Here is a 72,089-nt window from a genome sequence, read left to right as displayed (position 1 = left end):
CGACGAACTCAGCAATTTCTCTCTTCATCCTAGTCCACCAGAACCTCTGGCGTAGGTCCTGATACATCTTAGTACTACCGGGTGAATGGTGAGAGGAGAATCATGAGCCTCCTTAAGGATTAACTGCCTTAGATGTGGGTTCTTAGGAACCACTAGACGATTCTGGAAGAACACAACACCTTGATCGTTCATGGAAAATTCTTTAGCGTTTCCGCTAAAAATATTCTCCTTGATCCGTGATATACCCTTGTCACGCTTTTGGCCAGCTATAATTTGATCCTTAAGAGTAGGCTTCGCCACCAAGGTAGAAAGGAATCCTTGAGGAACAATATGGAGATTCAACTTCCGAAAGTCCTCATGGAGATGTGGTTGACCTTGTTGTAGCATCAAATTGTTACAATAAGATTTACGACTTAGTGCATCGGCCATAACATTGGCCTTCCCCGGGGTGTAGGTTATCCCTAAGTCGTAATCCGAGATCAACTCAACCCACCATCTTTGCCTGAGATTCAAATCCGGTTGGGTGAATATATATTTCAGACTTTGGTGATCAGTGAATATTTCGCAACGATTACCCAAAAGGTAATGTCGCGAGGTTTTTAGTGCATGGACCACAGCTGCAAGCTCAAGGTCATGTGTGGGATAGTTATCCTCATGTGGACGCAACTGTCGAGATGCTTATGCGATCACATGAAGATCTTGCATGAGAATGCAACCTAATCCTTGTCGCGAGGCGTCGCAATAGATAACAAAGTCCTTAGAAAAATCTTGTGGTAGCAACACAGGTGCAGAAGTCAGGCGTCTTTTCAATTCCTGAAAACTATGCTCACACTGTGGTGTCCACTCGAACTTTTTATCCTTCTTGAGGAGTTCAGTTAGAGGCTTTGCAACCTTGGAGAAATTCTCGACAAAGCGGCGACAATAGCTCGCTAGATCAAGAAAACTCCTAACTTGCTTAACTGATTCAGGTTGAGTCCAATCAAGGACAGCTTGAACTCTCTCGGGATTGACAACAATACCCTTACCAGAGATTACGTGGCCTAGATAGGTCACTTCTGGTAACCAAAATTCACATTTTGAAAACTTGGCATAAAGGCGATGCTCTCGAAGTTTCATCAATACCAGCCTTATATGCTTGGCATGTTCTTGTTCGTTCTTCGAGTAGATGAGAATATCATCGAGGTATACCACGACGAATTTATCCAAATACTGCATGAAGATTGAATTCATCAGATGAGAGAAGGTGGCTGGGGCATTGGTTAAACCGAAGGACATGACGGTGTACTCGTATTGGCCATAACGAGTAACAAAAGCCGTTTTTGGAATGTCCCCGTTCTTGATCTTGATTTGATGGTATCCCAACCTCAAATCCATTTTGGAGAAGAATGAGGATCCAACGAGCTGATCATACAGGTCGTTGATCCTGGGGAGCGGATACTTGTTCTTTATGGTGACCAGATTAACTCGTCGGTAATCTACAACCATCCGATCCGTTTCGTCTTTCTTCTTGACGAAGAGGACGGGACAAGCCCAAGGAGAAGAGCTAGGACAAATGAAACCTTTGTTCAAGGCCTCATCTAATTGCTTCTTAAGTTCAGCTAGCTCCAGGGGTGCCATCTTATATGGTCTTCTGGCTATTGGGACAGTTCCCGGAACAAGATCTATCACGAACTCTACATCTCTGTTAGGTGGAATTCCTGGCAGTTCCTCTGGAAAGACATCCGGGAAGTCACGGACTACCGGCATGTCTTCAAGTTCCGGAAAAGGGTTGGCATTGAAGGAATAGAGTTGGCATTTGGCAACTCGAGTAGAGACATTTACTATCTCACCAGAGGGATGGGTAAGCTGGACATTTATAGAATGAGTATCAATCTTGGCATAGTGAGCTAACATCCAGTCCATGCCCAAGATGATATTAATATCCGAAGATTTCAATGCTATCAACGAGGCTAGAAAAACTAGCCTGTCTACTAGAATTTCATTGTCATAGGTTATCCTAGAGGTTTGCCATTTACTACCAGGGGTTTGGACAACCAATGGGATTGGCATATCACAAAAAGACATGTTATGCAACTGTGCATAACTTTCTGAAATGAAGGAATGAGAAGACCCAGTGTCAAAGAGAACGGACGCTGGGTGATGATTAACAAGAAGCGTACCCAGCATGACGTCGGGATCCTTTGCAGCTTCTTCTGCTGACACATAGTTCACACGGCCACATGCAGGAGTTGGCTTCACATAGTAAGCTTTGCCCGACTTGGCTTGCCCGACAGACTTTCCGGGTTGCTTGGCACCCACATTCTGAGGACACTCACGGGAATAGTGCCCTGGTTCTGCACACTAGTAGCATATCACTTGGTTGGCACGTGGTGCAGCATTGCTAGCTGGACCACCATAAGCTTTTGCTGGAGGGTTGGCCTGATTCGTCTGAGGCGCCACGTAGGATGGCCTCGGAGTATATCTTGGCGACAGAGAACTGTTCGGAACCCACAGCCTGCGTTTTGGAAAGGCGGAACCAGAAGACGAGCCAAAGTCACGGGAGTGCTTCCTTGTGGCTTCAAATTCAGAATGACCAGTCTCGGCACTGATCGCCTTGTTGACCAGGGCTTGAAAGCTTGCACACTCATGGAGGCGCAGATCACGACGAAGCTCATGGCTCAGACCCTTACGGAATCTTGCTTGCTTCTTGGCGTCAGTAGACACCTCCTCTGTTGCATAGCGGGCGAGGTTACCGAACTCGCGGCTATAGGCATCCACGGTCAACTTGCCCTGAGTGAAGGCACAAAACTCCTCTCTCTTTCTGTCCATCAGGCCCTCTGGAATATGGTGCAGACGAAAAGCTGCACTGAAGTCTGCCCATGTGGCTACTGGTTCAGCGGGACGCATAGCTTCTAATTTCTCCCACCATAGATTGGTGGGTCCCTCCAGGAAATATGCCGCAAAGGTCACCTTGTCGGCCTCAGACACATTCGCAGAGCGAATCTTGCGTGAGATGCTGCACAGCCAGTCATCAGCGTCGAGGGGGTTGACAGAATGATGAAACTTTGGAGGATTCAGCTTCACAAAGTCGTTGAGGGACACTGCAGCATTCCTAGGCCGACGAGCTGTATTCTGCTCAATATGCTCTAGCAGTCGGTTGGTCTCCCTTTTGTTTCTCTCTGCCTCAAGCATCACTTCCGCCAGAGAGGGCGGATGAGGCAGGTCTTCCTGCGACGCTTGACTACCCTCGCCTTGCTCATGACCAGGGGCACGGTTCAACCTAGTGAACACCATCCTGACAAACAAACTCATAGCTTAGACCAATATCATATCAATACTATCTATGGATTAAGAATGTACTGAACACACGGAATGCGGAAATGAATATCCGAACAGCATGGTAACAAGCAACTGCTATATATACACCATGGTTCATACACACCCTTACATAATTCCGTACAAACTTACTCGAAGAGCAAACTACTGAAATTATGAAACTACTCATCAGAGGCTTACAAGCTTCCTATACATTATTTATGTAGGCCTCCGGAATTCATTTCACATTACAGGCATACTTCACAAGTCACGCAGGACTGTGAATGTACGGCTACTACCATACTATCCTTCCGCTCACAGCTCAGGCATCCGCATAGAACATCTCATAGAGATTACCTCCATGACCTGGAAGCTCAACCTGCGGATCAGGAAACACTCTAGCCTGAGATCCCTAGGATCCATAAGGACACGGATGTGGCCTTGGTCCCCTGACTGGTGGTAAGAGGGGTCCCCGAAGAGGGGTGACTCCTCCTATAGCTGGCCAGTCAACGTGGGCCGGAAGATGGATCCTAACAGGGTTCAACAGCTCCATATCTCCGTACCCTGTCTGGACTACCGGTGCCAGCTGCGTCAAAGCCGTCCACAGACGGGCACGGGTAGCATAAAGCTCCATGCGGAGAGCACGAGCATCCCTGTCTCTGTTCTCCAGCATCTCAACAGTGGACTGCAGTATTGGATCCTCCATAGAAGAATCAAAATAGACTCCACTGAGGTATCCCTCTTCACCAGGCTGAGAGGCCGGAACATAGCAGAACTCTAAATTCTGCAGCAGTGCATGTCTCGCTCTCATAATGGTCAGCATTGAATAGGCAACATCCTGTACTACCATGTCAATGGTGACCCCCAACCCATAGGACCAATGGATTCGCTTCTCAGCTCCAGGGTAGTCTGGAAATACCCTAACAGTGTAGATGTACTGGCTCTGGTTGAAGTCTCGGTACTGTTCCTCCACTGTGTGCTCAGGGTACCAGCGGTAAACACACACCGACATCACCCTGACCAGCATGGCCGTATGACCCGGTACATCAATGCACCTGGTCAGACGTACCACCTGACGAGAAGGACGGCCAAGCATCTGTAAATAGAGAGTAATGCAAAAGCATTAGAGCTCTGAATGCAAAATTGGGCAGCATAACGGTTGTAAATGCTCAAAAACAAATTTTGAGACAACCCAAAATGGAATAGTGTAACCACTGAACTATCAAGTTCAACTCTCTGATCATCAAACTTACTTCCCTTTTCCCAGGAATGAAGGAAACCCAATATCTCTTAACCCGTATTCCTATAATCTACCGATCAAAAACACGAGCCTAGAAGAAGATGAGTAACCTAGTCCTTAATTCCCGCAGAAAAGACGAGGATGACCAGAATAGAATAACTTGAGAAGAGAACAAGAGTCTTAAGTTCCCTTCCACAAACAATTCCCTTATATATAACTAAAGCAATTCTAGACTCAACTTCGACCAGTTTGGCTTAGTAATCCTACAGTCAGTCAGGCTCTGATACCAACGCTGTCGGGACCCCGATCCTAAGCCATAGGAATCCAGCCTGTAACACATCGCATCCCTTTGCGGTCTCACGCACGGTTAACTCCACGGCTGCAACCTTACCTTAGCCAGGACCGTTTGCGTCTTTTGACTCACGTATGCAATAGTGTCGCTAGCATTCCAATGTCAAAGAACCTGGATCGACATGTCTAGTCATAAACCAAAGTGGCGGTACCGCCCAAGGACAGGCATACATGACCCAACAAAGCAGGTGTCGGTCATCAGCGAATGTAGACGAGTCGTAGCAAGCTACGAGGACTCCATTACATCGCGTGACATTTCCCCAAAGGGGACAGACACAGCAGCTAAGAAGGACACATGCCGGTCAACCAATGTGTCCGGAGCAGTAGCGAACTACCAAGGCTCGTTGGATCACAAAGGGGCATTTCCTTGTAAGTAGTGCTACTAAAGTTCACGACTAGGTAATCGAACCCCATACATATCAAGTACGACACACATACGCATGGCATACCGATATGTATAGATACATCGATGGCATCACAACATAACATAAACATACAAGCTTTATTTAAGAGGCTCGGAAGAGCCACACACATAATATTACACATTAAGGGTCTCACGACCCATAATAGCAGTCATTCAGTTACAGGCCAGCGGAAGAGTTTTAATCTGTCTGGATACAGACAAGACAACTAGAAGGCACATGGCCTGACTATACCACGGCTCGGTTGATTGAGCAGGAGAGGGGCCAGAATGAGCGGCTCACCTGGCCATGTACGAGCTTATTGTGGTAAGTTTCTTTTTCACATTAGCCAAATCATGTGTGTAATGTATGTTTCATTGCTAACTAATACGACTGACTCTTCAAAACCGAATATGCAGTCTATGTACGAGAAGACCGGTCAAGCCCCTCCGCTGATGCCCGTCTTCTCTGCGATTGGCACGGTGAGTTTCATTTCAATGGTCATTATAAACTCGTATTCACAATTGAGTGTCATCATGCTAACTGAGACACTGCAAAATATCTTTTCTGCAGAATAACTCCCGAGCGGCATCGCAAGACCCTTCTCCAGGGCAACAGTCTCCAAACGAAGCCGACGCGAGCAACACTAGTGTTTCTCCTCCTTGATGACCACTATGGTAAGTTTTCTCCAAAATGATATAATAAGCCCCTACTTGATTTCTACTACGAAAAATGGTTAGTGAAACCACTAGTTTCATAACTTTGCTAATTTAGCTCCAAAATGGTTAGTGAAACCACTAGTTTCACAACTTAGCTAATTTAGCTCCAAAATGACATAATATGCTCAATTGAAATAGTAAAAATCAAAAGAATAATAACAAGAAGAAGAGAAGAAGAAGGAGAAGAGGGAGAAGGAACCCTCCTTCTTCTCCTTCTTCTTCTTCTCTCCTCCTTCTTCTCCTTCTTCTTCTCGTCTTCTTATTTTTCTTCTACTCTCCTTCTTCTTCTCCTTCTTCTCTTCTTTATTCTTCTCTTTCTTCTTCAATTTAGCTTATTTTCCACAACAAAGACATACTTAGCTAATTATCCTCCAAAATAACATAATTAGCCTAGTTAGGTAAAAACATCATAAGAACCTTGGTTAGCTCATTAAAATGACTAATTAAGCTCCTAAAAGACATTATAAGCTCAAAATGGCATAAGAACCTTGGTTAGCTCATTAATATTATATACTTAGCTTGTTTTCCTCTATAATGACATAATTAACCCATTTAGCTCCAAAAAGACATAGCTAGCTAATTTAGCTCCAAGAAGAGGAGACATGAAAAGAAGGAAGAAGAAGAAGAAGAAGAGAAAAAGAAGAGAAGGAGAAGGATAAGAAGGAGGAGGAGAAGAAGAAGAGAAGAAGGAGAAGGAGGAGAAGAAGGAGAAGGAGCCCTCCTTCTTCTCCTTCTTCTTCTCCTCTTTTTTCTTCTTTTCTTCTTCTTCTCCTCCTCCTTCCCCTTCTTATTTTTATTCTCCTTCTTATCTTCTTGCTTCTTCTCTTTCTTCTTCAATTTAGCTTATTTTGCCCAACAAAGACATACTTTGCTAATTATCCTCCAAAATGACATAATTAGCTTAGTTAGGTAAAAACATCATAAGAACCTTGGTTAGCTCATTAAAATGACTAATTAAGCTCCTAAAAGACATTATATCTCAAAATGGCATAAGAACCTTGGTTAGCTCATTAATATTATATACTTAGCTTTTTTCCTCTATAATTACATAATTAGCCCATTTAGCTCCAAAAAGACATAGTTAGCTAATTTAGCTCCAAGAAGAGGAGAAATGAAAAGGAAGAAGAAGAAGAAGGAGAGAAAAAGAAGAGAAGAGAAGGAGAAGGAGGAGGAGGAGAAGCAGAAGAAGGAGAAGGAGAAGGAGGAGAAGAAGGAGAAGGAGCCCTCCTTCTTCTCCTTCTTCTTATCCTTCTTCTCTCCTCGTTATTCTCCTTCTTCTTCTCCTTATTCATCTCCTCTTCTTTTCTTCTTCTTTTCTTCTTATTCTCCTCCTCCTTCTCCTTATTCTTTTTCTTCTCATTCTCTTCTTGCTTCTTCTCTTTCTTCTTCAATTAAGCTTATTTTCCCCAACAAAGACATACTTAGCTACTTATCCTCCAAAATGACATAATTAGCTTAGTTAGGTAAAAACATCATAAGAACCTTGGTTAGCTCATTAAAATGACTAATTAAGCTTCTAAAAGACATTATAAGCTCAAAATGACATAAGAACCTTGGTTAGCTCATTAATATTATATACTTAGCTTGTATTCCTCTATAATGACATAATTAGCCCATTTAGCTCCAAAAAGACATAGTTAGCTAATTTTTCTCCAAGAAGAGAAGAAATGAAAATTAAGAAGAAGAAGAAGAGAAAAATAAGAGAAGGAGAAGGGGAAGAAGGAGGATGATAAGAAGAAGAGAAGAAGGAGAAGAAGGAAAAGGAGCCCTCCTTCTTCTCCATCTTCTTCTCTCCTCCTTCTTCTCCTACTTCTTCTCCTTCTTCTTCTCTTCTTATTTTCTTCTCCTCCTCCTTCTCCTTCTCCTTCTCCTCCTCCTCCTCCTTTTTCTTCTTGTTTTTCTTCTCCTTCTCTTCTTGCTTCTTCTCTCTCTTCTTGAATTTAGATTACTTGTCATATATATGTTGTCGTTGTTCTTCTTGTGACTTTCTTATTCCCATTTTGCAGATTGGATGTACTACATGCATGGAAGCTGGCATTGGAGTGCTTTAGTTCTAGTTTTCATTTGAGTTGATGAACAATATGGAACTATATGTATATGTATATATGGATGAACAATATATGTGGAACTATATGTATATGTATATATGGATGAAACTTTGTATATGTTGGTTATTTCGATATATGGGATGTACATTGATGAACAAATGTCATTGATGAACTTTATATATATATATCATATATGTGTTGTGACCTATATATCATATATGTGCTATGAATTATATATATATATGTGCTGTGAAATAGAAAAAATAAACAAAAATCTAACAATATGGGCTCTTTGTCGTCTTCCAGCTGACGGCAAATGCCTTTGCCATCAGGCAGCTGACGACAAACGTGCCCCGTGGCACCCAGCTGTGCAACCTGGGCAGTAGAAGCTGGCCATATGGGTTCTTTGTCATCCGCTGCCTCGGGAGGCTGACGACACAGCGTAGGGAGGCAGATGGCAAAGAGTCTGATTCCTGTGCTGGCCCAACTCTGTGCTGGCCCATAGAAGTAGACGACAAAGTGGGGGAGGGAGGCTGACGACAAAGAGGGGGAGGGAGGCGGACGACAAAGACACTACAGGAATTAGCTTCTTTGCCATCTGCCATCACAGACGGCAAAGAGTAAACCACCGACGGCAAAGAGTAATACACACACGGCAAAGAATCCCACTGTCGGCAAAATTTCTGCGTTAGCCAACGACGACATTGTAGCTTCTTCGCCGTCAGCCTCACCGAAGCGGACGGCAAAGAGCTTTGTCGTCACCTTTTCATAAGAGTAGTCGGCAAAGATGTCGAGACGGCAGCCGGCAGGCGTTGCCTCCGTTCGGGGCTAACGGAGGCTTCGCCGTCTGCCTCGCTTCATACCCATCGGGGAACATCAAGTGCATTTTGACCCACAAGATAATTTCCCTCATAGCTAGCCTTCCAAGATTGAACCAGGCCTTTGGCTTTGACCACTTCTGCTTTCCTTTGACTTCTCGCATGTTTTGTAACGGTCTATGACATAGTGTATCTTGATCGACTCTAGCCTTAGTACTATCCTTTGTCTTCCCATCTATGTCGAACAATGTACCAAAAATAGCCTCTCCGACATTCTTTTCAGTGTGCATCATGTCGATATTGTGTGGAAGAAGGAGGTCTTTGAAGTAAGGTAGATCCCAGAAGCATGGCTTGTGAGTCCAGGCGTGTTTTGAATTATACCCCTTGAAATACCATGGACGCTCTGGATCAGGCTCGAGGGCGTTTAACTGATCCAGGATATGTTGGCCTGTCAACGCAGGTGGTGCCAAGTTTTTGACAACTTTACCTTCGGTAAAATTCTTCTTGTCTTTTCTGAACTGATGGTCAAGATCCAGGAACTGTGTATGCAAGTCAAAGCAAGAATACTTCCGACCCTCGTGCAACCAATGAAACTGAAGAGCTGCCTTGCATTGGGGGCACGGGAACCTTCCATGCACACACCATCTAGAGAATAGTGCATACGCCGGCAAGTCATGCATAGAGTACATGTACCACACATGCATTTTGAAGTTTTGTTTTCTAGCGGCATCATATGTCTTGACCCCATTATCCCAAGCGTCCTCCAATTCATCCTGAAGCGGCTGCAGGTACACATTCATATTCTTCCCCGGATAATTGGGCCCTAGAATTATCAACGTCAGAAATATGTTCTTTCTTTGCATAATCTGTCCGGGGGGGAGATTAAGTGGAATGACAAATACAGGCCAACAACTATATTTTGTTGTCGTCATGCCGAAGGGATTAAAACCATCCGTGGCGATGCAGACTTGAGGATTCCTTGGATCTGCCGCTTTATCCTGATGCAATCCATCGAAATGTTTCCATGCTTCCCCATCCGATGTGTGTACCACCATTTATTCCCATCCGCATCTAGTTCCGTTCTTTTGCCCAATTTGTGCCATGTCATATGTCTGGTTGTCTCTTCGACCATGAAAAGACATTGAAGTCTTGGTATGATTGGCATATACCGAAGAACACTAACTGCGATTTTGATCTGCCTCTTCTCACCCATACCATTGTCTACCCAAGATACCTGCAAGACTCGCAATTGGGACAATAGTCCAAGTGTGCATACTCCTTCCTAAATAAGACACATCCTTTCTCACATGCATCTATCTTCTCATAGGGCATCTTAAGTACACGAAGTATTTTGTATGACTAGTACAGGTTTGCAGGCATGACATGGCCTTTGGGTAGGAAGCGTCCAAATAGTGTCATCATCGTGTCGTAGCATTCTCTTCCCAAGTTGAACTGAGCCTTCAGAGCCATTACTTGTGCAATTGCATCCAGCTGACAGAGCTTAGTGTGCTCATGGAGAGGACGTTTTGAAGACTCCAACATTTCATAAAAGGCCTTTGCAGATTCCTCCATCTCATCTTCCGAATCCCGAGCATCATCAAAGTCTTGCACCATGTCTTCGATCCCGGTACCATGCTCGTCCGTGCGACGACGGACCAGCTCAGCTCTTGTGCGTTGTATAGACTCACCATGAAATGTCCACACTGTATAATTTGGCTTAAAACCCCTCCTCTGTAGGTGTTTAATCATGATATCCTGTGTCGTCTTTTTATAGTTGTCGCATCTAGGACAGGGGCAATAGTTTCTTTCCTCGCCATTTGCGAATGCGGCTTTCACAAATTCCTTTGTTTTTACAAACCATTCTTTCGTCATCTCTTTCTGACTAGGGTGACCGGTATACATCCACGCACGATCACTCATCTTGCCTAGCTACTAAAGACAGAAGAAATATATTTATATATAATTTAGCATTTATATTCATCGGTTAATCAGGTTCGCCATTTTTATGACGTCCAGGCAACCTACACGCTAATAGGTAAAGATAGGTCCTAATCCCACCCGAGTATGTGTAGATTGGGTTCGTTTTCCCACGCTCTGCTTCGGATCCAACGCAAAATTTCGGCAGCACATCCCCGTTGTTCTCCTGATACACGTCTCCACAATAAATAGAGAGGATGTGCATCCGGAGAACAACAGGGAGGCACTGACGAAATTCCGCATCGGATCCAGAGCACAGCATAGGGGAAAACGAACCCAATCTACACATATTGGGCTGTCCAAGGATACTGTTGGACAATCCGAAAGGATGGCGGTTATAAATATGCAAAGACTTGCATATTTATAGATGTCGCCCTTTCGAACGGGAGACACATACTGGTCATGCATACTGATAAATTAATTTAATTACCTAAAGCTAGAAATTTTCTTCCGGAAACCGAGCCATAGTAAATGAAGGGGCGAGGAGGAGATGAAATTTGTACTGACCCACGAATGCAGGGGCGGAGCTCGTACAACGCACGGGGAGGTCTTCGCACAGCAGACCTCACAGCGACGAGACAACTATCACATGTAAATCCACCCGATCAACACAAATATTCTAATTATGTCTAATTAGGTCATTTTTTAGGAAAACAAGTTAAGAATATAATATTCATGAGCTAACCAAGGTTTTTAGCTTATTATGTCATTTTGGTGGATGGTTAGCTAAACAAGCTATAAATAAGAAGGAGGAGAGAAGAAGGAGAAGAAGGAGAAGAAGGAGGGCTCCTTCTCCTCCTCCTCCTCCTTCTCCTTCTTCTTCTCTTCTTCTTCTTTTCATTTTTCCTCTTTATTCTCCTCTTCTCCTCTTTTTATTCTTCTTCTTCTTCCTCTTATTTCTATTTCTATTTTTCTTTATCCTTTTCTTCTACTAATTCTTTTTTTCTCTTCTTCTCCTTCTTATTTTTTTCTTCTTCTCTTCTTCCATTCTTCTCTTCTTATCTTCTTCCCTTCATCTTCCTCTTCTTTCTATTAAGCTAACTAAGTAGTGGCATATGGTCTTTCTATGAAAAGCTAAGAATATAGGGCCCATAAACCGGTACACCGACTACTACAACTACTACAATAACAACAACAACTACTACCCGTCAAAAAAAACTACTACTACAACAACTACAATAACAACAACAACTACAAGAACAAGAACAACTACTACAACAACAATAAAAAAGCAACTTTGTAGTTATAATCCAATTCCAAAAAACTAAATATCAAACAATAAAAAATCAAGTTTCCCGTGCGGGGGGGGGGGTGTGGGGGCTCACCGGGAGGGGCGGCTGTGGCATCGTGGGTGGCGGGGCCGGGGGTGTTGGGGGTGGCGGGGCGGCGCCGGGGGCGCCAGGGGCAGCGACCCGACGGTGGTGGCTCAGGTGGGCGTCGGGGAGACGTGGGGCAGCAGCACCAGGGGGTTGTGGGGCACCGGGGCGGCGACGAGGGCGGTGGGGCGGCGACGGCGGGGCTGTGAGGCAGCAGGGCGGTGCCGGGGGCGATAGGGGCGGCGGCGGCGGTGGGTGTCATGGAGAGGAGTGGGAGAGAGAGAGAGGGGCGGGGTGTGGAGCCGTTATAATGGGTGAGAGAGAGAGGGGCGGGGTGGAGCCGTTACACACGGAGTTAGCGCTTTGCCGTCTGCCTCCGAACTCTTTGCCGTCCGCTAGCACACGGCAAAGAAGGGACTCCAGTTTGACCTAACGTCCCCGCGGTCAGGTGGGCGTCATCTACATGTTTGCCGTCTGCTGTGCGACTCTTTGCCGTCTACGGTTGACGACAAAGATGTGACTGGTAGCAAAGACACTCTATGCCATCAGTCAGTTCTTTGCAATCTGCTTTGTGGCAGCTGACGGCAAAGACACTCTTTGCCATCAGTTAGCAGACGGCAAAGATTTGGCAGATGGCAAAAAATTGATTTCCAGTAGTGAGAGAGGGAGGGAGGCAGACGGCAAAGAGAGGGAGGAAGGCAGACGACAAAGCCTCCGTTAGCCCTAACGGAGGTGTTGCCTGTCGGCTGCCGTCTAAGCATGTTTGTCGTCTGCTCGGTGCCAGAGGCTGACAACAAAGACCTTTGTCGTCCGCTTAAGGCAGACTGACGACAAAATAGGTGATATCCCGTCGAAAGTAGTCGTAGGAACATTGCCGACAGGAGTCTGATTCCTGTAGTGCCACCTAGTGAATGTATCCCATTCAAAATACCACTTGGGATAATTGAAATAATTAGGAATGAAACAATCAATCCTAGTATTCATTTGTTGAAACTCACAGAACTTTGTGAGTTGTTTAAGATTGCAGGTTTGACAAGAGATGGAGTCATGAGGAAATTAATTATTTGCGTTCTCACTGAAAGGAAAACCATAGGAATGGTATAGGCTACTAGATGATTCTCACCAATAGGATTGGGAAGAGATTCAGTCTCTCTTTTACTCCAAGTTTTATCCTCTTCATGAACTCAATGTGGATCATGGTAACAATGCTTTATGTGATACTTATAATGTTGAGTTTATTCATGAACCCACTGAAAATTATTATGAGAAGGGAACATATGCTTATAGATATTTAAATAATATCAAGTTCCCTCTCTTTATGTTGAAGGTTTTGAAGCTGCACTAGTTTTGACTTCCTATGCTCATTGCTTTGTGCTTCAATGAATTATTCTATTGCAATATTGCTATGCATAGGAAGCACATTAGACTTAAATGTGTTTGGTATTTTCTTCTTGATGATCTCTTTTGTTCTACAACTCTTATTCCTACGAGAGCATCATTAAAATCTTATGCCTAGCTCAAAGGCATAAAAGAAAGCGCTTGTTGGGAGGTGATACGTCTCCAATGTATCTATAATTTTTTATGGTTACATGCTATTATCTTGTCAACCTTTGGATGTTTTGCATGCCTTTTATATATGTTTTGGGACTAACTTATTAACTCAGTGCCAAGTGCCAGTTCCTGTTTTTTCCATGTTTTTGACCCCTTTCGGAGGAGATTTTAAAACCGAGTCCAAACGGAAAAAAATCCCCAAAAAGATTTTTTTCCGTAAGGGAAGAAGATCGGAAAGCTTGAGAGCCAAGGCAGGGGAGCCTGAGGGGACCCACAAGCCCCCACCCCACGGCCAGGGGGGAGGTCGCGGCCCACAGGCTTGTGGGCGCCCTCTGACCTAGGGGTTGCGCCTATATATTCCCTAAAAATCCCAAAAAATCAGGAGATCATCAAAAGATCCCATCTGGGGCACGTTCTGGTGCCCTGCCGGAGGGGGGATTCGGACACGGAGGGTTTCTTCATCAACACCATGACCTCTCCAATGATGCGTGAGTAGTTCACCATAGACCTACGGGTCCATAGCTAGTAACTAGATGGCTTCTTCTCTCTCTTGGATCTTCAATACAAAGTTCTCCATGATCTTGATGGAGATCTATCCGATGTAATCTTCTTTTGCGGTGTGTTTGTCGAGATCCGATGAATTGTGGATTTATGATCAGATTATGTATGAATCTTATTTGAGTTTCTTCTGATCTCTCTTATGCATGATTTCATATCCTTGTAATTCTCTTCGAGTTGTGGGTTTTGCCTGGCCAACTAGATCTATGATTCTTGCAATGGGAGAAGTGCTTGGTTTTGGGTTCATACTGTGTGGTTACCTCACCCAGTGACAGAAGGGGTAGCGAGGCACGCATCATGTTGTTGCCATCAAGGGTAAAAAGATGGGGTTTTGATCATTGGTTTGAGATTATCCCTCTACATCATGTCATCTTGCTTAAGGCGTTACTCTGTTCGTCATGAACTCAATACACTAGATGCATGCTGGATAGCGGTCGATGTGTGGAGTAATAGTAGTAGATGCAGAAACTATCGTTCTACTTGTCTCGGACGTGATGCCTATATGTATGATCATTACCTTAGATATCATCATGACTTTGCGCGGTTCCATGAATTGCTCGACAGTAATTTGTTCACCCACCGTGATATTTGCTATTTTGAGAAAAGCCTCTAGTGAACACTATGGCCCCAGGGTCTACTCCACACCATATTTCAGCCTTACACTTTTTACTTCGTTGCACTTTCCGCCTTCAGATCTCACTTTTGCAAACAATCTTGAAGGGATTGACAACCCCTTTGAAGCGTTGGGTGCAAGTTTGTTTGTGTTTGCGCAGGTACTCTGGACTTGACGAGACCCTCCTTCTGGATCGATACCTTGGTTCTCAAACTGAGGGAAATACTTACTGCTCCTGTGCTGCATCATCCTTTCCTCTTCAAGGGAAAAACCAACGCATGCCCAATCTCCGTCAACGTGTCAATTTCTGGCGTTGTTGTTTGAGAACTACCAGAAGGATTGCTGGCACCGTTGCCGGGGAGGACCAAGTCAAGAACTCATCCAAGTAAGTGTCGCAAACCCATCTCTTGCATTTACTTTGTTTGCCAGTTGCCTCTCGTTTTCCTCTCTCCCACTTCACCAATTTGCCTTTTTTTGTTTGCCTTTTTCGTTCGCCCTTTTCTCTCGCTTGCTTTCTGTTCGCTTGTGTGCTATGTGCCTTCAATATGCTTGCATCTTCGCTTGCTGAAAATCTAGTGATATGGATCCTCATCCACTTGCTAATCTCTTTAAGAGATCCAATTATGTTGATCCAGTTGCTAGTGAGTTGAGTGCACTTGACTATCTTTATGGAGTTTCGCTTGAGATGCGTGAGTCTGAAAATTGTGAGGAAGAAATTTATGAAGTGATTCACGAGGGCTCCTTGGATGAAAAGCATGATTGCAATGGTTTCACTATAAATCCTATTAGTGTCAATCATGCTAAAAATATGCAAAACCCTAAGCTTGGGGATGCTAGTTTTGCTTTGTCCACTACTTGTTGCAATGATATTTGCAATAATATTGAAAGTGGGTTTGGAGAAGTCATGACTTTAGTTGATGATAATCCCACTATTTTTGAAGAGCGTCAACGTTGCATGCATGTGGATCATGAAAAGAATATCCTTTGTGATAGCTACATTGTTGAATTTGATTATGATCCCACATATAATTGCTATGAGAGAGGAAAATATTGTGGTAGAGACTTTTATGTTATCAAAGTACCTGTCGTTATGTGGAGATTGCTATTGTCTCTTTCTTCTTCCTTGCATATGGAAACTATTGGTTGTCTTGACAATCTGTTTTCCTATAAAATGCCTATGCATAGGAAGTATGTTAGACTTTGATGTGATTTTCACATGCTTCATGATGCTCTCGTTGTCCTTCAATTCTTGTCTTTTGTGTGAGCATCATTGAATTATCAATGCCTAGCTAAGGGTGTTAAACAATAGCACTTGTTGGGAGGCAACCCAATGAATTTATCGTTTTTCTTTCTGTTTTGTTGCGACCACACCATCACAATTCTGTTGTGATTGTGGTTTTTGTGTTTCTTTTTGTGTTTGAGCTAAGCAAAACCTTTATAACTAGTCTTGGTAATGGTTGCTTGATCCTACCGGAAAAAGACAGAAACTTTTCGCTCATGAGATGATTTTTATTTTTTATTCAGAGAGAGCTTTTGAGTTGATTCTTTTTGCTGCTGGTTGATATGCTTTTTTCCCAGGGCGTCGTAATTTTTCAGATTTTTTTAGGTACCCGAAGTATACGAAGTATACAGATTGCTACAGACTGGTCTGTTTTTTACAGATTCTGTTTTTGTTGACTTGGTTGCTTGTTTTGATGAAACTATGGTTAGTATCGGGGGGTACTGATTGCAATCCCTGGCAATGGTGCCAGAACAATGCTTGAGTCAACTGTTCTTCCCCTTTGCAACGGTACCAGAAGAATGCTGCTAGCACTCCCCGGCAACGAAACTAGAAGAATGTTGTTGATGGCCCACCAGCGCGTGGGTTCGCAGCAGTTTTCGAGGGTAGAGTATTCCACCCAAATTTATTAATTCGCACGACGGGAGGTGAGAGAATACTCTCAAGTATTAGCAGTTGAATTGTCAGATTCAACCACACCTGAAAGATTAGTATCTGCAAGCAAAGTAGTAACAGCAAAGTAGCGAGTAACGGCAGTGTAACGAGCAATAGCAGCGGCAAGGAAAAGCAGTAGTGACAGCAGTAGCAAGTAGCAACAGTAGCAAGCGAAAGTAGTAGAAACAGTAGCAGTAGAGCAAGACAAGTAACAACAGTAGCAACAGTAGTAGTAGCAGCAGAGCAAAACAGGTGACAACAGTAGCAACAGTAGTAGCAGCAGCAGAGCAAAACAAGTAACAGAAGTAGGACAAACTCGTAGGCAATGGGTCGGTGATTTGGTTGGATGATATTCATCATGCAACAGCTATAAGACGGAGAGATATGTGGCTAGCTCCCGTTCGTCAATGTGATGTAGGCATGCATTCCGTGTGTCGTCATACGTGCTTATGGAAAAGAACTTGCATGACATCTATTGTCCATCCCTCCCGTGGCAGCGGGGTCCAAAAGGAAACTACGGGATATTAAGGTTCTCCTTTTAATAAAGAATCGGACCAATGCATTAGCACTTGGTGAACACATGAACTCCTCAAACTATGGTCATCACCGGGAGTGGTTCCGGTTATTGTCACTCCGGGAGCCGGATCATAACACATAGTAGGTAACTACAACTTGCAAGATCGGATCTAAAACACACATATATTGGTGACAACATAATAATCTCAAATATGAAATCATGGCACTCAGGCCCTAGTGACAAGCATTAAGCATGGTAAAGTAGTAGCAACATCAATCTCAGAACATAGTGGATACTAGGGATCAATCCCCATCAAAACTAACTCGATTACATGATAGATCTCATCCTACTCATCACCGCCCAGCGAGCCTACGAATAGATTACTCACGAACGACGAAGAGCTTCATGGAATTGGAGAGGGAAGAAGGTGGATGATGATGATGATGGCGATGATTTCCCCTCTCCAAAGCCCAAGACGGACTCCAGATCTTCCCTTCAGATGAAGAACAGGTGGTGGCGGCGGCTCCGTGTCACAAACGCGACGAAAACTTCTCTTTTTTATTTTTTCTGGGACGAAAGGGATCTTATAGAGCTGGAATTGGGGGCGGCGGAGCCCTGTGGGCCCCACAAGCCTGCCCACCACCACCAGGGTGTGGTGGCGGAGGCAGGGCTTGTGTCCCACTGGCCCACCCCCTGAGGTGGAACTTGGCGCAAATATTTTTTATATTTTCCAAAACTGCTCCCCGTAAATTTTTAGGACGTTTGGAGAACTTTGATTTCTGCACAAAAATAACACCAAGGCAATTCTGCTGAAAACAGCGTCAGTCCAGGTTAGTTCCATTCAAATCATGCAAATTTTAGTCCAAAACAAGGGCAAAAGAGTTTGGAAAAGTAGATACGATGGAGACGTATCAACTCCCCCAAGCTTAAAACCTTGCTTGTCCTCAAACAACTCAGTTGACAAACTGAGAGAGAAAGAAAAACTTTGACAAACTTTGTTTGATCTTGCTGTTGCAACTATGTCTAACTCATAACCAGAATTTCAGCAAGATCACAAGTTAACCACAAAAGCAAATGACACAAAGGTCTCACAGCAAACTAATATCAATGGCATAATCTTCTAACGAGCAAATAATAATGAGTTTCAAATACCAACACTTCAATCAAAACAAGCATGAAGCAATATGAATAGGTGGTATCTCGCTAGCTCTTTCTGAGACCGCAAAACATAAATGCAGAGCACTTTCAAAGATCAAGGGCTGACTAAACATTGTAATTCGTAGCAACGAAGATCCAGTCATAGTCATACTCAATATCAATCAAAAGAAAAGCATAAAAATGACAGAGGTGCTCTCTAATTGGTGCTTATATAAGAGGAGGATGACTCAACAGGAAAATAAATAGACAGGCCCTTCGCAGAGGGAAGCATTGATTTGCAGAGGTGCCAGAGCTCAAGCTTTGAAAACAGAGATAATAATTTTGCGTGGCATGCTTCCATTGTCAACGCAATGACCAAGAGTTCTCAATATCTTACATGCTACTCATGCTATAGGCGGTTCCCAAACAGAAAAGTAAAGTTTTAACTCCCCCACCACCAATCAATCACACTCCACCGCTAGCCGAATCCTCGGGTACCGTCCATACTAACATCAATCCGGGGGGAGTCTTGTTTTACAGTTATGTTTTTGATTTAAGCGTGGAACTGCGCATTCCAATTACCGGCCCCTTTCTCGTGAATGACTGTGAATAAACACATGTCGAGGATAACACTCCTAGCATGGAATATATCAATAGCCCCCTGTCACCACATGAGCGGTTCGGGCAAGCAAAACAGATTATTTCTTAAAGGTTTAGAGAGTGGAACATGCAAATTTACTTGGAACGGCAGGTAGATACCACAAATAGGTAGGTATGGTGGACTCTCATGGAAAAAAAATTGGGTTTATGGAAGTGGATGCACAAGCAGTATTCCGCTTAGTACAAGTGAAGTCTAGCAAAAGACTGGGAAGCGACCAACGAGAGAGCGACAACAGTCATCAAGATGCAATGAGTTTGACTACCATTAAATGCAAGCATGAACATGATATAAATCACCATGAATACGAACACCATAGAGGCTATGTTGATTTTGTTTCAACTACATGCATGAACATGCGCCAAGTTAAGCCATTTGAAACATTCAAAGGAGAATACCATCCTATCATACTACATCATAGTCATCTCAAAATCTATGTTGGCATTCAAGACAAACCATTATAACCTCTCAGCTAAATAAGCATGGCATCAGAAACTATGATCTCTAAGTTGTGATTGCAAACATGGTTCTCTCACAACAAAGCTAAATCTGGGTCGACAAGCTAGTCATATTTACAAAAACAAAATAGATAGAGTTCATACCAGCTTTTCAGTCTCAGTCACTTCATCATATATCATCATTGTTGCCTTTCATTTGCACGATCGAACGATGTGAACAATAATAAGCGCATTGGGCTAAGCTGAATCTGCAGGCAAACACAAAGGAGAAGACAAAGTAATATGGCTCTTTTGAAAGCTATACAGGTAAGCATGTAAGAACCACTAAACATTGTAACCAATATCTTCTACCTTGACACAAAGAAAAAGAAAACTATTTACACGGGAAAACTCCCAACAAGCAAAAGAAGAAAGAAAAATCTTTTTGGGTTTTCTCAAAAGGACACAAAACAAGAAAACAAGAAAACAAAAATAAACTAGCATGGATAATACAGTGGCAAAGTGTAAACACCGGCTAACAAAGTGAAAGCATAAGCACGAATGTAAAGTCGGTGAGAACACGTACTCCCCCAAGCTTAGGTTTTTGGCCTAACTTGGTCTACTCCCAAGGATGGTCCTGGCGAAACCCAAAATCATAATGGGTGTTATACGGGAGTGCTACAGCCACTGCCTGAATAGCTGCCTCACGAAGTCGAGCAGCAGTCGCCTCCCTCTCATACTCCTCTACCTCTCCTATGGTTATGTAGTATCTTCGTTTTACCTGAAAGTCAAAGAAAGCAGGAGTAGGAAGGGTAATATGGAAAACACGCTGCCGGTTAAATATCAAGCGGTATAGGAGGGATCCATGATCTCTCTCAAGGAACTGGTAGCTTGTTAGAGCGACACGATCAAGGTAGGCTGTACGGAGAGGTGGGTCTTCTGGACGGATGGATACCCCAAGAAAATTTGCTAAGCGTGTAGCATAAACTCCACCAAAGAAATCCCCCTCACTAGCATTTTTATTCAGCCTCCTTGCTATTATAGCTCCCATATTGAAGCTGATGTCACCTGTTACTACGCTCTTAAGGATACTAAGGTCGGAAGCGCATAGGTGACAATGTGCACCCTTGTCGTTAATGCACCTACCTATGAAGAGGGCAAGGTAGTGCAAGGCAGGGAAATGGATGCTTCTTATGGTGGCTTGCGTGATATCTCTGGTTTCTCCAACAGTTATACTGGAGACAAAGTCTCTGACTGAAGACTTAGGAGGATCATTAACACTACCCCCATGGGGTATCTTGCAAATCCTATTGAAATCCTCCAGATCCACGGTATAGGATTTATCGTACAGATCAAACAGTATGGATGAGTCACGACCAACTGAGAATTTAAATCTACGCATGAAAGAGGCAGTGAGCATAGCATACTGTTCAAATTTATCTGAGAGGAATTCTTCTAACCCGACATTGCGGACAAGTGTATCAAACTCATCCTTTAAGCCTACTTTGATCATGAACTCATCGGAAGGCCATTCACTTGGTTGCACCGGTGCATCCCTTAGTTGAAAAGGTTCGGGCTGCCGAAAAGAGAGATGAGGACCCTTCTTACTTGAGGAACCACCATGAAACTTCCTCCTGAACATAATTTCCTTTTGCTGAAATTTTTGAAGTTCAAGAGAAAAGTGAATAAAGACCCACCACACCTTGTAGCAACTACTCCTACTAGTGCCTAGAGACCGTATCACGCACTAAAACTACTTGGTACCAGCTAAAATCAACCTTTCAAGCTCAAGAACAGGGTCACCAAGGTAGCAAGAATACGCGAAGGATAAAGCACTAGAGAAAAACCTAATTGGACCAATGGAGGAGTCACTTACCAAGGAGTAATTTCCCCAAAACAGTTCGAAGAATGGTGCTTTGAGAAAGGAGATCGAAAATCACAGCCAAATGAGCAAGAACACGGGTTTGAGCTGTGAAACAATTTTTTCCGGAGGTGGAAGAAGAGGCTGAGAGCTGAAATGAGTCGAGGGGGTGCCTGTGGGCCCCACAAGCTTGCACCCCGCCTCCAGGGGGATAGGTGGCGGTGGCAGGGCTTGTGGCCCACTAGTCTGGCCCCCACGCCAGTTCTTAGGCCCAGAAATTTTCAAAAATTCCATAAAAAATCATACTAAATTTTCAGGACCATCGGAGAACTTTTATTTTCGAGGTATTTTTCTCCGGGACGCTAAAATAGAAAACAGGAAAAGCTAAACTAATTCTATCATTTTTCTTCTAAGCAAAAGAAAAGGAAAGCTCAAAACAGAGGTATGTGACTCTTTGATTCATCTGTTTCATGGTCATCGAAAGAAATCCGTCAGTGGGATTGATCAAGTCCTTATGACAAAACCTTCTCAAATCGCAAGAGAGAACGGAGAATTTTCGAATTGCCACTAAGTCACCTCAATGGGGATATGTATCTCCCCAACAAGCAAATCATACTTCATCTTGACACGAGGAATAGGGAATTCAAAGCTCCCAATGAGAATCGATGAAGTCTTTTCGGTAGCATTGATGCAATGTACTGGATATCGTTTCTTCGGAAAATGCACTGTGTGCTCATTACCGTTGACATAGAAAGTGACATTGCCTTTGTTGCAATCTATAACAGCCCCTGCAGTGTTTAAAAAGGGTCTTCCGAGGATGACATCCATGGCATCGTCCTCGGGAATATCCAAGATAACAAAGTCTGTTAAGATAGTGGTGTTAGCAACCACAACAGGCACATCCTCGCAAATGCCGATACGGAAAGCAGTTGATTTGTCGCCCATTTGCAGATAAATTTCAGTGGGTGTCAACTTATCCAATTCAAGTCTACGATAAAGAGATAGCGGCATAACACTAACAACTGCTCCAAGGTCACATAAGGCATTTCTTACGTAGTTTCCTTTAATGGAGCAAGGTATAGTGGGCACTCCGGGATCACCAAGTTTCTTAGGAGTTCCACCTTTGAAAGTGTAATTGGCAAGCATGGTGGAGATCTCAAGATCTGGTACCTTCCGTTTATTAGTCACAATATCTTTCATGTACTTGGCATATGGAGACGTCTTGAGCATATCAGTTAACCGCATCTCCAGAAAGATGGGTCTTATCATCTCAACGAAGCGCTCAAAATCCTCATCATCCTTTTTCTTGGATGGCTTAGGAGGGAAGGTCATAGGTCTCTGAACCCATGGCTCTCTTTCTTTACCATGCTTCCTAGCAGTGAAGTCATTCTTATCGTATTTCTTAGGTTGTGGATTATCAGGATAAACCGTAGGTTCAATCTCCACATCCTCATCATTTCTAGGTTGAGCATTATTATGAACATCACCGTCCATATTGTCACCAGGTTCATGTTCATCACCAGATTGTGTTTCTGCATCAGACGCAGAAATATCATTAGGTTCTTCAGGTGTGATAGTATTTGGTGAACTGGCGTGTAGGTTTCTATCATCCTTCTTCTTCTCCTTAGGATGACTAGGTGCATCAGCATTGATTCCTTGAGAATCTTGATCAATTCTCTTAGGATGACCTTCAGGATACAAAGGTTCCTGAGTCATTTTGCCTCCTCTAGTAATGGCTCTGACAGAGTTGTCATTTAATTCATTGAGCATGTCATTCTGAGCTTTAAGTACTTGTTCTACCTGAGTAGTCATCATAGAGGCATGTTTACTCAGAAGCTTCAGATCGTTGACATTTCTGTCTACACAAGCACTTAAATGACTAAGCATACGAGTACTTTGTTCCAAATGTCTGCTACCATAACCATTGAAACTCTCTTGTTTGGCAACAAAGTTGTCAAATTCATCAAAGCATAGGCTAGCAGGTTTATCAAAAGGAATATCACTCTCATCAAACCTACGCGGAGAATTCACTTCTACTACCTGTATCGGGTTATCGAGACCATGGATCTCTTCGATAGGTGGTAGATTTTTGACATCTTCAGATCTAATGCCTTTCTCTTGCATAGATTTCTTGGCTTCTCGCATATGTTCGTGACTGAGGAATAGAATACCTCTTTTCTTAGGAGTTGGCTTAGGAGGTGGTTCGGGAATAGTCCAAGCATTATCGTTGATGAAGATGTTATTCAGTAGAGTCTCAACTTGTTCTACAGTTCGTTCCCTAAAAACACAACAGGCACAACTATCTAGGTGGTCTCTAGAGGCATCGGTAAGTCTGTTATAGAGGATATAAAGTATCTGTTCTTCTTAAGAGGGTGATTAGGCAAAGCATTCCGTAGCTGGACGAGCCTCCCCCAAGCTTGTGGAAGACTCTCTTCTTGGAGTTGAGCAAAGTTGTATATTTCCTGCAAGGCAGCTTGCTTCTTATGGGCAGGGAAATATTTCTCACAGATGTAATAGACCATCTCCTGGGGACTACGCATACATCCAGGAGCAAGAGAGGTGAACCAGGCTTTAGCATCATCCTTTAAAGAGAAAGGAAAAAACTTAAGGATATAGTAGTGGAGGATCTTCTCCTCATTAGTGAAAAGGTTGGCTATTTCGTGCAGTTTGGCAAGATGGGCTATGACCGTCTCAGACTCATGACCGTGAAAAGGATCAGTTTCGACTAGAGAAATTATCTCAGGATCGACACAGAATTCATAATCCTTATCGGTGACAAAGATAGGCGAAGTGGCAAACTTCGGGTCATTTTTCATCCTAGCCTCCCGAGATTTTTCCTTCCACTTGAGAAGTAATTTCTTAGCATCATAGGCATCCTTACACGCAAGAAAATCCTCAGCTATCTCTCCCTCCATAACGTAACCCTCGGGTATATCAGGCAATTCATACCTAGGAGAGCTAGATCTAGCAGGAGCAAAAGAAGGTTCTATCTCAATAGTATTGGCAGTTTCAGAAGCATCACGAGCATTGGCAGTAACTCTAGCAATATGAGCATCAAGGAATACCCCTGGTGGAACATCAGGCAAGGAGTATCTCTAGCATTATCAAGCATAGCATCATCACGCATAATAGCATCTCTAGCATCATCAGGCAAAGCGGTATCAAGCATAGTATCAAGCATAGCATCATCAGGCATAGCATCTCTAGCAGTATCAAGCATAGTATCATCAGGCAAAATATCTCTAGCAGTATCAAGCACAGGCGACATATCAAGATTTCTAGCAGGAGGTTATGTTGCAAACTTACTCATAACTGAAGGTGAATCAAGTGCAGAGCTAGATGGCAATTCCTTACCTCCCCTCGTAGTTGAGGGCAAGACTTTGGTCTTCGGATCCCTCAGATTCTTCATAGTGATTAGCAGATATAAATCCCAAGTAACTAAGAGAATATAGCGATACCTCCCCGGCAAAAACACCAGAAAAATGTTGATTGCAATCCCTGGCAATGGTGCCAAAACAATGCTTGATGTCAACTGTTCTTCCCCTTTGCAACGGTACAGGAAGAATTCTGCTAGCACACCCCGACAACGAAACTAGAAGAATGTTGTTTATGGCCCACCAGCGCGTGGGTTCGCAGCAGTTTTCGAGGGTAGAGTATTCGACCCAAATTTGTTGATTCGCACGACAGGAGGTGAGAGAATACTCTCAAGTATTAGCAGTTGAATTGTTAGATTCAACCACACCTGAAAGATTAGTACCTGCAAGCAAAGTAGTAACAGCAAAGTAGCGAGTAACGACAATGTAACGAGCAATAGCAGCGGCAAGGAAAAGCAGTAGTGACAACAGTAGCAAGTAGCAACAGTAGCAAGAGACAGTAGTAGCAACAGTAGCAGTAGAGCAACACAAGTAACAGCAGTACCAACAGTAGTAGCAGCAGCAGAGCAAAACAAGTGACAGCAGTAGCAACAGTAGTAGCAGGAGCAGAGCAAATCAAGTAACAGCATTAGGACAAACTCGTAGGCAATGGGTCGGTGATTTGTTTGGATGATATTCATCATGCAACAGCTGTACAACAGAGAGATATGTGGCTAGCTCCCGTTCGTCAATGTGATGTAGGCATGCATTCCGTGTTTCGTCATACGTGCTTAGGGAAAAGAACTTGCATCACATCTATTGTCCATCCCTCCCGTGGCAGCGGGGTCCAAAAGGAAACTATGGGATATTAAGGTTCTCCTTTTAATAAAGAACCGGACCAATGCATTAGCACTTGGTGAACACATGAACTCCTCAAACTATGATCATCACCGGGAGTGGTTCCGGTTATTGTCACTACGGGGTTGCCGGATCATAAGACATAGTAGGTAACTACAACTTGCAAGATCAGATCTAACACACACATATATTGGTGACAACATAATAATTTCACATATGAAATCATGGCACTCGAGCCCTAGTGACAAGCATTAAGCATGGCAAAGTAGTAGCAGAATCAATCTCAGAACATAGTGGATACTAGGGATCAATCCCCATCAAAACTAACTCGATTACATGATAGATCCCATCCTACTCATCACCGCCCAGCGAGCCTATGAATAGATTACTCACGAACGATGAAGAGCTTCATGGAATTGGAGAGGGAAGAAGGTTGATGATGACGATGTCGATGATTTCCCCTCTTCGGAGCCCAAGACGGACTCCAGATCTGCCCTCCAGATGAAGAACAGGTAGTCGCGGCGGCTCCGTATCGCAAACGCGACTCCAGATGAAGAACAGGTGGTGGAGCTTAAGCCTTTAGTGAACACTATGGCCCCAGGGTCTACTCCACACCATATTTTCAGCCTTACACTTTTTACTTCGTTGCACTTTGTGCCTTCAGATCTCACTTTTGCAAACAATCTTGAAGGGATTGACAACCCCTATGAAGCGTTGGGTGCAAGTTTGTTTGTGTTTGTGCAGTTACTCTGGACTTGACGAGAACCTCCTTCTGGATCAATACCTTGGTTCTCAAACTGAGGGAAATACTTACTACTCCTGTGCTGCATCACCCTTTCCTCTTCAAGGGAAAAACCAAAGCAAGCCCAATCTCCGTCAACGTGTCAATTTCTGGCGCTGTTGTTTGAGAAGTAGCAGGAGGCAACCCAATTTATTTTTACTTTCCGTTTCAGTTGTCTTGATGCTTTTTAATACTGTAGAAACATCATTGTATCTTTATTTTTAATCTTTGTGGCAAGTTATAGCCTCCAATTGCACGAAAGTTCAAAAACTGTGACATGATGTCGAGAAACATATTCTGTCTCCTTGACGGAACAATTCGCCAAAAATCACCAGTTCATATTTTTTATCTGAATTTTTTTTAAAGGATGCTCTATATAATTGCCTTTCTGGCATCTGTCTTGTGTTTTTTGATTTGAGTTGCAGAAGTGCCCCGTATAAATTTTTTACTACCTGTTATTCTGTTTTTCACAAATTCTGCCATGTTTTGCGTTTTCCTTGTTTTGCAAATCCTAAGCTTCCTTTTTATTTGCAAAAACCTTTTGTAAATCATGAGAAGCATTAGCTTTTCATGAAAATCCTTATTTCCAGAAGGTAATGAATTATTTTATTAGGGGTACTAACCACTCTAATCAGTTTATGAGAGTTTCGTATGAAGGGAGTTTTCAAGTATGCGATGGGAGATGATGAAAGAAGATACAGGAGTGTCAAGCACTCAAGCTTGGGGATGACCCCATGCACCCCAAGAAATATTCAAGGAGACTCAAGCGTCTAAGCTTGGGGATGCCCCATGCATCCCCTTCTCTATCAACAATCACGAGTTCATCCATCTCCATGCTATATATTTATCACCTCACATGTTATGTGCTATGCTTGGAGCGTCCCGCTATTTAATTTTTAGTTTGTTTTAGTTTTTCTTGTTGTTCATAACAAGTCGGAACCTAGCCTACCTTGTTTGGGAGAGAAAAACGCTCCATTCCACTCTAGAACACAACATAGGTTTGCATGCTTCTCTTTTTTGTGTGTTCTTCATCTTTCCATAGCTATTGTCATGCTTAGCTCTTAGTTTTCATGCTTATCTTTTTAATATATTTTATTTAGGTTGCTTTTGGAACTCTCTTGAGTTATCATGCTTATCTTGTTTAGAGAGTTGGCTCGGTGCATTGAGTTGTGTGTCTTGCATGAGTAGGTAATTAAGATTGCTATTTAAGTATAGTAGTAACTTGCAATAGTTTTGAGGTATTGATTTGACTAATGTTTGGACTATTGGTGCCAAGAGATTGAGCCTATTAGTGATAGGTGTCATATTTTGGAAAATCCGTGTGTTTTTCAAAAACTAAAAATTAGTTGAGAACTCTAGCTACTAAATTGATCGCTAACCTCTGGAGGGGTTGGAATATATAGATTATCCTCACGTAACCATGAGTCGAGGATGCGCAAGGATAACCAAACCACCAAACACTCCTCCTCGGGGTACTTGTCTCTTTTTGAACCTCCTAACTAGATAGAGAGTTACCGATAATAAGTGTATGAGTTCTTCAGACTAATGCGAGTATTCTATTGTTGGCACTTCCACCATCCATATTTTGCTAGCCTATTCGGTACCGTGCATTTCCCTTTATCACATTGAGAGTTGGTGCAAACTCCGCCGGTGCATTCAAACCCATGACATGATACGCTCTGTCATACATAAGCCTCATTATATCTTTCCTCAAAACATCCACCGTACCTACATATTAAGGCATTTCCATAGCCTTTCCGAGATACATTGCCATGCAAGATCCACCATCTCATGACTTGATCTTCATGTCATACATGCTTTTCCTTGATCGCAGAGCCGAATGATAGTTGGGCCTTGCCCCAATTATTGCTACATGACGCGCTAGTATCATCGCACATCCTGCTACACTGGCAGAGGCATACATTTGCAGACATCATGATAGTTATCACTTGTCTTTATGTTGAATACTTCTTATAAAGTGTGATGATCTTCTTTTTATTGATGTAAAACATAGAGTGTTTCCCTTAAGTGAGGTAAAGATCCCAAAGAGGACAAACAAAAGATCCCAAAGAGGACAAATGAGAGATAAATAGAAAGAGCCAAAGAGGCCACAAAAAGAGAGAGAGAACGAGGCAACACTACTATTCCTTTTGAAAGATCCACACTCATACTCCATTGCTATATTTGTACTACATAGAGATTATCATTCATGCATAACTATGTGGGGACCCTTACACTATAGAACTTGGTTTGCATATTCCAATGATGAGCCTCGTGAAATGAGCTCTAGGTCTTCATGAGCAAACAAGTAGGATGCACCCCCACTAGTTCCATTAGAGAGCTTACCTTAGCTCATATGTGCATAAGTTCGCAATCCCTAATCCTCACATCATATCTATCATTTGGCTTCCTCTCGCCTATGCTTGTCCTCATTTATGTGAGCCTTTCACACCTTTTGGTCTTCCTTGCCCACCATTATTCTATTTTCCATCCTAAGTGCCAACATATCTTGCTTACGCTCATCCATTGCATGAGTGCTCAAAGTCGAAAGGTAGAGGATCATTTTGACACGTGCCTCACTAGTGGTTTGGGGATGAGTCAAAATAAGATTCCGAAGGAGACTAAGTGTGAGGTTTAGTAGATTGAGTTCTCAATTAAAATAATTCAAAATAAATCTATAATCTCAACCCATCTCCCACGTCTTGCACACAAACACCATTTGGAGACATTCGAGACACGGACAACGAGAGCTCTTGCACCTTTATGTTCTTACTATGCTAATCTCAATACTAGATATAAACTCTTGCTTGTTATTGTCTTGCCTTGAATTTCATTTCTTACTTGCTTTACCTTGAAGTTCTTATATGTGTGTTAGCATGTCACCACAGAAATTATTGTGTTATCATTTATGTACTCGAGGACGAGCAGACATTAAGCTTGGGGATGTTGATACGTCCCAAGCGTGTCTATAATTTTTGCTTGTGCCATGATCTTTTGGGTGACATTGTTATATGTTTTGCTACACTTTTATATCATTTTACACATATTTGGACTAACCTACTAACTCAATGCACCCAGTGCCAGTTTCTGTCTGCTGATGTCTATTTTGCAGGGCTTTTACCCAATTTTCCGAAGCCTAGGTAAATAATATAAAAAATCAGCGTAACGGAAGCTTGCAGATCACCGAAGATGGGCCAAAGGGGGACCAAGGGCCGCACAGGCGACCTCCTGGCGCGGCCTACCCCCTGTCCGCGCCAGCAGGCCGCCTGGGTGGGTCCCACCTCCTCCGCTGCCCTCCTTCGTCCTATATTTTGTCCTTCGAGGGAAAACCTTTCCACGACTTCCAAAATCGCGAATTTCTCCATTGTTCCACCGCCGCAGCACTTCCGAGATTGGGAGCATCGGTGACCTCTTCCCGGCACCCTGCCAAAGGGAGGATTAACCTCCGGGAGCTTCTCCACCACCATGGACGCTTTCCGGACCTGCCATGAGTAGCTATGTTATGTCTTCTCTCCAATCTTGTGCTTCAATGGTTAGTCCTTGTGAGGTGCACTACATGATCAAGGCATCTATGTAATTCTCTTGCTATTCCTATGCTCGGTTTATTCGGATCCGATGGATTATGAGATTATGTTCAGATTGTTATGAGTTATATATTTGATTATCCTTTTATATTATGTTCCTTAGTGATTCATGCATGTTCTCCGTTCCTATTTATTGCTTTGGCCGAGTAGTATATTATAACTCCAAGAGAGAGCGTTATGCATGATTGTGGGTTCATGCCACTCGATGTCTAGCTTGAGTGACAGAAACATGAGACTAGGCGATGAGTTGTTGCCACCAGGGAAAAACAATGGTGCTTGTGACCACGGTTGCAAGGATTATTTACCTTATGTATAGCTCGTTAATGCAGTTGTCCGTTGCTTTGAGTTTACGCTTTGGGTGGGGCTCACAACTTAATACCGGCGAGATGTTCTCGATAGATATCTCGAGGTGGATGATTAGTAAGTAGATGTTGATGAATAAACGGTCTACTTGTCTTGGCGTACTGCCCATTTCTATTGAACCTCTAACTATCAAGTAACATAATTAGCATTGTGGTGCGTTCATAATTCTGTCAATTCCCCAAGTGTGATTTGTTTACCCAAGCATAGTTGTTTATCGTCTTTTGGGAGAGAGACATCACTAGTGAACATCATGTGACTCTGTGTCACACCCCAATTTTTGGCTTTCCTGACTAAGTAACTTATTTCAAAAATTAGGACCAATTAAAAAATTTGTCAATGTTTGTGATGCTTGGAGTGACTATTGTTTGTTTGTTTGTTTTGCGTGTCATTGATCCCCATTAATTCTTGCCACTCTCCTAATCATCTTCTCATCCCATGATAATCTGCCTAATTGATCATACCACGTGTTTAGGAAAAATATCTGTTTTTACCAAATATTATTTTCACCAAAAAGCTTTTCTTTGAATTAAACCTTCAAACCCCTGAAATGAGGTTTGTACTACAAGTCCTCAAATTAGGGAGTTTCTTTTGCACCAATTGTTCTATTTAAAACCTATTATCAGAATGTCTTCCAAAAACCATCATATTATTATTTTAAAATTTATTTTTGTATTTTATTTAAAAGCCCTTCTATGAGGCCAGAAATGGTCTCCTACGAAGGAAAGTTATTTTTATTACCTTCAAAATATTTAAGAAAATTTAGGGAAACTCAATGGATATATTTATTTCATATTTATGAGTTTCAACACATGGTCATGTTCAAAATATTGGGCAAACCCCTCCAAAACCATTTCTGCCTATTTCAAGGTTTTAGAATATTTCTATAAGAAATATTCTCAATAAATTCCAGTAAAATTCTAGCATGTCACCTATGATATTCTTGATGATCTTGCCAAGTTTCATTTCAATCCAAGTTGATTTGACTCCCCTAATCACTCTAAAACCCTATCTATCCAGAATCAAATTTGAGCAACTCTACATTGTGAAGTGTCTCCAATTGAGCTCAAATTTGGTGGACATGTTCCAGTACTCCAATGAGGCATCCACACCAAGTGGCACACCAAGGAGAATAGAGGAACTTGTCCTAAAACCCTCAACACCCTCTCTGTTGATTTCTGACTTTGACAAACTTTACATTATAAAGTTTGTCCAATTGACCTCAAACGTTTTGTGCATGCCTAAATGCTCAAATAATGCCCCTACACCAAATATTGGATTTGTGGGAATTTATTTGAATAGGGTTCTAAGCAGAAACCCATTTCTGCCCCTTTCTAGGGTTTTTCAGGTCTACATTGGAAAACTTATCCAGCAAATCACAAATTTGGTGTGCAAGCCTATTTTCATCTATTATTTGATCCTGTTAAGTTTCATATCCATTGGAACTCATCTGATAGCCTAAACACAGATCAAACACCTTGTGTGCACTCACTAATTTGGCTTCTATTGCCCCTTCTACTTTTACCCTTGAGCTCACCTTTCTACCACAGCCTCACATAGTTACATTTCACCCCCAGTAACTTTCCCACGACCACTGGTCAATTATTGGAGAAGGTCCCTTTGTAACTTTCTCTCATTTTCACCTTGGCAGCATTGTTTTACCTCTCTTCCCATTCTTCTGCTTAAGCTATCACCCCCAATTCATTCCAGAGCCTCTCTAGTGTCTCAATGCATCATTTCGAATCAATTAATGGCATGCTCATGTAGGAAAAATGAGCAGCACCTCTTCAAGTTCATTTTTGGCTGAAATGTGGCTTTGTACAGCAAGTGCTAGCTACACTTCTTTTCTTGGGCTCAATTTTTGCAGACGTGTAGTCCTTCCATACCAGATGCTCCAGGACATGGTTTCACCTCCCCTCTCTGCCTGTGAAAACCATTTGTAGCAGCCCCTAGTTTCCTGCTGAAAAGTTCACAGTAGTCAAACGCCATCCAAACCTTCTTCACTTGGCTCCAAACTCCTCCAGTCCATCGTGGCAAGCATGCCTTGCACGATTGACACCTTGTCCTGGCCAAGGGGTGCCCCAGGACACCAGGTGGGGTGGTGACCACCACTCTAGCCTGCAGTATGGGTGCTCTGCGCCATGTCCTCTTGCTGCAGCCTGTTTTCAACCGTTTCCTCACGTCTCAGAGCACCGGGGTATCTCATTTGACTAGTCTAGCAGCTCCCCGACGCCAGCTAGCCTCTAAGACGTCCTTGGGACACATGTCTATCCCGTGCTCTCAGAGCTCCAAAGAGTCCCGAGCTTTGTCGGCCTCTCCCTTCCTAACTCCCTCCTCCTCTATCATTGCCTCCTCCTCCCCTTGACCATTCAAGGCATCTCCACCCACGGGCTAGCTCCAAAAGTCCCACTGGGACGTGTGGCACCATGCCTACAGGTGCACCCGAGAGCTTCCAAGCTCTCCTCCCTTCTCCTCATCTTTTATCTCTTCTTTCCCGAGCATCTCTGGCTCCCCAAGACCTCCTCCTCTCTCCTTGGAGCCCTCTCATCCTCCCTGCTCCCTCCCCTCGCTCCCTCCTCCTACTGCCATAGCCATGGCCGAAGCTCCCGAGAATCTCCGCGCGAGCCTAGCCAACCCAGGGGGTTCTCCTTGCCCTAGGCTCTCTGGTGAGCTGTAGTGGCCGCGCACCCCTTCCCTCGAGCCCCTCCGGGCTCTCCACCTCGCTGCAGGCGCTGAGGGCAACGGCGTCGTCGGCCTCCCGCGGGTGCGCGACGGCTCCCCATGGCAGCCCTCCGCAGAGGCCGTGTGTGGGGGTATGGAGGAGGCGAGGTGCAGCAAGCTCGCCGGCGCTTCACCTCGGGCAGGGAACGGCCGGGGACACGGCGCCACGCAGCCTCCCCTTCCTCCCGCGGCCGGTCTACCCCCTGCCCTGCATGCGAGCCTGAGGAAGGTGGAGACCCTATAGGCAGGGCCCTCTGGTCAGCCACTCTAGCCGGCCAGCTGGAGTAAGTGGCCGCGCCCCGTCCCGCGTGCGTTTTCCTCGCGCAGAGGCGCCTTCCCTGGAATACGTGTCCGGCTTGGCCGTGTGCTCGCGGCCGGAGCCACTGGGCCAGCCCGAAGGCCTATCTGGCGCCAGTGGCGCAAGATAACTTCCCCTAGAGGCTGAGCCCTTCCCTTTTCATTTTCTCCATAACTTATAAATTCCATTGCAAATTCATTCTAACTCCAAATCTTTAGATTCAAACTCCTGCAGGCTCCTAAAATCAAGCTCTATCTGAATATGTCCCTTGCACATTTTTCCAAGAAAACTTTCTGTGGTGTTATTATTCAAATGCAGATTTGAATATATTTAGGCCACCTTTGTAAAATCCTATAGGGTTCATTTCAACTCCAAATGGAGTGATTCAAATTTCTAGAACCTTCTTAAATCATTCTCCATTTTTCGAACCCTAGTCAACATTTTTGTGTGACTTATTTCTGTTGCTTATAATAAATAGCTCCCTATTGCTACTTATCCCACATTAGAAATTCCTAGTAAATTCATTTCAACTCCAAATCCAGTGAAACAACTTTCTAAATGTTTCTAAAATCCTTCTCTGTCAAATGGGTGCCTCCACTCATTTTTAAGAGAAAGATTTCTGTTGACTTATTGAATGGCCACCTATAGCTCTTTCCACCCATTCAAAAATCATTGATGACCCAAATACCCTATATCAAGCCTCAGGTATTTTGCTTATGACCAGAGAGGTCCAAGAAAAATATAACTTCGATTTATAGAACAGTTTTATTCTGCTGGATATGTGGCTTACTATGGTTATTTCCGACGTAGTTGACGGTAGACGGAGTATTCGGGGACGGAGCAGAAGACCTCGAAGACTCTGAGGACTTACGTGAGAAAGGCAAGCATGCCCTTTTGCCATGACTTAAGTAAATAAAATGATGCATGCTAGAATAGCAAGTATTTTCCGTTGCATGTAATCACAATGTCGGTTCATCATTGATGTGATGGTACCGAAGGCTTCTTCGAAGCCCTTGCATTATAGTAGTTTTATGCACATAGCTCCTCGGAGCACAAATATGATGAGCTTGATCCTACCATCTATGAGGATCATGCTACTGTCATGTTGACTAGTAGAGTATAATCACTGCATTGAGCTTGACCCTACCCCGTGAGGGTCATGATATTTTCATGTTGACAAGTAATGTTAAGGCATATCATCTCAAGCATAATGATGAGTTAAATAAAGATTTTATGAAAACCCCGTCGGGTTCCACTAATGCTCGAGGGTGATGATGAGTTGGTGATCACTTTTGGTGAAGTGATGCACCGGTGATTTTGGTGTGAGTATGGTTTCAAAAATGGATTAGATTTATGATGTGTCGACCGTCCCAACCTTACCCAGTACGACCACGATACCCCTTTATGGGACGGGGCTTTGTTGATTACTCTGGTTGGTGCTAGCAAAGAGCCACATTACTAGTGGCGGGAGTGATCGGTGTCACTCTCGTGATGGGGTCCTGCCAGGTAGGACGACTATGCCATTATTATGAGTTCCAGGCACACCGTTGGTCCCTGCATGGTTGTTACAGTCCAGAGTTGGTGCTCGTAAGACGTACAACATGTGGGCTGGGTACCAATCAAGTGGATCTCTTTGTCTAGTATCGTCAGGGGAAAGATGATGATCGGATACTTACCTCGGGTATATGTGATATACCGCGAGTCGTGGATGACACGGAAGTATTCCGTTTCTCGTGGGTCTAGCGTACTACCTCTGCAGAGTGTAAACTATTCGAATAGCCGTGTCCACGGTCAAGGACAGTTGGGTGGTGCTGCTTAAACTACGTCCTGAGTTTCCGCATAAACCAAGTGTGTGTGCGTGGTGTTAAAAAGGTGTTGTTATAATCATGATAATCACAGTAATATGATCAAGTTCGGTGACTTGACATATAGGGTAAACCTGGATGGTTTAGCCATCATTAATACCTTGAGGTTATGACAAGTCCGATGACTTGGCATACTGGGTGAACCCGGTGTGTTCAACCCTTGTTAGATACGTCAATATGTGTAACCTGTTCTTCAAAAGTAATTCTTTAACCTGATGCATATACCTGATCATTCCACTCAGATGAGTTACACTAAAGATGCATGTTACTCTTATTCTTCACTATAAATGTTCATATCATGGACTGTTTGCGAGTACATTCAAAGTACTCATTGGCTTGCTACTGGTTATTTCATTGACCAGGTATGAAAGTCAGGATATGGTGAAGATTAACTCGGTGACGTTCTTGCGAGCTAGGATGCTTCCCAGTCAGAATGCCTGTAGGTTAAGGTTGATGGCATGGGTTCACGCTTTCAACCAATAGTTCCGCTATTGGTCTAGTTTGGTGCTTTGGCCTTTAAGGCCCTATGTATGTAAGACTCGACCGAAGAGGTCATTTATTGTATCAAACGGTATGTATGGATGTAAGACTCTATTATTCAGTATCTGTGTTCAGTGAGCATTGATCCTTGGGATAATTGGGCACGGCGATCTCGACTTACCAGTCGGTGTCCCCACCCTCCGGTCCATATCACCATCATTGTTTACACCTCCATCATTTACCGTTTTCATTTATTTTTCCATTGCAATCACTATTACTTTTCCCGCTTGTGTTTTGATCCTTTGCAAACTGCAAGGCCGGAGAGATTGACAACCTCTGTGTACTCGTTGGGAGAAAACTTATTTGTTGTGTGTGCAGGTCCACGTCTTCTGCTAGCGCCAGGTTGGAAGACACCTACTTGTTGAGCCTAGGTGTCCTCTTGGTTCGATAAACCTTACAGTTCCCGTGTGAGGGAAAACTTGCTGCTGACTACATCTCAACCTTCCACTTGGGGTAACCACCAAGGTGTGAGAAGTATATACATCATCTCGTCATCCCCAGGCTGCTCGTCGTCCGACCGCACCTTCGTCTTCTTCCTCCCACGCCGCCGTCCGACCGCGTCGTCGTCGCCTTCCTCCCGCGCCGCCGTCCGACTGCGTCGTCTTTGTATTCCTCCTGTGTCGCCGTCCGACCACGCCGTCGTCGTCTTCCTCCCACGTCGCCATCTGACCCCGCCGTCAACGTCTTCCTCCCGCATCGTCTTCCTCCCGCACCTCTGCCGACGAGCCCCTCCTACAGCTCCTCCTCCCACAGCTCCCGGTTTTTCGTAGTCTGTTAGATGATTGATAAACTAGATGATTAGTATGGAGTTCCTAAACTTTAGGAGCAGATGTAACTAGATGATTAGCTATGGAATTCAAATCAAGAATTCGTGTTTTGCTGAAATTTAGCATGTAAACATCATTAATCTTGTCTAATTGAATGTTTACAAAAGAGTTAATTACAACAGCGATACAACAATTTGCTCGAAATTAACAGATTCGTAGAGAAACTTAAAAACCTCAAAAAACTCATACAAAAACTCAATTGTTCTAACAATTGACTACAAAACAGCCCGACCCGTGACATGTTGGCTACCACATCGAAAAGGGCGTGCATCTAAATTACAGGGCAAAGTTAATTCCATGGCACCACAACTTGTTCAACTCAAAACGAAACTACTCTATGGCCGATACTTATTGCAATACAGATGCATGGTTCGATTCATACTTTCATTCAAAGATCAGTTAACCAGTATTTGTCGTCCTTGTAGCAACGTTCAACTCAAAATTCAGTACTACAAAGTATAGTTTCATGTATATGTTCCGTGACATAAAAATTAGACTGTTGCACACAAAAAATTAGAGATAGACACTATCAAATTTCAGTATATTTCAGTCATAAATAGTGGAAGTATAGAGTTTTATTCAAAAATCAGTACTTTTTATATAGCAATACTAAATCTGTTAATATCGAGCAAACGAGTATTGTGGGATTTTCAACTCTTATAGAAAATTAGTAAGTCTTGGAGTTTTGTGGGTTTTCCAAGTTTATGTATGAATCTATTAATATCGAGCAAGCTATTGTACTATGTGTGTAATTAACTCTTTACAAAATTAACATGACTGGATGTTTCCAAAATTAACATGATTGAGTGTTTTCAAAATTAACAAAATCTTGCCATTTCCCGATTTAATGTTTTCAAAATTAACAAAATCTTGTCATTTACTGATTAAAATTTTCTTGATTTAATGTTTCCAAAATTAAATATATTTACAATATTTTTGTAATTGTGTGCTTATATATAACTACCAAAAATATGTTTTACCCCATACTCCAGTTTAATGCTAATATTCTATACTCCATACTCCAATTTTATGTTTATTAAAGTTTATTAAATAGTAGGAATTTAAATAGTGGTAGAATTTTTTGTTGACGTCGACAATGCGCGGCCCGCATCCTCGTCATCGACTCTGTGACGACATCTTGCTTGAGAGGCGCCATGTCTGGGACTGGACTCCACCGTGCTGACACTCGGAGGTGTTACCTTCCGGGGGCGCATCTTGGTGAGGAATATCGGTCTCGTCGTCAATCCGAAGCTTCTTTGGTGGCAGTCGCATGGGCCACTATCGGTGTGGAGGGAGCCAGCCCCCACGGAGGTGGTACGTCACTGTTTCAAGGAGGAGGACGAGCACGTACGTCACTACATGGAAGTGTTGGACGCCAGGTTCTCCAATATCTGGCAGGTTCTTTAGGGATCTCACCTGAGCTATGATCTGGAGATGTTTCCTTCTCTTTGGGTGTCCACCGCCCGCACCTCAGTACAACGAAAACTCTTTGTTGGTTGACGAGTTTGATAATATTCGAGAGATTTATTAGTGTATTAGAGAGATGTATTAGTGATAATACTCGAGATATATTCGAGATTATTATCGATAATATTAAGTGGATTATTGATGATGCATTAATTAAGTTGATTATTCGATGTATTAGTAATATTATATATACATGATGATCTTCCTAGCTAAAGTGAATACTAAATTGGTTTATATTTTTCTCTATTAGTTAAGCTATGGACGGTAGAGACAAAGACCATGATCAAAAGCATGTCTTGTTCGACATGATACGCTTTGAAAACGAAGAGAATGAAGAAGCAGATGATTGCTCACAATACCTTAACCCGTCAGGCGACGGAATTGAGGAAGAACAACAAAGAGACAAAGGAGAACCTGTCAATGATGACGAAGAAATTTTTCTCGAATTAACAAAGTCTGGAGAGGCATATATTTGTCATCTGGTGATCATTATATGTATTTGATATATATATATATATATATATATATATATATATATATATATATATATTAACAAATTTCCTCTTTTAGATCTCCGGATCGAGAAAATATTCTACAAGGAGGGCAGTACGAGGCCCGGACAAAAAGTTTCCCGAGGGCACAAGGTACAACATTGACGAGATAACATTAGGTGGCCAATCAACTGTCCCAAAAAGAATGCGGACAAATTTATACGTCAATGTGGAGTTATTGTCAGGGAACAAATCTCAATCTCCAGTCAGGAATGGTATAGGCCAAAGCAAGATCGAGAAGTTAGTTTTGTGGACAAAAGAGTAAAAAATCTGCTTTGGGATACGCTCATGACACATTTCACCCTACCTGAGCATTTCTCAAATGCACAGCGGGAGAAAGTCAAGACTTGGGCTCTTAAGAAGATGTCCCCACAATTCTGCAACTAGAAGAAAAGTATATGGGCCGACTTCGGCAAAGAAGACAAGACTCCATAATTCACTGGAAATTACGAGAAGTTTAAAGATCACTGTGACTTATTTGTGGAGTTGGAGCAACCTGAAACAGCTAAGGAGCGGGCGACGAAAACAAGAAAAACACTCAGAAAAAAGAGCATCACCATTCTGTGGGGCCATGTGGCTACAAGAGTGGCATACCTAAGTGGGATGAATGCGAGCTAAAAGACGATTGATGCAGGGGTCACGTCAGAAACATTGGCTTGCCCCGAAAGGTGCATGAATTGGTTTTATGGGCATGGGGGAAAGTTGGACCCAAAGACTGGGTGATTCTGGAGCAGGCAAGTCTTAAAAATGTCTCTAACGCTATACTTCAGGCAATAGAAGATGCTCGAACTGGGGTGTTCTAGCCTGAGAGAGAGAACGGCAAGCTTACACGCTCCCTCAAGAATCCTGAACACCCAAGACGAACAAGAGGCAAAGGCGTTGTTCTGTGGGTTGAGGGGTTTAAGGACTGGAACGACTCTTATAAAAGCCGTTCGAGAGAGAAGAATCACGAGGAAGCCAGAAAGAAGCAGGATGCTGACCGCCTTGAGGATTTGAAACGCAAATTCTTGCAACAACGGGAGCAGATCGACACACTTAGCCAACAAAGGATGTCTCAGCGGCTCGAGCAACCAGATCCAGCATTGGATAATACCATCGCAATGATGCCGAAAAGCAGCGTCGGTTACATGTATGTCCTTGCCAATGATGCACTGCTGGCTCGCTACCTCGTGGATGAAATCACGGAGGCAAAAAGTTGCGAGCTACATATAAAACTCAAGAACATATCCATGAAGGTACCGGTCGGGTATGCTTTACCAAATCCCCATGATGCAACCTTCCATTCCACTCCGATTCCACCTGGCTATGATCGTGTCGGTGTCGGTGAAGTTATGCCGAGATATGAGTCATTAGAGCACGACATTCCTGGAGGTGAAGGGCAGCAAACACTTCAAGAAGTCTTATGTGGTCTCTTCTTATGGAGGAAGGACTGCATCATCTTTCCAAGGCCACCGACTCCGCCTCCATGTCTGCCGTGTGAGCCGACTCCACCCCAACACCTCGACACGGAGCGCAGCGCTAGTCTACCACCGCATCAGCCGACTCCATCCCACCCCAACATGGAGCTCAGCCTGAGTCCGCCACCGCGTCAGTCGACTCCATCCCACCCCGAAATGGAGCCCAGCGCGAGACCACCACTGCATTAGTCGACTCCACCCCGCCACCCTGAGATGGAGCCCAGCATGAGTACACAGCCATTTAATTTTCTGATGAGGAACCAGAGTCCAAAGCGGAAGAGAGCGCCAAGGAAGAAACGACCCCCTCCTCCCCAGATAAGTTGGCTTACGAGAAGACCAAGGAGGAAACAGACGCTAGAGTGGCTTCCAAATTGCAATCCCATTTTCGACCGAAACCGCCCCCGCCGCCAAAGGAGATAGTACCTCTAGAAACCGTACAATGCGTTCTGGCCAGTCTTCCCAAACTCCCTATGCCAAAAAGTAAATCAAACTATGAACACTCTATTAGCAAGTCATATAAAAAAGGGTTAATGAAGGAGTGGGTCCTTCCTAAAAAAGCAGGAAACCATTCCCCAGATGGGAGAACATTAAGTGCAATCGTTTCCGCTGCTCAAGGTGGGTACCGAGGTCGTAATCGATCCCGCTTGTCGTGAAGAGATGGCAAGAGAGGCCTGTGTCACTGTTGAACAACTCCCAGGCTACGGGGAAATGCCCACGGTGGAAGGGGATAAACTGACATGGACATTTGCCCGTGGGCAACCTCTCGTCAGGCCTGAGTTGGTCGTGGATCTAACAACGCAAATGTACAGATTGGATACCTAGTACATGAGGGAAGCAAAACTCGGGCAATAGAGCCTCACGGTGAAAGTCAAGGCAAATTATTTCTTCAATGAAGAAGATTTCTGGATTGAAAATCCAGAATTTTGGCAATTATTCAATCAAGATGCACTAGACAAATCTCTTGTTAGTTCCTATTGTCTGTAAGTGATTTCTTAATGTAATTTAACTCTCTAGCTCATCAGCTCGTTCATTTGCTTCTAATTATCCTCACTATATTCTTTTGTGTGGATTTATGCAGAATGAAGATGTTTGAAATGAAAAGAAATGGAGTCTTTGGCATTGGCTTCATTGACCCTAATACCGTTATTCATAAGGCGGTAATAAAGTACCGAGATGATAGAGAGGAGAACTTGTTTCGGATTTTCGAGATACTAAAATACGAACCAAAAATATTATTTACGTACAACTTCAGGTGAGTGTTACTATCTTGTACTATAAGTTCTATTTTGCTTACTCGATGTTCAGTTTATGTATAGTACTTGATGAATTATGCATGCCCTCTTATACAATGCATATTCCACTAGATATCGTGCTAATCATTACGGTTGACCAAAGAAGAGTTCAAGTACTGGACTCACTAATAAAAGACCCTAAAGAATACTGGACTCGCTAAAAAAGATCCGACAGAGTACATGGACCTGAAGTTGATGCTTGACAGGTAATTTCAATCATTCTCGCACTATGTCGGCCTCTTTAGTTCATTTCCTAATATCAACTAATCAATGACTCATTTATTCTTTTTCTTTTCTGGGCAGGGTTTGGACACGGTTCACCAAGAAGGTTCGCTGTGAATGGAAACCACAATTGTAATGGTCAACGTCCAAGGTAATTAAGTAGCACTAGCTACGTCTGTGCATCTCTTTATTTTTAGTTTCAATACCATTATAATGCTTGATTATTATCTGACTGAATTCTATTCTCGTAAAGTGGTGCATGTGGCACGAACAGGGGAATAATCTATGTGCATACTATGTTGGTGAGAACATTCGCTTTATGACCGAACGGAGCAAAGATGCAAATACTCTTGGTGTACGTAAACACTATTCACAATTTTTTAATCATGGTCCAATATATATACACACATCTAAAATATTAATATCAGTCTCCTTCTTTAAAGATGGAGGAAATGCGGTAGAATCTCCTACCCAAGGAACGCATACGAACACTTCAAGAGGAAATTTCAGGATTTTTGCTTGAGCAGGTCATAGATCCTAACGGAGAATACCACTATATTGATCAATGCATGCATGTAATTGATATTCATGTCATAGGTGAAATTGTATATACCAAATTGTATATATGTGTATATATGCACATATATATATATGCATGGTTGTACGAGAAATTCTATGATATTGATTGGTCCTACGAGAAATCCTATGATATATGCATAACGTTTACGGTGTGGAGTAGCGTAAGATATGTTCTAAATAAAAAAGAATTAAATGGAAAATAGAAAATGAAAAACAAAAATAAACAGTAAACCCCAAAACCCCCAAAACCAAAAAACCCAAAGCCTTTAGTCCCGGTTGGTCTTACCAACCGGGACTAAATGTTTCGGCCACGCGGCGCGCGCTGCCAGCCACGTGGAAGGAAATTAGTGACGGGTCATGGCAAACCGGGACTAAAGGGGGGTGTCTTTAGTCCCAAGTTATTAGTCCCGGTTGGTGAACCGGGACTAGAGGGCCTTACCAACCGGGACTATATCCCTGATTTCTACTAGTGTAGGACAACTGATTTTTTATGCAGAACTCATGCCGATCAAGATGTTATTTGGACACATCCCCCACTTTGGTTCGTAACAAAGCACATCTCAATGGTTGACTGCCAGTGCAGAAATTAAGACCCTATTTGGTCCCAACACAAATACATGGTTGATTGATCCTATCAAAAGCTACAATTAATCCTTTAACAATTGCTTGCTAGAGACCATAGCTTCAAGGAAACCTTCCTCTCACGGGTTGTGACGCCCTCGATTTAATCATACGTTAATCATACACGCAAATGCGTACGATGAAACTCAAGGACTCACGAAAAGATATCAAAACACAAGTCTAGACACAAATAAAACATACCAGCGTCATATTACAAGTCAGGGGCCTCGAGGGCTAGAATACAGAAGCTCGATAAACACACGAGTCAGCGGAAGCAACAATATCTGAGTACATACATGAAACATGGGGGCTGCCTTAGAGAAGGCTAGCACAAAAGATACAACGATCGAAAGAGGCGATGCCTCCTACCTGGGAGCTTCCTAACTACTCCTGGTCTTTAGTGGCCTCCACATAGTAGTAGGCACCGTCGGGGTAGTAGACGTCGTCGGTGGGATACTCCATCGCCTGGGCTCCATCATCTGGTCGCAGCAACGGATCAAGGGGGCAAAGGGGGAGCAAAGCAACGGTGAGTACTCATCCAAATTACTCGCAAGTCTTACATCAGAACTATGCTAAGTATGCAACAGTATCAAAGAAGGGGTTTTATATGTGGACTGACTACAACAATGCAAGAAGAAAGAGAGAAAGGCCTAGTCCTATCGAAGACTAGCAACTTCAGGGGTCTTGCAGCAATAGACGAGAGTAGAGGAAGGTAACACAATTAAAAGTCATATTGTTGCAGCAATATTAATATGAGGTCACGCCCAGAGATCCTCCCTCGACTCCCTGCGAGGAAGCAATCCCGGGGCAACTAATTCTAGTTAAGTAACAATTGTAGTTGTAAAAGATCAGGGCACAACTCCAAGTCGTCCTGTAACCGTGGACACGGCTATTTGAATAGGTTAGTTCTTCCCAGCAGGGGTGCACAACATATTCCCCATCACGCTCGATAACACTCTGGACGGACACACTTTCCTAGGTCATGCCCAACCTCAGAATATCGACACGTCGCAGCCCCGCCTAAGCTCAACAGAGAGGCCAGCCCGCCGGTCTAACTCCTAAGCACAAAGGGGTTGTGGGCCCACTTGCCCTCTGCGCTCCTGCACGATGCGTGGGCGACCGACGTCAGTCCTTGCACCCCTTAATTACAAGCGCGATGCATCACGGGACCACTCGGGCGCACACCGCTCCATCGCTGACGTCTGAAGTGCTTTGGCTGATACCATGATGTCGGGTACCCATTATTCTTCCCACGCAAACGGTTAGTGCGTAATAAGGCCTTCCGACCAACCCAGATCAAATACCCAAATCCATTATCATTTTAATTAAGTCATCGACACACCACGCGGGAATCCACCCGCCTAACACCTATTCATCAAAGATCCCAGTAACATGGTCAAGTAAGTGTGTGGTTGTAACATCAGGGGGAATCCAAGGTATCACCCTCGTTGGATTCCGAATGATGTAACCATCAAGGTGGACCTACATGAATCACCCTCGAGGGTCCCACACTTGAGGGGTTGCACGACAGAGACATCGCCGGGAGTGGTGAAGAAGGAATCACCCTCGATAACCACAACCGACTAGCTGTACTACAGAGATATCATTCTGAGTACTTCGCGAGGTGTCACCCTCGGTACCCGATAGTAGCTCTGTAGAGCCGTGCAACTAAGGGGGTGTAAGTGATGTGTTGGGTATGGCTCGTCGATCAGGGATCAAGACTTAACATTAAATTTGGGAAACCGGACTAAGGGGTCACAGGGATGACTGCTCCACCTATACTAAACAATTTTAAAGATACAGTACTGAAAGTAGCAGGTCATAAAAAATTAGGCTATGCATGAGATATAGGAGCTAACTACAAGAGTAGCAAAATTCTAATGCAAGCAGGAGGAAGAAAGACATAGGCCATATAGGGATGATCAAGGGGGGTTTGCTTGCCTTGTTGCTCCGCGGCAAAGGGTTGGTCGTCGAGAGGGTAGATGTACACAGTAGCAGCGTCAGTCTCGGGGTCTACCGGTAAGAAGAGGGGGGAGAAACAATAAATAACAGCAACAGGTGCAACACTAAGCATGACATGGCAATATGCAGGCTAGGATGAGCTAACGCAGCAACACATGTCGCAGAAGGGCCGGAAGAATATCTGACGATATTTTCCCGGTCTTTGGCTACTACCGGCCGTCAGACGAAAAACGATGAAAAAGTTTCATGTTTGCTATGCTAGGGACGCGTGACAAACGAAGGGATAGCGTATCCGGGTTCGTCTCGTCCTGCTGATCAACTTTCATGTTGAAAATATTTACATGTGAGCTACGGTTTATTTTATATTATTTTTTAAAGTTTTATTCAATATTTAGGAATTAAAAACAGATTTAATTAATTCAATTAAACGATATTATGACATCAGCATGATGTCATGCTGACATCAGCAGTTGACTGGTCAAACTGACGAGTGGGTCCCATGTGTCATAGACACAATTTTTAATTAGGGTTAATTATTAATTAGTCAGATTAATTGAGTGGGGGACCCACGTGTCATATTCTGTTAGGATAAATACTTATCTATATTATCAGATTTACTTAATTATTTTAATTACTCATAATCATTATAATTACCTAATTAATTAATTAATTAACTATTTATTTACTTAAAGTATTTATTAAATATATTATTTTTATATTTGTTTTATTATTATTAATTTTTTTAACAGAGGGTTGTGTGGGGCCTCCCTCTTAGTGGGAGCGGGGGGTTGGCCCCACATGGCAGTGGCCCACCGGCCACACACAACACAACACACACACACTCTAGAGAACATCTTACATACACACTTATACATATTTTTACACACATCCACAATGCACATCATTCATACATACATATACATATATTTGCATACATACACATATACATATATCCATTTACGTTGTTTTATTTTCCTAACATCGCTTTTCTATCCCTATTCTAACTCTCTGTTCATCTCTCTCTCTCTGTCAACAGAGAGACAGGAGGCAAAACTCCACCTCCTCCTCTTACAGGAGAGTTCAACGACACCGGCACGAGGCGGTGAACGCGGGAACGAAACCGGAAGGTGGAAAGAGAGGGAGAGGGGGCGTTCTCGCCCACGTTATAGGGGGCGGGGGCGGCGAGGCTCGATGGAGCCGGCGGGGAAGTGGAGGAGGCCGACGACAAGTTGAGGAGGAGCTGGTGCCGGAGAGGCGGCGCGGTTCCGACGAGGTAGAGGTGGTAGGTGCAGTCGACCGTCGGAGGAGGCCCCGATGGCGGCCGGTGCTGGAGGAGGGTGCGACCTGGGCTCGGTGGGGAGGGAGCGGGGCGACGGGATCTGGGGTGTGGGGAGATCGAAGGAGTTGGTGGGGATCGATCTGGGGAGCTAGCGATAGGGAGGGTGACGAGGGGGATTTTCCCCTTGTCGTTTCTCGCGACGGGGCAGGGAGGAATGGGAGCGTGGGGCTTAGGATTTCCCGTGGGGGTCTTATACCCCCACGCGAGTTGGGCCGGGGTGTGGTCGGCTGGGCCACTTGGTCCAGTTGGGCCGGGGCCTTTTGGGGTATTTTAGTTATTATTATTTATATATATATAGTTTCTGTTTTAATTATATATGGGTTTTAAATAATTTTAAAAATTCCCGATTCAACTTTATTAATTATTGGGGAATTTTTGTAACTCATCCGACATTTTAATATAACATTCGAAAACTTTTCTCATTCGACTTATTTTTAAATTTTTAATTTGGCTCAGTTTCGACTAACACAAGATCAACGATAGAAATCACTGTGACGTGGCATCATTAGCGTGGGATCACTGTAGCTTAATTACATACACTACTGTAGCAAAAACTGAGGATGTCACACGGGTTCGACAACCAATGTCACTTCTTGCGGAAATATGTGTGGGGTACTTTCTGATTCATTACGAGATCACACGAAAATGAAGTATCCGCGAGGGAGGGGAGGTAAGAGGAGGAGCGGTCGGCGACGGCGCGCTAGGGTTCCTTCCCCATCGCCTAGTGGGGGAGGGTCTCGAGAGTGCTATTACATGGTTGTGGTATAATTCCAAAAATAAATGGGTCTATTGTTTTTAGACTCCGACAAACGGTTAGTTTTTAGTTATTAACAGTTTTATTAGAGGATATCAACTTGAAGACCGAGTATTCGACGTATTAGACGGTCAATACTCTAATCAAAATGGTGTGTAACTAGTACTCTGTGTTTCCTTCAAGTTGTAAATCCACTCCTATAATAATATATCTGCCTCATACATACCGAGAAATAAAATCGCGTCACCCAAGACAAGAGAACAAGTAATACTTCCTTCATAACTCGATATAGGACGTTTTCTAACACTATCATAGACTCTTTCAAACACCTTACAAAAATTTACTGAGATAGTATCTTTCTTTGTGGTTACCACGTAATCCACCAATGCGTCCATCGATTGTGAAAATGCGTATATGTCAATGGACCTTCCTGGAGACACTGTTCTGAAGCAAGTGCTAACTGAAAAGGGCATGAAGTGGAGCGGTGTTGCATTTTCAGCATCGAAATCTGTTTGTTTTGATTCCTAGATCAAATCACCCAGAAGCTACCCGTACGTACGTAGTTGCAAGCTAGCTAGCTTCTAAGGTAACAAGCACGTAGGTGGATGGATTTCCACTGTATGAGAGTACTCCCATGCGTATTCGGCCACATCGACGGAACTCGTGAACTAAATCGATGGATAATCGCATGATCGTGCCGACCCTGCTTTTCGGGGATCCAAAGATTACAAGGGGTTGCACTTATACACACGTACGAGCTTAAAGGATTATTCCTGCTCGGTATGCTAGACCTATTTTATTCAGACATTTACACCTGCCCTGACCATACATCGGGTTTAATCCCAATATTCACCCTCTTAAATATGACGTCCTCATTACGATTTGAATCCCAAATGCGACGACCACTACTCATAGACGTTATCGTCGGCATTGGCGTCATTGTTCCTTGCAGGATCACGATCACCGACTTTATTATTGTCGGCTCTTTCGTACTTTGACGCCAACGCTCCTCCTTGGTCACGTCTTCAACCTTTACATATTCTTCGGTATTTGGTAGACTGTTTTGGTGATTATCGAGAGGACATGTTTTGAACCCGAGCGAGATCAAACTTTGGTCTAATTTTGTGTTCCAAGCTCTTGACACTTGCTTCATCTCATAAAATGCCTTCTTGAGCTTGTAAACTTTTCCTTCTTCGCCTTTTGCTCGTAGCTGAGGGATTGTTCCTTCTTCAGTTTTTTTTAAAGCTAAGGGATTGTTCCATGTACACTTCTTATGTGAGATCACTGTTGAGGAAAACGAATTTAACATCCATATGATAAACCTTCCAATCTTTTTGTGCTGCCAAAGCTAGGAGCACTCTCACCGTATCGAGTCAAGCAACCGGTGCAAACACCTTCTCGTAGTCAACTCCTTAACGTTGTTCGCATCCCTTTGCGACGAGTCTTGCCTTGTACTTCACAATATCATCCTGTGTTTTATTCTTTAACTTGTAAATCCACTTCAAACCGATGGCCTTTTGGTTCGGGGATCGGGTTACCAAATCCACGTGCCATTGCTCTCAATCACGTTCGTCTCCTCATCCATGGCGTGCGTCCATCTAGGACTTCTGCTCACCTCTACAAAGTTCATCATCTCCTGAGCTCCAAGCCGACATAGTCCAGAGTACTCGAGCGTAACTGGGTTTGTGTACTTGTAGACTTTCTTCAGGGTCTTGTAGAGGCGAGGCCCGGAGGAGTCCGTTTTAGCTTGCGAAGGAGGATACACAAATTGTGTCTGTATTGATGCACTTGAGTAAGACGACTGAGTTCCGGGTATGTCATCAACATGCATGTCATCAACGTAGTCGTTGTGACCCTGACCATCATTTTGATTGTCGTTGTCACTATGCGCCTCGTTGTCGTTGTCGTCGTCGAGATCTCCTCCCGTGTCATCCGTGTCACTGTCGCTATCACCATGTGACCTATGCACGTCGTTGTCAGTGTCGGCACCATGATGATCACTATAATTGTGGTCACCTTGGTTGGGCATCTTGCCAACCACGTGGGCGTTCTTCCTTGCATCATCATTAGTTGGAAATTCAATTGTGAATATGTTACTGTTTGGAGCATCGTCGGTTGTGGTGCTCCAATTCCGCGCTTGGTTTTGTTCAAAAAAAATGTCGCGTGAATTTCGTAGATGTTTGGTTCGTGGATCGTAGAAGCGGTATGCCTTGGTGCCGGTACTCCTCTCGTATCCGATGAACACCATCTTTATCGGGACCCCGATCCTAAGACATAGGAATCCAGCCTGTAACACATCGCATCCCTTTGCGGTCTCACGCACGGTTAACTCCACGGCTGTAGCCTTACATTAGCCGGGACAGTTTGCGTCTTTTGACTCACGTATGCAATAGTGTCGCTAGCATTCCAATGTCAAAGAACCCGGATCGACAAGTCTAGTCATAAACCAAAGTGGCAGTACCACACAAGGACAGGCATACATGACCCAACAAAGCAGGTGTCGGTCACCAGCGAGTGTAGACGAGTCGTAGCAAGCTACAAGGACTCCATTACATCGCGTGACATTTCCCCAAAGGGGACAGACACAGAAGCTAAGAAGGACACATGCCGGTCAACCAATGTGTCCGGAGCAGTAGCGAGCTACCATGGCTCGTTGGATCACAAAGGGGCATTTCCCTGTAAGGAGTGCTACTAAAATTCACAACTAGGTAATCGAACCCCATACATATCAAGTACGACACACGTACGCATGGCATACCGATATGTATAGATACATCGATGGCATCACAACATAACCATAAACATTCAAGCTTTATTTAAGAGGCTCGGAAGAGCCACACACATAATATTACACAGTAAGGGTCTCACGATCCATAATAGCAGTCATTCAGTTACAAGCCAGCAGAAGTGTTTAAAACTGTCTGAGTACAGACAGGTGCAACTAGAAGGCACATGGCCTGGCTATACTACAGACCCAACCTAGGGCCAGATCGTAGCTGGGACACCAGCTACTCGTCGTCGTCGATGTCTATGAAGAACCCTCCATTAGGGTCATTAGCAACCTCTGCAACATTTATTAAGCAAACATGAGTACGGAGGTACTCAGCAAGACTTTAGGATAACTATCTACTCATGCAATGTATCAATAAGGTATTGTGGGGTTTAATGCGGAAAGCCAGCATTTGACTCGTGGCTCGACAACTTGCATTTTTAAATAATTTTGACAACTTGATTTCTCACACACGAGTCCACTAACACCACAACAATACACCATCGTGGAATCATTCCGTCTCCATACGGAAATGCTGTCCATGACACTCACGCTTATCTTGACAATTTTATGAGTAGCCATTTAAGTTATCTATGAACAACATATGTCTCCAAGTAGTCCATATCCGCGGACGCGGCTATTCGAATAGATCATAACCCTGCAGGGGTGTACTTCGTCACACACGCTCTCGCCACTTATCGCCATGTGCACGTCATGCACCTCGGCAACCTTCAAGCGGAAGCCCAGCGAGGGAGTCGGCCACGACCGTTACCCACATTAGTACCTAGTCCAGGTCTATCGCCTATCTGAGGGTAACCCGCATGGAAGTCTGGCCGAGGTTTCCGCCACGGCCCCAAACAATGTGCGCAGGGTTCCCAAGCCCACCATCCGGGTGCCACTTGGTACACCGTGCCACTGCCTACCGCATCACAACCCACCTCTCAGGTCAGCGCTATGCACGGCCTCCAGCATGACTATAAACACCAGAAACTACTTGCAACTCCTGGACCGAGTACTAAGCGATTAATAAGTCGAGAGGGTCAATTAAGTATCCCAACGTGTGGTAGTATCTAGTCTTGGATTACATACACGGAACTCAGTTCCTAAGGACGGTTCCAATGAAACAACCCGCCATGTACTCCTACACAGCCTTTCACCGGTACCTTTACCAAATCGGGTTTAACACACAACCTTTGCTTACCGAACACATTCTCACAATTCTGTTCATCTCCTAGATGACAGACCATACACAACTCTAAGCATAGCATGCATAGCAGGATAAGGCACATCATGGTTTAAGAAACTACCAGGTATGCTAGGTTGCAAGGTTCAGCTATTTACTGTGACAAGGATAGGTCATGCAAAGGAAATGGGTTCAACTAACGTGGCAAAAGCATTTGAAGCATTTGATCCTAATGCAATAAGTAAGTGCAGGAGCGAGAACATGGGATTTATCGGAATGATCAAAATGGTTGCTTGCCTTGTTGCTCAGAGGAGGGACAATATCCGTCAGACGGATATTCGGTGGAATCCGGGGTAGCGGAGCCTACCGAAAAGAGTGCCAATCAATCAATAACAAGCATATGCAACAAGATGATGCATGAGCATGGCATGAGGATGCAAAGTGGTATACTATTATAGCTAACAACTATTAGGTTTGAAGTTGATTTGAATCCAAATCATATGTCACTCCAAACGAGGTATTCTCGGATACCAATTTAATTGATTCGACCTGATGCTCAGATCAACTTGCTTTTAACATGCATGGAATGACATGTTAGGTTGCTAGTTTGTGATTTGGACAGTGTTTGATCATATCATTTGTAGTGAAATTTAAATATTTTCCAAATTCCATCTCCAACGTATTTATAAGAATTAACTTATTCATTAATATACATGTTTGGGTTCAGTAACATTTTCAAGCATGTTTGAAAATGACATATTCAGATTCCTTGAATTTTTCTGATACTTTTTCATATATAAATTATTTTCATTGGAGTTATAGATTAATTTCTATGATTTTTAGATGTTTTGGCATTTTTCTGGAATTCTTTTAAATCAGAAAACTCTTTACTGCATCAGCATGACATCAGCAGGTCCAACTGGCCGCTAAAAGTCAAACTTGACCAGTGGGACCCACTGGTTAGTGACTCTGGTCATTTTTAGATTGGTTTTAATCTTAATTAGCTAATTAACCTCTCTGGACCCACATGTAAGTGACTTATCAAATTAATTAAATTTATCTCTGTTAATCCTAAACTCCCAGAGGCTGGCCCCACGCGTCAGTGGCTCAGGCCAGCTGAGATCCACCGACGGCGAGGTCGTCCTTGCCGGCGGGGAGCCTCCGGCGACCACCAGAACGGCGGAGGGGCTCGGAAACGGCGCACAGGGGGCCAAACTCTACGCGGAGAGCACCAGAGGAACGACACGTCTCCCGCGGGTTCATTTTTGCACTTAGCCGGGGCTGATCTGGCCGGAGATGACGCCGGCGACGAGCTTGGCGGCGGCCAAAGTTCGGGCGTCATTGGGGTCATCGAAACAGAGGGAGCTACGCACGGAACTCAGCTCCTACGGCATCTACGTGATGGCCTGAAGCTGCTGGTGGCCTCAGAAGGACGAGCTGATCACCGGAGGGCTACCGGCGACGAGCTCCCGCGGCGGATCTCGTCGGGCTCCGGTGAAATCATGGCTAGAGGAAGGAATCGAAGGGGGAAACTTGGGGAAAAGCTGCGGAAGCTCATGGGGAGTGCAGTGGTGGCGCTAGCTTGCTCGGGGATGGCCTGGAGAGGAAGAACGCCGGCGACGAACTTCGGTGACCCGAGGAAGAAGACGACTGCCTCTCGTCGTTTCACTGCGTCTCGGCGTCGGGCTCGTGGCTAGAAAGCTTCACGGATTTGTGGCGGACCTATTGCGCGGCTCACGAGGGAGAAGGATAGGCTAGAATGACGGCGAGCTCGAGCTCTGCTCAGGCTCCAATGGCGGCAGAAAGAAACGAGGCAGAGGGGGAGAATAAGGAGAGGATGAGTTCGAGCACGCCTCGGGAGGGTTATCCCCTCGCGTGCCAGCGCAGAGCGGCGGCCAGGTAGGCGCACAGGTGCGTGGCCGCGCCAGAGTACGCGGCGGCCACCTCGTGGTGCCCACTGGCGGGGGAGGAAGACGACAGGAAGAAGCTGGGCCGGGCCAGGTGAGCGACAGGTAAGACTTTTCTCATTTTCTTTCTGTTTTGTTTCTATTTTAATTACTGACATTGATTACTATTTATTTTGTCTTCAAAAGCAAACTAAAAATAGTTTGAAAAATGTTGGGGTGTTAGTTGGAATATTTCCAATCACCCATAAGGTTTTCAGCATTTTTTGAAAACTATATATTTTTAAATTCAAATTTTAAACTTGAAACCAGTAGCCTTTTGCATTTATTTAAAATGCTTAAAGTATCAAGAAAATGGTTTTATTCATTGCTTATTTACTTCCGTGATTTATCAGAAAGATTGAACTTTTCTTGAGGCCATTTTGGGTTCATTGATTTTAACTAGTTTGATTTTTCCTTTATTTTGAGAAGTGGCTAGGGTTTTTAGAATTTTCCTTCACCACTTGCTTTGTTCTTGTTGAAAATTTCCTAGATGCAATGCAAAGAAAACATGAGCACAAGGCTAACTTGATTAAGGTGTCAGGGATGTGACAATCTTGGTGATATGATTGGCAAGCTTTGAGGGATGTGGCTCCGCCGACTTCACATGTGTCACGCACCCGATCGTTCGTAGATGAGATACATTCGACTTACGTCCGTAAATTGCTTCATACGGAGTCTTGCCGATTACCGCCTACGTTTGAGCCCAGTTGATAAGATAGACCGCTGTCGAGACAACTTCTCCCCAAAAAGTACCGGCAGGTTCTTGCTCTTGAGTAAACCCCTTGCCATGTCAACAACGGTTTGATTGCGCTTGTCAATGACCCCGTTCTGTTGCGGCATGTAAGGTGCCGTGAGGAACCTTTTTATGCCAATCTTCTTGTAGTAGTCATTGAACTGTTCGACGTAAACTCTCCGTCGTGATCTGTCTGTAGAGCACGAACCTTCAGCTTGTGTTCCATCTCCGTTCCAACCTTCAGCTTCTTGAACGCTTCAAATGTGTGATCTTTAGATCGTAGGAGAACGATCCACATATATCTCGAGTAGTCATCTACCACAAGGAAGAAGTACTTATTTCCTCCGTGAGTTCCCGGGGTGATAGGACCACATAAATCACCATGGAGCAGCTCGAGTGCATCTTTTGCATGGTAGGTAGATTGAGCAGGGAAAGGTTTGCGGTGCTGTTTTTGAACCAAACACCCATCACATACTCAATCAACATGGTCGATAAATGGCATCCCGTATACCATCTCCTTCTTTGACATCTTCTTCAAGGCATAGAAGTTAACGTGTCCAAATCTAGCATGCTATAACCATGAATCATCATCACTCTTGGCGAGCCAACACTCCGGTTGAGATTGATCAAGGTTGAGGATATAAAGCCTATTTCGTGTGCGAGTAACACGAGCAAGGACATTTCGGAGGTTGTCGAAGATCGTCATCACTCCGTTCTTGATATCCACCTTGCATCCATTGTCAAGATTCCCGATAGAGATTATGTTGTCGTGAAGTCATGGGATGTAGTACACTCCGGTTAGTATGCGATGTTCACCTATGAGACCCTCGAAGAGGATAGATTCTTGCCCGCAAATCTTAACAGCTGAACTATCACCGAACTTGAGCGAGCATTGAACATCGTATTCCAACTCGAGGAATTTCTCCTTGCACCCTATCCTATGGTTACTGGCACCCGTGTCGAGATACCACGACAGGTTCTCATCCCCGGATAGCTTCAGAATCACTTTCTTCTCATGAAGTAGCACCTTCCGGTTTGATTTCACAACCACCATTTCAGCGAGATCACAAACTTGTCTTACTGCTTCGCCAAAATTGCCTTGATATCTCGCTTGTCAGGCTTTGGACAGTACTTTGCAAATCGACCAACCTCGTTGCAGTTATAGCACTTGACCTCGGACATATGCAAGTTCCATTTCTTCCGCTCTTTAGATCGGACCAGCTTACCACGACCTTGTTTTTGCCTTTTCCTTTGCCTTGTCCGGTTTGTCCGCCGCGCATTGTGTTGCTTGAACCTTCACTGCCATCATGCCTTGTTTGCTACTTGGGGACTCCCAATCTGCACGCGAGTACATGATTTGGTCACCACCTCCTCCTTTCCTTTTTGATAACCACGATCATTCTCTTCCCATGTTCGCACGCGTTCGATCGCCTCCGTTATGGTCATGTCATCGATGTCATGAAGCTGCTCGAGCGTGCCGATGATGTACGTAAATTTGTGAGTCACCAAACTGAAAAATTTCTCCACAATCTCAGTCTCCTCAAGCTTTGTACCAATCGCGCGGATCTCTCCCATCTAAATAGTAAGACGCATGGCATAGTCGTTCACCCATTAAGTTTCCTCCATCTAGAACTCGTGAAATTGGTGATTCAGCACTTGTGCCCGAGTTTTGCTAACATAATATTCTCCAATCCTCATCTCTTTCAGTGTGTTCCACACCTCTCTTGTAGTTTCAAACTCCGCCAATGTCATCAGCACGGAATCCGATACAGACTGGATATGATGGCCAAGGCACCTTTGTCGAACTCCTTGTCAATGTCGTCGTTCGTGATTGCCTCGCACAATCGGAGGGTTCAGAGAATAATCTTCATATTCACCGCCCATATGACGTAGTTGGCTTTCGTGAGCATCGGATACTGGATGGGGATGTTGCGATTCGCGTGGATGTTGGCGCCTCTCGTTCCTTTGCCACTAGTCGTTGACTTGCCGCCCTTCTTCATCTTGTCGTCATTCTTGTTTACCTTGGAACCACCGTTGTCGGACTTGACGGACTCAACGTAGTTGTCTGTCATTGTAGAGCGTAGATCGTCGAGGCTCTAGATACCAATTGATGGTTTTTCATCCCTACATCAAATCACCCAGGATCTTGATACGTCCATTTTACAAAATGTTTTGTTATTGTTATTTCTAGTGTTTTTATGCATTTTGCCACTTGGTGGAGTAATTCTAATGCCTTCTCTCATAATTTGCAAGGTTTACATCAAGAGGGAGAATGTCGACAGATGGAATTCTGGACCTAAAAAAGCTACGACAGAGATACCTATTTTGCACATGTGCAAATGAGATGAAACTTTACAAAGATTTATTTTGGAATAAATAAAAAGTACTGGAGCGAAGAAGTACGGGAGGGGGACTACCACGCGCCCACTAGACACCAGGGCACTCTAGGCCCCCTCGCGCGGCCACATGTCTTGTGTCCCCTGGTCCACCTCTCACGATCATCTTCTGGTATAAATTCCCTTTTACCCTAAAATATCAAGGGGGGACTTTCAGGACGAAGCGTCGCCGTCTTGAGGTGGAACCTGGGCAGGAACACTTGTCCCCACTGACGGAGCAATTCCGCAGGAGGAACTTTCCTACCACAGGGGGAAATCGAGGCCATCGTCATCACCAACAACGCTCTCCACTTGGGGAGACCAATCTTTATCAACATCTTCACCAGCCCCATATCCTCTCAAAACCCTAGTTCATCTCTTGTGCTCAATCTTGTACCGGAACCTCAGATTGGTAGATGGGGTGTGACTAGTAGTGTTGATTACATCTTGTAGTTGATGTTTTATGGTTTATTTGGTGGAAGATCATATTTTGCGAGAAATATGATATTTAATACCTCTCTAGTCATGAACATGTTTATCACTTGTGAGTAGTTACTTTTGTTCTTGAGGCAACCGGAGAAGTCATGTTGCTAGTAGTCATGTGAAGTTGATATTTGTTTGGTATTTTGATGATGTCAATGTTGTGATTCCCTTAGTTTTGTTGTTTGAATGTCGACTACATAACACTTCACCATATTTGGGACTAAGGGAAAGCATTGTGGAGTGGTAATTATACGGTGGGTTGCCAGAGTGACAGAAACTTAAACCCGAGTTTATGCGTTATTCCGTAAGGGGCTGATTTGGATCCCTATGTTTAATGCTATGGTTAGAATTTATTATTTATATTTTTCCCGTAGTTCCGGATGCCTGCGGGATGGTTAATCATAAGGGGAGTCTTGTTCAAGTAAGAACAGCACCCAAGCACCAGTCCACCCACATATCAAATTATCAAAGTATCGAGCACGAATTAACCCAACATGACGAAAGTGAGTCGATGAAATTCCCGTGTGCCCTCAAGAACGCTTTGCCTATTATAAGAAACCGTTCAAGCCTTTACTTTTCCACAAAAGTATTGGGATATATTTCTTCAACTATTGTTACTATTGCTACTTGTCACTTGTTAAAATTATCTTGCTATCAAACAACCTGTTACCGCTATTTCAGTGCTTGCAGAAATCACCATGCTGAAAACCGCTTGTCATTTGCTTCCGCTGCTCATTGGGTTCTACACTCTTACCTATCAAAAGGACAAAGATTTACCCCTATACTTGTGGGTCAAGAAGACTCTTTTCTCGTGTCGTTTCCGGGGAGTCAACCGCCTTTGGTAAGCGGAATCTGGTAAGGGAAAATTTATATTATGTGCTAAAATTTACTGTTACTTGTCACTATTGAAAGTAATCCCTTGATGGTTTTGTTCGGGATATCTTCACCTCGACTGGAAACACCAAGAGTTGTCCCTCAAACTTCTTAACATACTGAAAATGTTTATTATGAAATTCCTTCGGGTATGATAGAGAAACTGTTAGCTAATCCTTATACAAGAGATGGAACAAAACATCCCAATATGCACATAATCTATGTGGATGAAGTTTGTGGATTATTTAAGCTTGCAAGTCTACCAGGAGATGAAGTCAAGAAAAAGGTTTTACCTTTATCTTTGGGTGGAAAATCATTGACACAGTATATGCTAAGTGATGATATGGGATCTTGGAACTCAAATCGATTGCAATTGGAGTTCCCCCAAAAAATTTATCTTATGCATCTTGTTCATCGTGATCGGAATTTTATTTATAATTTTTGGCCTCGTGAAGGACAAAGTATCGCTCTATCTTGGGGGAGGCTGAAGTAAATGTTATATTCAGCCCCCATCATGAGCTCCTGAGAGAAATTATTATTCAAAATTTTTATGCTCGGCTTTCTTGTAATGATCAAACCATGCTCGATACTTCTTGCTCTAGTTATTTTATGAAGAAGACTATTGAATTCAGGTGGGATATTTTAGAAAGAATTAAATGCAACTCTGAATATTGGGAACTCCATGAAGGTAAAGAGTGAGGTGTAAAACATAAGTTTGATTGTGTTAAATCTTTTATGAATATTGATGCTTTCAATGATTTAGCACTAAGTATGGACTTGGGTCTGAGGTAGTAGCCTCATTATGTGAAACCTTTGCTGCTCATATGTTGATCTCCCTAAAGAGAAATGTTTTAAATATCATCCACCTATTAAATAAAAAATTGAATGACCAATTAAAGTTGAGGCTGAAACTATCATTTACAATGTTCATTTACTATGTTGACCCAATTGTGCCTACTACTTATATTGAGAAACCATGTGTCCCTCTTAGGATAAAGGCATATGATAAAGCTTCAACTGTGCTTAACAAAAGTTATGTTAGAACAACCAAACCCTCTAAGAAACTCAAGGTAGAACCTAGTACTGCTATGGTTAAAGATCTCCTAGTAGACAATATTGATGGGATGTTATTTATTTCTATGACGAAGCTGCTTGAATTGACAAATGAGATACTAAAGATAAAAATAGACCCGTTGTTGGCATGCCTGTCGTTTCAGTCAAAATAGGAGATCATTTCTATCATGGTTTATGTGATATGGGTGCTAGTGTTAGTGCTATTCCTTTTACCTTATATCAAAAAATTATGCATGACATAGCACCCGCCGAAATAGAAGACATAGATGTTACTATTGAATTTGCTAATAGAGACACCATCACACCACTTGGTATTGTTAGAGATATTGAAGTCTTGGGTGGAAAAGTAAAATCCCCTACTGATTTTCTAGTACTTGGCCCACCACAAGATAATTTTTGTCCCATAATATTTGGTAGACCCTTCTTGAAAATTTCAATGCTCAAATAGATAGCAAAAAGGAAACTTCCAGTGTTAATTTTGGTGGTATGTCTCATGAGTTTCATTTCTCCAAGTTTAGTAAGCAACCCCATGATAAAGAATTACCTAGTAAAGATGAAATAATTGGTCTTGCTTCTATGGCCATTCCTCCGACTGATCCATTAGAAAAATATTTGCTAGACCATGAAAATGAAATGCATATGCGTGAAAGAAATGAACTAGATAATATGTTCTTTGAGAAAATACCTATCCTCAAATACAACTTGCCTGTTGAAACTCTAGTTGGTCGTCCTCCACCCAAGGGTGATGCTGTGTTGGAACTAAAGCAATTACCTAACACTTTGAAATATGTTTATCTTAATGAAAAGAAGATATATCCTCTTATTATCAGTGCTAACCTTACAAAGCATGAAGAAGAAAGATTGTTAATAACTTTAAGGAAGCACCGAGCTGCTATTGGGTATACTCTTGATGATCTTAAGGGCATTAGTCCCACTCTCTGTCAGCACAAGGTTAATATGGAACCTGATGCTAAACCCGTTGTTTACACCAACGAAGACTGAATCACAAAATGAAAGAAGGGGTAAGAAATGAAATATTAAAGCTTATGGAAGAAGGAATAATTTATCCCATAGCTAGTAGTAGATGTGTAACTCCTGTTCCTTGTGTTCCAAAGAAAGGGGTATTACTGGTGTTCCTAATGATAAAAATGAACTCATTACATAAAGAATTATGACTAGCTATAGAATGGTAATTGATTTTAGAAAATTAATTAAAGTACTAGAAAATATCATTATACTTCACCTTTCATAGACTAAATGCTAGAAATATTATCGAAGCACACACATTTTTGCTTTCTAGATGGTTATTTTGGTTTCTCTCAAATACCTGTCTCACAACCTAATCATGAGAAAACCACCTTTACTTGTCCTTTTGGAACCTATGCTTATGTAAATATGCATCTTAGATTATGCAGTGCACCTGCTACGATTCAAAGGTGTATGATTGCTAAGGTCAAATAAACTGAGGGAGCAGTTGGATAAACCGAAGGAGGGGGAAAAACTACTCATGCAGAGAGGAATGAGCTAAAGATAGAAGTTTCTCATTTCAAGAAGCATGGACAAAGCAATCACAAGATGATTCGCTACCTTAGCCTAATCCTTGATAAAGAGTAGTTTATTTGAATATCTTGTACATTTCATGAAGTTTAAAATCTTAATTGTACGAGTATGTTTAGTTGATCAATACCTTTTGCGAAATTTAAATTCTTAAATTCATGAGTATCGTGTTAAATGAATTATTTAGTTTCTGAAGTTGTATTTTCTTATCATGCAAAAAACAAATTGCTGACATGGGACAATAACGCAAGAAAAATGTAGTATAAATGTATAGCTCGTGTTGGCTACATGGCAAGCCATTAACATGTCATATATTACTCGAGCGGGATGCAATGCCAAAAGTATTTTTTAAGTGGCGCCATATTAGTGGCATTGGGTGTCCATGCCAGCAAGGCCGTCTTTGCCACGTCATACCTAATCTTTTCTAAACTAGAGGGTATCGCTTAATTGGTATAAAAAAGTATTGCTTAATGCGAGACATATCTGCACTCTTCTATCGTTACCTAGGAACCAAGAAATTGGGTGCAAGCACTAAGGAGGATACTCTCCGCCACTCAGGATGAACCCCACCTCGTACCCGCCATTGGTTTGCAAATTTCCATGGTAGACCCGTTTTTCCATCGACTACGACTATCAAGCAGAATGGTAGCGTTCACATGGTGCCCGCCAATAATATATTTTTGAGGGAAATAGGGGGACTCTCTTGCATATATTTATTATTTTTTCAATAAATTATATATTAGATTGTCCAAAAAATGAAACAAAATAGGAAAATAAGCTATACATGAAAGAAATACAATTAATAAGCCACACAGTCATGGTATCTAAAAGAACCGATCCACGCTTCAATATTTTCATAGCCCTTTCTTGTGCGGAAATTGCTTTTGGAGGCCGAGCTCCATGGAGGCCTCCAAATGCAAACTTAAAATTTCATAAAATACATATTTTATCATTTCATAAAATATGAAAAAAAAATATAGATACACCAGTAGAAAAGAGGGCATCAGTCCCAGTTCCCAAGGTCCTTTAGTCCCCGTTCTGCAACCAGGATAGTGAAATCGGGACAAAAGGACCCAAGTTTTAGTCTCGCTTGCGTTACAAGCCGGGACTAAAGGAGATCCACGTGGCCATTTTGGGGTGCCTAGGCAGGAGGACCTTTAGTCTTGATTGGTAACACCGATCGGGACTAAAAGGCAGCCACGCGTCAACACCAGCCACTACAAGAAATATGCTCATACATGACGTTTTTCAAGATGTCGTTGATGAATTCGTCATAAATCTATGACGATTTCATCCGAGATTGTCATAAGACGTTTGAGGGGATCAAATCTACATATAAATTACGACGATGTGAGTCAAAAATGTCGTAACCGCATAAGATGAGATCGTCATAACTTTTGCGACGATTATAAAAATGTTGTAGCATGTTCTAACTATGTTCACATGACAATTCCTAACTAGTGGTTGAATACTAGTATTACGGTGGCCGACGACGAGCTTCTGCTGGCTGCTCCTTCCTAGGTTCCTCCCACATTCCCCGACTCCATCTTTTAGCCCTCTGGTCCTCACAAGCTAGGGGCAGACCTCCAAGATAAACATAATAGATGCGGCCCGTCCTTCACTTTTTGGTTGTTCTACATGGACGCACCTATGTGTCGCTTCGAGTAGCCACCCAATAGTGTCGGCCCAGCACGGATAGGCTTTAAACACCATTTTTATTTTGATTTCCTATATATTATTTACTTATTTACTTTCTGTTTGTATTTTAAAATATTCTGAATATATCTATTATAAAAGGACTTCATATACAAAATTGTATAATGTCTAGAAAAAAAAGATACCAGAACATATATATGAATATTCTGAAACATATATACAAAATTGTGTTTTTTATTTTTGTTTGTTTTTCAAAATATTCTGAATATATATACTATAAACGTAACTTTATATAAAAATAATATTTTCTAAGAAAAAATAGATACCAAGGCATAGATATGAAAGAAAACATATATTTTAAAAAACTAAATGTTTATATAAAATGTTTTTGATGCATAAACATTATAGAGACATGAAGAAATATGTGGGAAAAATTGATAATCATATTAAGAGTGTATATGTTTTTTCCAACATACAAAAAAACACAATGTGTATGGAAAAAAGTAGACAATAAATATGTTTTCAAAAATGTTAATCATATATTTGGAAAAACATAATTGTGTATATATAAAAAGTTAATCATATATTTGTTAAATGTTAATTTTTTATATAAAAATTGTCCTGGTGTATATGAAAAATGTACACTGTGTAGGAAAAAAGTAAACATAAAAATAAATGTTTACACAAATGTTAATCATACATTTTAAAAATGATAAAATTGTATATAAAAATGTTCCGATATATAAAAAATATACAATGTTTATGAAAAAAGATAGACAAAAAAAAGGTTTCAAAAATGTTGAACATGTATTTGGAAAATGTTAATCTTGCGTACGGAAAATGTTCCTCATGTATACGAAAAAGTGAGGTTGACATCAAAATATATGTTTGAAAAAAATCTTGTATTTGAGAAAATGTTTAACATGCACATGAAAATCAGTCATATGTATATGAATAATTGTTCATGGAACTGCATTTTTTAATGTGTATATTCATGCTCTATACAAAAGCAAAAAGAAAAAAATCGATGATAATCGACAAAGAAGTAAATAAACAGAGAAAACCAATGAAAACCAGTACAAAACAATGGAAACAAAAAAATGAAAAGACATGCTGAAAACTAGGTAAGAAACAAAGAAGATGAAATAATAATTAAAATAAAAAACAAAAGAATAAAAATCGTTGAAAACGGAGAAGCAAGCAAAGAAACTAAAGAAAAATGGAGGGAAAAAAGCAAAAGGCAGAAAGAAACACAAAAATCCAATGAGAAACGAAGAGAAAAAGCTCTGAAGAAAGCCAAAAGATCAGAAACCGAAGCAAACAACAAACCAGTGGGGACCAAGTGAGGAATACAGGAATATTGCCTCGCTCATTAGGACAACTACAACGCGATGAAAAGTCTGCGCGTGTTTATCCAAATCAAAATAAACGAAAACACCGATAGAAGGCGCCAACGTAAACCCAAAATATGGCTCCTCACTGTTCATCTAGATGAATTTCTATCCATATTTATGATGAATTTGTGTCACACGGACAAGAGACAGACACAACTTGTTTCAGTTCAATTTCCATCTTGGTATCGCGTGTTTGCCGTCCGAAGTTCAAGTCTCTCTGAATGCAAGCATGGCGTCGGAGGGGGGCTCATCCACTTCTCCTCCCACTCCTGTTCACATATGACCACACTTGCTCCTTGTGAGCGACAGAAAACCATAACTAGCACACGTGTACATCATGTGGTTCTTCTACAACAAGGGCAAGGTTAAATGTAAGTTCGACACAGCGCTTCGCATTGGTGCCCTGGGTAGGGAGGGCTCACCAGCTACTGGACCGGCTCTACATCCTGATACACTACGTGTCGTACCATTGGCAGTACCGTGTGCTACTGCCGTGGCATGATGTCAACATTCCCCACGGTTCGCACCTCGACCCCCACCGGATCCGGATCCTGGGACATAATGCGAAGGTTTTCCAATTTTTTGATTTGTTTTGAATTTTTCGTGCCCGTTTCAAAATGCGGTCAAAACGGTGGGCATGACCATTCCTAGCTGGTGGTTGAATATTGATTTTTTTTTATGTTTCTATGATTAAATAGATATCTATCTATCTAAAAATTATTTTTGGAAAAAATCATGAGAAACTATAAGGGAGATGCAGTTTAAATTTGACATGTTTCCTGCTGAATCGACGGAAATGTTGCTACGTCACCGTGATTTCTATTATTGATCTCGCTTAGTTCAAACGGTTCAAATTTGAATTTAAAAATAAAATCAAACGATAAAAGTTTTCAAATTTCAAAATAAAAATGTTCGGGTGTGTCGGATATTACCTAGGAGAATTGTCCTTTAGGATTATTAATTTTAAAGTGTTTTATTCCGTTAAAATAAAATAAAACTAAAGTTGTTAAATAATGCAATAAAACAGAAACAAATAATAAAAAGGTGGGGTGGTGACCACCACTCTAGCCTGCAGTATGGGTGCTCTGCGCCATGTCCTCTTGCTGCAGCCTGTTTTCAACCGTTTCCTCACGTCTCAGAGCACCGGGGTATCTCATTTGACTAGTCTAGCATCTCCCCGACGCCAGCTAGCCTCTAAGACGTCCTTGGGACACATGTCTATCCCGTGCTCTCAGAGCTCCAAAGAGTCCCGAGCTTTGTCGGCCTCTCCCTTCCTAACTCCCTCCTCCTCTATCATTGCCTCCTCCTCCCCTTGACCATTCAAGGCATCTCCACCCACGGGCTAGCTCCAAAAGTCCCACTGGGACGTGTGGCACCATGCCTACAGGTGCACCCGAGAGCTTCCAAGCTCTCCTCCCTTCTCCTCATCTTTTATCTCTTCTTTCCCGAGCATCTCTGGCTCCCCAAGACCTCCTCCTCTCTCCTTGGAGCCCTCTCATCCTCCCTGCTCCCTCCCCTCGCTCCCTCCTCCTACTGCCATAGCCATGGCCGAAGCTCCCGAGAATCTCCGCGCGAGCCTAGCCAACCCAGGGGGTTCTCCTTGCCCTAGGCTCTCTGGTGAGCTGTAGTGGCCGCGCACCCCTTCCCTCGAGCCCCTCCGGGCTCTCCACCTCGCTGCAGGCGCTGAGGGCAACGGCGTCGTCGGCCTCCCGCGGGTGCGCGACGGCTCCCCATGGCAGCCCTCCGCAGAGGCCGTGTGTGGGGGTATGGAGGAGGCGAGGTGCAGCAAGCTCGCCGGCGCTTCACCTCGGGCAGGGAACGGCCGGGGACACGGCACCGCGCAGCCTCCCCTTCCTCCCGCGGCCGGTCTACCCCCTGCCCTGCATGCGAGCCTGAGGAAGGTGGAGACCCTATAGGCAGGGCCCTCTGGTCAGCCACTCTAGCCGGCCAGCTGGAGTAAGTGGCCGCGCCCCGTCCCGCGTGCGTTTTCCTCGCGCAGAGGCGCCTTCCCTGGAATACGTGTCCGGCTTGGCCGGGTGCTCGCGGCCGGAGCCACTGGGCCAGCCCGAAGGCCTATCTGGCGCCAGTGGCGCAAGATAACTTCCCCTAGAGGCTGAGCCCTTCCCTTTTCATTTTCTCCATAACTTATAAATTCCATTGCAAATTCATTCTAACTCCAAATCTTTAGATTCAAACTCCTGCAGGCTCCTAAAATCAAGCTCTATCTGAATATGTCCCTTGCACATTTTTCCAAGAAAACTTTCTGTGGTGTTATTATTCAAATGCAGATTTGAATATATTTAGGCCACCTTTGTAAAATCCTATAGGGTTCATTTCAACTCCAAATGGAGTGATTCAAATTTCTAGAACCTTCTTAAATCATTCTCCATTTTTCGAACCCTAGTCAACATTTTTGTGTGACTTATTTCTGTTGCTTATAATAAATAGCTCCCTATTGCTACTTATCCCACATTAGAAATTCCTAGTAAATTCATTTCAACTCCAAATCCAGTGAAACAACTTTCTAAATGTTTCTAAAATCCTTCTCTGTCAAATGGGTGCCTCCACTCATTTTTAAGAGAAAGATTTCTGTTGACTTATTGAATGGCCACCTATAGCTCTTTCCACCCATTCAAAAATCATTGATGACCCAAATACCCTATATCAAGCCTCAGGTATTTTGCTTATGACCAGAGAGGTCCAAGAAAAATATAACTTCGATTTATAGAACAGTTTTATTCTGCTGGATATGTGGCTTACTATGGTTATTTCCGACGTAGTTGACGGTAGACGGAGTATTCGGGGACGGAGCAGAAGACCTCGAAGACTCTGAGGACTTACGTGAGAAAGGCAAGCATGCCCTTTTGCCATGACTTAAGTAAATAAAATGATGCATGCTAGAATAGCAAGTATTTTCCGTTGCATGTAATCACAATGCCGGTTCATCATTGATGTGATGGTACCGAAGGCTTCTTCGAAGCCCTTGCATTATAGTAGTTTTATGAACATAGCTCCTCGGAGCACAAATATGATGAGCTTGATCCTACCATCTATGAGGATCATGCTACTGTCATGTTGACTAGTAGAGTATAATCACTGCATTGAGCTTGACCCTACCCCGTGAGGGTCATGATATTTTCATGTTGACAAGTAATGTTAAGGCATATCATCTCAAGCATAATGATGAGTTAAATAAAGATTTTATGAAAACCCCGTCGGGTTCCACTAATGCTCGAGGGTGATGATGAGTTGGTGATCACTTTTGGTGAAGTGATGCACCGGTGATTTTGGTGTGAGTATGGTTTCAAAAATGGATTAGATTTATGATGTGTCGACCGTCCCAACCTTACCCAGTACGACCACGATACCCCTTTATGGGACGGGGCTTTGTTGATTACTCTGGTTGGTGCTAGCAAAGAGCCACATTACTAGTGGCGGGAGTGATCGGTGTCACTCTCGTGATGGGGTCCTGCCAGGTAGGACGACTATGCCATTATTATGAGTTCCAGGCACACCGTTGGTCCCTGCATGGTTGTTACAGTCCAGAGTTGGTGCTCGTAAGACGTACAACATGTGGGCTGGGTACCAATCAAGTGGATCTCTTTGTCTAGTATCGTCAGGGGAAAGATGATGATCGGATACTTACCTCGGGTATATGTGATATACCGCGAGTCGTGGATGACACGGAAGTATTCCGTTTCTCGTGGGTCTAGCGTACTACCTCTGCAGAGTGTAAACTATTCGAATAGCCGTGTCCACGGTCAAGGACAGTTGGGTGGTGCTGCTTAAACTACGTCCTGAGTTTCCGCATAAACCAAGTGTGTGTGCGTGGTGTTAAAAAGGTGTTGTTATAATCATGATAATCACAGTAATATGATCAAGTTCGGTGACTTGACATATAGGGTAAACCTGGATGGTTTAGCCATCATTAATACCTTGAGGTTATGACAAGTCCGATGACTTGGCATACAGGGTGAACCCGGTGTGTTCAACCCTTGTTAGATACGTCAATATGTGTAACCTGTTCTTCAAAAGTAATTCTTTAACCTGATGCATATACCTGATCATTCCACTCAGATGAGTTACACTAAAGATGCATGTTAGTCTTATTCTTCACTATAAATGTTCATATCATGGACTGTTTGCGAGTACATTCAAAGTACTCATTGGCTTGCTACTGGTTATTTCATTGACCAGGTATGAAAGTCAGGATATGGTGAAGATTAACTCGGTGACGTTCTTGCGAGCTAGGATGCTTCCCAGTCAGAATGCCTGTAGGTTAAGGTTGATGGCATGGGTTCACGCTTTCAACCAATAGTTCCGCTATTGGTCTAGTTTGGTGCTTTGGCCTTTAAGGCCCTATGTATGTAAGACTCGACCGAAGAGGTCATTTATTGTATCAAACGGTATGTATGGATGTAAGACTCTATTATTCAGTATCTGTGTTCAGTGAGCATTGATCCTTGGGATAATTGGGCACGGCGATCTCGACTTACCAGTCGGTGTCCCCACCCTCCGGTCCATATCACCATCATTGTTTACACCTCCATCATTTACCGTTTTCATTTATTTTTCCATTGCAATCACTATTACTTTTCCCGCTTGTGTTTTGATCCTTTGCAAACTGCAAGGCCGGAGAGATTGACAACCTCTGTGTACTCGTTGGGAGAAAACTTATTTGTTGTGTGTGCAGGTCCACGTCTTCTGCTAGCGCCAGGTTGGAAGACACCTACTTGTTGAGCCTAGGTGTCCTCTTGGTTCGATAAACCTTACAGTTCCCGTGTGAGGGAAAACTTGCTGCTGACTACATCTCAACCTTCCACTTGGGGTAACCACCAAGGTGTGAGAAGTATATACATCATCTCGTCATCCCCAGGCTGCTCGTCGTCCGACCGCACCTTCGTCTTCTTCCTCCCACGCCGCCGTCCGACCGCGTCGTCGTCGCCTTCCTCCCGCGCCGCCGTCCGACTGCGTCGTCTTTGTATTCCTCCTGTGTCGCCGTCCGACCACGCCGTCGTCGTCTTCCTCCCACGTCGCCATCTGACCCCGCCGTCAACGTCTTCCTCCCGCATCGTCTTCCTCCCGCACCTCTGCCGACGAGCCCCTCCTACAGCTCCTCCTCCCACAGCTCCCGGTTTTTCGTAGTCTGTTAGATGATTGATAAACTAGATGATTAGTATGGAGTTCCTAAACTTTAGGAGCAGATGTAACTAGATGATTAGCTATGGAATTCAAATCAAGAATTCGTGTTTTGCTGAAATTTAGCATGTAAACATCATTAATCTTGTCTAATTGAATGTTTACAAAAGAGTTAATTACAACAGCGATACAACAATTTGCTCGAAATTAACAGATTCGTAGAGAAACTTAAAAACCTCAAAAAACTCATACAAAAACTCAATTGTTCTAACAATTGACTACAAAACAGCCCGACCCGTGACATGTTGGCTACCACATCGAAAAGGGCGTGCATCTAAATTACAGGGCAAAGTTAATTCCATGGCACCACAACTTGTTCAACTCAAAACGAAACTACTCTATGGCCGATACTTATTGCAATACAGATGCATGGTTCGATTCATACTTTCATTCAAAGATCAGTTAACCAGTATTTGTCGTCCTTGTAGCAACGTTCAACTCAAAATTCAGTACTACAAAGTATAGTTTCATGTATATGTTCCGTGACATAAAAATTAGACTGTTGCACACAAAAAATTAGAGATAGACACTATCAAATTTCAGTATATTTCAGTCATAAATAGTGGAAGTATAGAGTTTTATTCAAAAATCAGTACTTTTTATATAGCAATACTAAATCTGTTAATATCGAGCAAACGAGTATTGTGGGATTTTCAACTCTTATAGAAAATTAGTAAGTCTTGGAGTTTTGTGGGTTTTCCAAGTTTATGTATGAATCTATTAATATCGAGCAAGCTATTGTACTATGTGTGTAATTAACTCTTTACAAAATTAACATGACTGGATGTTTCCAAAATTAACATGATTGAGTGTTTTCAAAATTAACAAAATCTTGCCATTTCCCGATTTAATGTTTTCAAAATTAACAAAATCTTGTCATTTACTGATTAAAATTTTCTTGATTTAATGTTTCCAAAATTAAATATATTTACAATATTTTTGTAATTGTGTGCTTATATATAACTACCAAAAATATGTTTTACCCCATACTCCAGTTTAATGCTAATATTCTATACTCCATACTCCAATTTTATGTTTATTAAAGTTTATTAAATAGTAGGAATTTAAATAGTGGTAGAATTTTTTGTTGACGTCGACAATGCGCGGCCCGCATCCTCGTCATCGACTCTGTGACGACATCTTGCTTGAGAGGCGCCATGTCTGGGACTGGACTCCACCGTGCTGACACTCGGAGGTGTTACCTTCCGGGGGCGCATCTTGGTGAGGAATATCGGTCTCGTCGTCAATCCGAAGCTTCTTTGGTGGCAGTCGCATGGGCCACTATCGGTGTGGAGGGAGCCAGCCCCCACGGAGGTGGTACGTCACTGTTTCAAGGAGGAGGACGAGCACGTACGTCACTACATGGAAGTGTTGGACGCCAGGTTCTCCAATATCTGGCAGGTTCTTTAGGGATCTCACCTGAGCTATGATCTGGAGATGTTTCCTTCTCTTTGGGTGTCCACCGCCCGCACCTCAGTACAACGAAAACTCTTTGTTGGTTGACGAGTTTGATAATATTCGAGAGATTTATTAGTGTATTAGAGAGATGTATTAGTGATAATACTCGAGATATATTCGAGATTATTATCGATAATATTAAGTGGATTATTGATGATGCATTAATTAAGTTGATTATTCGATGTATTAGTAATATTATATATACATGATGATCTTCCTAGCTAAAGTGAATACTAAATTGGTTTATATTTTTCTCTATTAGTTAAGCTATGGACGGTAGAGACAAAGACCATGATCAAAAGCATGTCTTGTTCGACATGATACGCTTTGAAAACGAAGAGAATGAAGAAGCAGATGATTGCTCACAATACCTTAACCCGTCAGGCGACGGAATTGAGGAAGAACAACAAAGAGACAAAGGAGAACCTGTCAATGATGACGAAGAAATTTTTCTCGAATTAACAAAGTCTGGAGAGGCATATATTTGTCATCTGGTGATCATTATATGTATTTGATATATATATATATATATATATATATTAACAAATTTCCTCTTTTAGATCTCCGGATCGAGAAAATATTCTACAAGGAGGGCAGTACGAGGCCCGGACAAAAAGTTTCCCGAGGGCACAAGGTACAACATTGACGAGATAACATTAGGTGGCCAATCAACTGTCCCAAAAAGAATGCGGACAAATTTATACGTCAATGTGGAGTTATTGTCAGGGAACAAATCTCAATCTCCAGTCAGGAATGGTATAGGCCAAAGCAAGATCGAGAAGTTAGTTTTGTGGACAAAAGAGTAAAAAATCTGCTTTGGGATACGCTCATGACACATTTCACCCTACCTGAGCATTTCTCAAATGCACAGCGGGAGAAAGTCAAGACTTGGGCTCTTAAGAAGATGTCCCCACAATTCTGCAACTAGAAGAAAAGTATATGGGCCGACTTCGGCAAAGAAGACAAGACTCCATAATTCACTGGAAATTACGAGAAGTTTAAAGATCACTGTGACTTATTTGTGGAGTTGGAGCAACCTGAAACAGCTAAGGAGCGGGCGACGAAAACAAGAAAAACACTCAGAAAAAAGAGCATCACCATTCTGTGGGGCCATGTGGCTACAAGAGTGGCATACCTAAGTGGGATGAATGCGAGCTAAAAGACGATTGATGCAGGGATCACGTCAGAAACATTGGCTTGCCCCGAAAGGTGCATGAATTGGTTTTATGGGCATGGGGGAAAGTTGGACCCAAAGACTGGGTGATTCTGGAGCAGGCAAGTCTTAAAAATGTCTCTAACGCTATACTTCAGGCAATAGAAGATGCTCGAACTGGGGTGTTCTAGCCTGAGAGAGAGAACGGCAAGCTTACACGCTCCCTCAAGAATCCTGAACACCCAAGACGAACAAGAGGCAAAGGCGTTGTTCTGTGGGTTGAGGGGTTTAAGGACTGGAACGACTCTTATAAAAGCCGTTCGAGAGAGAAGAATCACGAGGAAGCCAGAAAGAAGCAGGATGCTGACCGCCTTGAGGATTTGAAACGCAAATTCTTGCAACAACGGGAGCAGATCGACACACTTAGCCAACAAAGGATGTCTCAGCGGCTCGAGCAACCAGATCCAGCATTGGATAATACCATCGCAATGATGCCGAAAAGCAGCGTCGGTTACATGTATGTCCTTGCCAATGATGCACTGCTGGCTCGCTACCTCGTGGATGAAATCACGGAGGCAAAAAGTTGCGAGCTACATATAAAACTCAAGAACATATCCATGAAGGTACCGGTCGGGTATGCTTTACCAAATCCCCATGATGCAACCTTCCATTCCACTCCGATTCCACCTGGCTATGATCGTGTCGGTGTCGGTGAAGTTATGCCGAGATATGAGTCATTAGAGCACGACATTCCTGGAGGTGAAGGGCAGCAAACACTTCAAGAAGTCTTATGTGGTCTCTTCTTATGGAGGAAGGACTGCATCATCTTTCCAAGGCCACCGACTCCGCCTCCATGTCTGCCGTGTGAGCCGACTCCACCCCAACACCTCGACACGGAGCGCAGCGCTAGTCTACCACCGCATCAGCCGACTCCATCCCACCCCAACATGGAGCTCAGCCTGAGTCCGCCACCGCGTCAGTCGACTCCATCCCACCCCGAAATGGAGCCCAGCGCGAGACCACCACTGCATTAGTCGACTCCACCCCGCCACCCTGAGATGGAGCCCAGCATGAGTACACAGCCATTTAATTTTCTGATGAGGAACCAGAGTCCAAAGCGGAAGAGAGCGCCAAGGAAGAAACGACCCCCTCCTCCCCAGATAAGTTGGCTTACGAGAAGACCAAGGAGGAAACAGACGCTAGAGTGGCTTCCAAATTGCAATCCCATTTTCGACCGAAACCGCCCCCGCCGCCAAAGGAGATAGTACCTCTAGAAACCGTACAATGCGTTCTGGCCAGTCTTCCCAAACTCCCTATGCCAAAAAGTAAATCAAACTATGAACACTCTATTAGCAAGTCATATAAAAAAGGGTTA

Source organism: Hordeum vulgare, chromosome 2H (assembly GCF_904849725.1).
Source record: "Hordeum vulgare subsp. vulgare chromosome 2H, MorexV3_pseudomolecules_assembly, whole genome shotgun sequence".
NCBI classification, from domain to species: domain Eukaryota; kingdom Viridiplantae; phylum Streptophyta; class Magnoliopsida; order Poales; family Poaceae; genus Hordeum; species Hordeum vulgare.
The sequence above is the reverse complement of the archived record's forward strand: the minus strand, read 5'-3'. Positions refer to the sequence as shown.